Source organism: Sus scrofa, chromosome 16 (genome assembly GCF_000003025.6).
Source record: "Sus scrofa isolate TJ Tabasco breed Duroc chromosome 16, Sscrofa11.1, whole genome shotgun sequence".
NCBI lineage: Eukaryota > Metazoa > Chordata > Mammalia > Artiodactyla > Suidae > Sus > Sus scrofa.
Window position 1 is genome coordinate 41,769,113 of NC_010458.4, and position 60,948 is coordinate 41,830,060.

The window sequence follows — 60,948 nt, forward strand, 5'->3', positions numbered from 1 at the left end:
AGGTAGTGAATGTGGGCATACTTGTCTTGTTCCTGATCTTAGATGAAATACTTTCAGCTTTTCACCATTGAGTATAATGTTAACTGTGGATTAGTCATATATGGCCCACACCACAGCCACAGCAACACAGCAACACAGGGTCTATACCACGTCTGCAGCCTACACCACAGCACACAGCAACACTGGATCCTTAACCCACTGAGGGAGACCAGAGATCGAACTTGCACCCCCATGGATCCTAGTCAGGTTTGTTAACTGCTGAGACACTGTAGGAACTCCCTGAATATTCTTTACATAAAGAAAAATCTTTAAATTCCTCCTAGAGTTTAATGCTAGGTAAAATTCTGTCTCCTGAGCAAATGATTTCCTTTTTTCTTTGGTTGCCATGAATCTCAGTGCTGCAATTTTTAATCAGTTATAAGACATATTTCTTACTTTAAGATTATGTTCTTAACCATAAATGATAGATGACTTTCATTTATTTTCACATTTTTGGTTTTTACAATCGTTATCATAATGGTTTTATTGCATATGACTTTTTCTTAACCTACCTTAAAAATCCAGTTTGGAGACTAGGTCTGAAAAAATTTATAATACACTTCTTTTTGAGGAACATTATGCTAATATGCTAATATTTTTATACTTCTTGGTCTTTCCAGGCACTTTCACCTTGCATAATAATTCTTCTTAATTTTGTTTTTATGAAATCTAGAATTTGGCAGCAATATTTTAATGTAGTCAACTGAATTTATATTTTTACAAATCATTTGTAGTATTGATATCCTTTAGAGTAAATTTATGTGTGAAAATATTAATTATTAAAATAATTAGTGAAAAGTTTAGCCTCCACAGCAGTTAATTGGCCAACTGCACAATCACCTTTGAAAGTATTACAACTTTTATGGCAATATTGTGCTAAAATAAAAGGCAGCATCTTAACCTTGAAACTCTGGTGCTAACAATGGAAATCAAAGTGAACACTTCTATATGTTTATTTCACTCCTCTATTCAGCAAGGCAACAGATTAGTTAATCAAAGAAATTGACATCCTGCATGTAAGATTAGTTTTCACAACATATATAATAAAATACATCCTAAGTATGAGACTGATTTTGAATCTGATCTAAATTTTCCTGTTTCCATTGCAGGTTCTTTGCCACTCACACGTACAACTTGCATTAGGGTGCTTGACACTAATTTGTTTGGCTGGAATTCTAGTCATTGCTGTGATTATGGCCAGTTTTTTCTTCCATATAACTAGCATAGGTTCTATAAAGAGATGAAATAAATCCTGGTGCCCATGGTATGGCTTAAAGAGGTGATAAGAAAGGCTTATTCTTTTTTTTTTTTTTTTTTTTTTTTGGTCTTTTTTGCCATTTCTTGGGCCGCTCTCGCGGCATATGGAGGTTCCCAGGCTAGGGGTCTAATCGGAGCTGTAGCCACCGGCCTACACCAGAGCCACAGCAACGAGGGATCCGAGCCGCGTCTGAGACCTACACCACAGCTCACGGCAACGCCAAATCTTTAACCCACTGAGCGAGGGCAGGGACCGAACCCGCAACCTCATGGTTCCTAGTCGGATTCGTTAACCACTGCGCCACCACGGGAACTCCAGAAAGGCTTATTCTAATGTACATATTTCCTTCCTTCTCTGGATGCCATCCTACTTAAAATTCTGTCTTTAGAGGGGCAGGAGGAGAGGTCCAATGGAAGAGAGATGCAGACTACTTCCTCTAAATTCTAATGAAATGTAATAAATAATAGGAGTTCCCTCTTTGGCACGGTAGATTAAGAACCTGTCTGCAGCAGCTCATGGAGGTGTGGGTTTGATCCACAGCACAATGCAATAGATTAAAGGATCTGGCTGTTGCTTCAGTTGTACCTCAGGATGCAGCTGTGGATCAGATTCATTTCCTGGCCTAGGAACTTCCATAGGCAGCCATAAAAAAGAAAATAAAAAAGGAAAGAAATGTAATAAAAATTAAGCAAAAATCTACATCATTAAGGGCAATTACACTTTTTTCTAGGGACTAGAGTAGCTACACCCAGGAGTTGAAACAATAAATTTCTGTTTCCTAGGGATATATAGATTACTGCGTCTTCTCTGAGGCACAGGATGAATAACTATAGGTGCCAAGGGATGGTGAAGGCAATGGCAAGGGATGTTTGAGAAACTCTAAAATTAGGCACATATGCAGAATCAGCAGTCTTAAGAAACAGCTGCTGAATCTGCTCCTTAGGATTGGAGAACAAGGGAAGGTTTGTTGTAGTAGTAGACTTAGGATTGGAGAACAAGGGAAGGTTTGTTGTAGTTGAACCTCAGGAAAGGAATGAGAGAGACAATAATTTTCCTTTCCTACTTCCTGATTCTTTCTCAAATGACCTTGTTGTTAATGATTATAAGATTTAGCTATGTTCGAAGTTCCCTCCATGGTGCAGTGGGTTAAGAATCTGACTGAAGTACCTTGGGTTTCTGTGGCTGTGGAGGTTCAATCCCCAGCCTGGCACAGTCAGTTACAGAATCTGGCATTGCTGCATCTTTGGTGGCCTGGGAACTTCCATGTGCTGTGAATACAACCATTAAAAAAAAAATTAGTTATTGTAAAGTGCCAACATGGCCACAAATACAGTATCAGAAAAGAAAGTACCTGTGTTTCAAGGAAAGAGAGGAAAATTATTACAAAAGAAAGTCATTCTGACTTTCACAGAAATCTCTATCTGTTCCTGAAACCACTGGAATGGAAGTTTGGAGGCACTTCATTTTGTCTTGTCATCTCTGCTGATTTTCTCAGGCCCTCAGAATACCCCCAACATTATTTATATCTAATATTCAGGGGTTTTCCTAAGATGAGACCAAGAGTGGCTCCCTGGGCCTTCTCTGAAAATCCTCACTGTGAGCAGCTGGGAGACCACTACTGGGGATGAAGAAATTGACTCTACCATCATTTTTTTTTTAATCTCAAATTTCAATTTTATTTTAGAGTTTTAAAATATCCAGCTTTAATAGGCTTCCTCATTCACAGACAATGCAAATTAGCTAATTTGATACTTGTATCCATCCAGGGCTATCCTTTGGTGACTTATTTTCCTGTTTAAAAAGACCACTGATATATACTTACCCTGAATCACACCAGAGCTATTGATAATGATATCCCCACTCACATTCCGTAGTTAAATTCACATTTATTGAGAATATTCAAAGAGCCATCTGCTTTATATTATCAAACCAGCAGCAGTAGCACCACTGCCAGCAGTATAACAACTGCCATTTATTTAGCAATAACTATGTATCAGACCCAAGGCTAAAGACTAATTTTATTTCATCCAACTCTTACCTAAACTGTGTCAGGTAGTATTATCCTCATTTGATAGATGAGAAAACTGAAACAGAGTCTTGGTAGTCTGCACTAGGTTGCTCACATAGCAAGTGGAAAGAATTCACTCCTCATGACACTGCACTTTACAGTTAAGGGCACTGAGACCCAGAAAGACCAGCACCAAGGGACACAGTAAGTGTCAAATTGGAGATCAGAACTGTCAATACCCTCAAAAGATGTGTGTTTTTTTCTACTATATCCTATATCTCTCATTTCTGTGTTTTGTTTTTCTGCCCACTCTGAAATATAGGAAGAGGAAATTGTGAATTTAACGGTTTTGAACTGTTCTGGAAGGTTGCCATTTTATGACTAGGCACAATTCTATTCCTGAGTCCATATTTTTAGAAGAAACATCTCAAGTACAAGCTGCTGGCTTGGTAGTGGTCTCAAGTATATGTTACCTGCTGACCTCAGTGCTGCCAATTAATCACTGACATGTAGGCAGTAACACAAAGTTACTCTTCTTTTCCTTTCCTTTTTATTCTTTTCTTGTTTGTTTTTGTTTGTATTTTTTTCACTTTTTAGGGCCATACCTGTGGTATATGGAAGTTCCCAGGTTAGGGATTGAATTGGAGCTGCAGCTGCTAGCCTATGCTATAGCCACAGCAACATGGGATCCGGGCCACGTCTGTGACCTACGCCACAGCTCTCAGCAATGCTGGATCCCCTACCCACTCAGTGAGGCCAAGGATTTAACCTACATCCTCTTGGATGCTGGTTGGATTTGCTTCCACTGTGCCACAATGGGAACTTTTCTGTTTTCAATTTTAAATTGAATTATAGTTGATTTACAATGTTGTATTGGTTTCAGTTGTACAACAAAGTGATTTGATTTTATATCTATAGATAGTTATGAAACCTATGATGTAATAAACTATAATGGAAAAGAATCTGGACAAGAATATATATATATATAATAGGTTATTATAAGATAGTTAATATACTTCCCTGTGCTAGATAGTAGGTCCTTCTTTATTATATATTTTATATAGAGTAGTGTATATCTGTTAACCACAAACTCCCCCTCCTTTCCCCTTTGGTAACCATAAGATTGTTTTCTAGTATTACTCAGCCATAAAAAGAATGAAATAATGCCATTTACCGCAACATAGATGTAACTAAAGATTATCATAATGAATGATGTAAGAGAAACATCAAAATGATTCATATGATATCAGCTGTTTGTGGAGCTTATTTGCAAAACAAAGTTATTCCTTTATAGGACAGAGACAGCTAACAGAAGCTTACTCCAGAAATCATTTTTAATGATGATGGAAGAAACTGTGAAATGAGTTTCACAAGAAAGCATTGTAAGGATCTGTTTAATTCCTGAGCCCACATTTGGGTTGAGTCCTGGTGGCTTTGGAAAGGAATTCAAAAAGAAAATGAGAAAATAGGCTGCTTCACTTTCATTGCCTTCAGCTGGAAGCAGGCTAGTGCCCACACACATGAAGGCTGTGCCTTGACTGGCTGCTTGAAGTACAGTTATATCCTACGAAGTGGGCTTGCAGGTTTCATTCTTCTCTTTCAATGACTTTCATACCAAAGCTGCTTTGTTTTCAAGTTAGCATAATGGGTTTCAACCTAATACTTTGCCAAGCTCTCATTGATCCTTGGTGTGGAATAAATGTGAACACTGCCTCATTAATCCTCTCCACGGTCCTTGGAGAGAAGTGGCAAGCAATATCCCATCCATTTTGCAGTGGAGGAAAGAAAGGCAAAGTAAATTGCTCACTTTGCATCTGTGCCCAGCCTTCTGGACATTTCCATCTGGATATCCTGCTGGCTTGTCAAACTCAACTTACCCCAAATTTAACTCATTCTCTTCCTTTTCCAAAATACATCTTTCTTTCTGGGCATCGTGTCTTGGTTAATGGCACTGCTATCCACACAATTCCCCCAGTGGAAGCCTCTGAGTCATCTTTGATTTCACTCACTTTGATTTCAATCAGTTATGAAGTTCATTTCCTTTTCCCCTGAGGGTGCTCTCCAGTTCAACCATTCTATCTAACAACCATGCCCCCATCTCTTGCTCTGTCCAGTGTCCCATCATTCCTCATCCAGACTAGTGCCAAAAAGTAATCCTTACTCATATACCCAGTTTGGGTTTTTCAGTTTGTCCTTTACACTGTCTCCAAAAAAATTAAAAAAATAAAAAATTCCTCCTAAAACTAAGGTATTATTATTTTCTCTCTTGCTCACCAAGCTTTGATGGCTCCACATGACTAAAAAGCACAGCCCTGACTCTTTTTCACAATGATATTTTTAAAAATATCCCCATAACCTCACTGTGAGGGGAGCACTTATCTCCCAGTTCTTATTACCATGTACCCCCTTTTCTAGACCCAAAGCCACCTCTCTATTCCCCAAGTACTTTTGCCCGTCTCCTAACTTTAGTCCTTGATGAGCTTGCCAAAATCTTGGCTTATTAGCCAAATTTCTAGTCATTCCTTAAGGCTCAGTTTATATGTAACATCTTATTATTTATTTTTTTTTTAGAGCACCCACAGCAGATGGAGGTTCCCAGGCTAGAGGTTGAATCAGAACTGTAGCTACTGGCCTATACCATGGCCACAGCAATGCCAGATCTGAGCCACATCTGTAACCTATACCACAGCTCATGGCAGTGCCTGATCCTTAACCCACTGAGGGAGGCCAGCAATCGAACCTGTGTCCTCATGGATCCTAGTCAGATTCGTTTCCACTGCACCATGATGGGAACTCATATATAACATCTTATTTGTTATCTTTTTACTCGTTCATCTTCTTCCTTTCTTAGTCTCTCTTTTGGATCTTCATAACAATTTGTTACCGTTTCTCGTGTCTTGTTTTATAGTTTATTATCAGCATTTCTCAAAAAGCCTTTAAGTTCCTTGGGACAAAGTCCATATTTTATTTATCTCTGAATTATTATTATGTAGTATGGTGCTAGCTATTTACTTGGTATTAAATTTTCTTTGTATAGCAATTTCTATACAATAAAGAACTTATTTTAGAACAAATTTTTATTACTACTGCTCCCTAACTTACAGATGAACAAACTAATGCCTAAAGAAGTACAATAAAGACATCCTGAAAAGGAAAAATGGAGCTGGAAGAATCAGCCTCCCTGACCTCAGACTATACTACAAAGCAACAGTCATCAAAACCATATTGTACTGGCACAAAGACAGAAATATTAGATCAGTGGATCAGGATAGAAAGCCCAGAATTAAACCCATGTACCTACAGTCAAGTAACCTATGACAAAGGAGGCAAGAATATACAATAGAGAAAAGACAGCCCCTTCAATAAGTGGTGCTGGGAAAACTGGATAGCCACATGTAAAAGAATGAAATTAGAACACTCCCTTACGCCATACACAAAAATAAACCCAAAATGGATTAAAGACCTAGATATAAGACTAGATGCTATAAAACTCTTAGAGGAAAACATAGGCCAAACACTCTCCAACATAAATGACACCAACATCTTCTCAGATCCACCCCTTTCTTAGAGGAACGACAGTAAAAACAAAAATAAACAAATGGGACTTAAACTTAAAAGTTTCTGCACAGCAAGGAAACCCTAAACAAAACAAAAAGACAACCCACAGAATGGGAGAAAATCTTTGCAATTGAATTGACTGACAAGGGATTAATCTCCAAAATTTATAAATACCTCCTACCACTCAATACCAAATTAGAACACTCCCCATCAAAAAATGGGCAGAAGATCTAAACAGACAATTCTCCAAAGAAGACATACAGATGGCCAAAAAACACATGAAAAGATGTTCAACATCACTCATGATTAGAGAAATGCAAATCAAAACCACTATGAGGTACCACCTTGCACCAGCCAGAATGGCCATCATCAAAAGGTCTACAAACGATAAGATCTAGAGTGGGTATGGAGAAAAAGGAACCCTGTTGCACTGTTGGTGGGATTGTAAACTGGTGCAACCACTGTGGAAAACAGTATTGAGATTCCTCAGAAAATGAAAAATAGAACTACCATTTGATCCAGCAATCCCACTCCTGGGCATCTATCCAGAGAAAACCATGACTCGAAAAGACATATGTATTCCAATAGTCATTGCAGCACTATTTGCAATAGCCAAGACATGGAAACAACCTAAATGTCCATCGACAGAGGAGTGGCTCAAGAAGAGGTGGTACATATACACAATGGAATATTTCTCAGCCATTAAAAGGAACAAAATACTGGCATTTTTAGAAACATGGATGGACCTAGAAATTATCATGCTACGTGAAATCAGTCAATGAGACACCAACATCAAATGCTATCACTGACATGTGGAATCTTAAAAAAGGACACAATGAACTTCTTTGTAGAACAGATACTGACTCACAGATTTTGAAGAACATGGTTTCTAAAGGAGACAGTTCGGGGGTGGGGGGATGCTCTGGGGTTGTGCGATGGTAATCCTATAAAATTGCATTGTGATGAGCATTGTACAACTATAAATGTAATAAATTCACTGAGTAATAAAAAAAGAAGTAAGCAGACTTTTCCAGCATGAGAGTCAAGTTTTAAACCCACGATCCCTATCTTTATACCCTGATTTTTATTTCACTGTACTAGACTGCACATAAGCAGAAGTAGAGTTGGAAATGTAGCTTGAAACAATGCCTAATTTGGATAAAACAAGCATTTCTGGTTACTACAATATGTTTGATGTTGTTCATATTGAGGGCTCATGAATGTTCAAAGGATTATCCATCATTCCTGGTTGTTTTCTACATCTGAGGGTAAGAACACAAACATCTCAGGAGTGAGGATTCTGTCATGTTCATGTTTGGAAAAAACATGTCACCAATGTGGACTTGAATATAAATGAGTTTAAGAATTATTGATTGTATCATGGAATCTAGTCAAAAGACTGCGATCCTTGGCTATTTTTTCTTTTCATCCCTACCCCTTACAATATGTTGCCAAGTGTTGAGGGAAAAAGAAAAAGCATGCATCTTGATTGGTTCTTAGAATTACATTTTTGTTTCTGGAGGAGAGACATGGAAAAAACTTTTCTTCTCCCAGATTTTTTCTTTTATTGGCTGAAAATCTTCCTGTTAATGTCATTAATGGCAGACAAAACACATAAACATCTCTTCCAGGAGGTTCTGGAGCAGATTTCTTTGCATTTGCTTTTCAGTATAAGATCTAAAGCTAGCCTAGGCTATTTCTTTTAATTATTTGCTGGGAAGTGGCCTAGATTAGTGAACTATTTGCAGCCTTATTGTTTTCCAAATATTTGTCTTCTTAGTACAGGCTGTTAAAAGGCTGGAGGACAGGTTGGCAAGTTAGGACCCTAATTTGGTAGAGACACTCAAAGAGACCACTCAAGCGATTGGATCCTGTCATAGTCTTCCTCTCCTTTCTGATAATTCCTGACATTCTTCCAACATCCAGTACCATCCCCTACATTGTCCAGTCTTCCCCAGCCTTCACTCAGTCTTTATGCTCTATGTTGCCCACTTCCCACCTAATAAAATTCTGTTTCTTACTAATTTAGGACTTCTAGGTCTGATCTCATATATGTGAGTTGATCTATGATTTTTAATCTCTGAATTTTATTAACAACTAGTAGTGGTAATGATTGATGTTTCCTGAAGCCTCAGACACTTTAAGTACTTTATTAATGTAGTAGATCATTTGCAAATAGAGTCTTGATTCTTCAATCATTTCCCAACATCCCCCAGGTATCCATACCTACTTATCGACTAATAGGTGAAATTTATTTTTCCATCCCTTGAATCTAGGCTGATCCTGCATTTTGCTTTAAAATGTAGATTGCAATGGAGATGGCAGTGTCCCAGTTCTGAGTGAAAGCCTCAAGGGGCTTTGTGTGCTTTCACTGTCCTTCTTATAACCACCCCACCGGCACCATCACCATGTGAACAAGCTTGGTGTATGTGCTGGAAGATAGATCCCTCTAGAAGAGAGGAAGTCTCCCTTGCTAAGACTATCCTAGGCCACTTTATACTACTTTACTTCCAATTATGCAAGATATCAATCCATAACTAATTGCAGACTCTCTTTGCAAGCTTGACTCACAAAATGGAAATGCCCAGATGTTCCTTCAAATTAAACAATAAATAATACATACTATTGTTTTAAGCCATTGGATTTTGAGTGGTTTGTTTTGTAGCAATAGCTAACTCACACAATATGCATTATCTCTTTAAGCCTCCTATACAATAATGTTAACATTATTATTAATATCCCTACTTGATGGCTGAGGAAATTTAAGGTTAGCTGGGTTAAGTTACTTATTCAAGTTTTCACAGTAAGTCACAGGGTCAGAATTTGAGCCAAAACAGTTTTTAAAATAGTTGATTTATAATATTTTGTTAGTTTCAGGTGTAGAGAAAAGTGATTCAGTTATACATATACATATATCCATTCTTTTTCAGATTCTTCCTCCATGTAGATTATCACAGAATATTGAGTAGAATTCCCTGGGCTACATGGTAAGCCACGATTGTCTTAACTACAGAGTTTACATGTCTAAATATTGTGTTGTACTTCAGGGGTCTATAACTTATAACTTAATTCATAGAATCATTAAATTTTTAGGGAAAATACTGTAGCCCACTCTCCTTTATTTCTTCTGTAGGAGATAGAGTCCCAGAGTTTACTGATTTGTTCAAGATGACAAAATCAAACCATAGTCTGAGGGCTTTTTTTTTTTTAAATTGCTCTGGAATTTCCCATAATTAATTTACCTTTCTTGGTCAAAGGAATTCATTTTTCCATTGGGTGGTTACAAGCTTCTTGAGTTTTAATTCTTTCTCTGTGTCTTCCTTGGTGCCAGGCATGGTGCTGAGGACTTTGAGTCACATATTTATTAATTGATTGTTGTTTGCTTGCTTGAATCTGTTTACTTCTGAAGTTGTTGTCATCGCCTCAGCAGCAGGCAGAGTGGCCAGGGCTAGCAGTGCCGTGATGGGGGGAGATTGCCTGGACCCAGCTGGAAATTCTCATCCTCTGGAATTACTGTGTTTTTCCTCCTAGGAGACACAGCATCTATTTTTCACTGAATTATAAGGGCTGTGTTTTTCTGATGTGCCTGATGAAGACCCTCCCCCTTTTGCCCCCAAACACGTAATCAATTGGGAGAATTTTATTCGTCTATGAGGGAGGACCTAAGTTTCAGACTTTTGCTTTTATATAATCCTTACTAAGATTTTCTTTTAAGCACTAGAACAAATCTAAGCCAAAAAATGATTTGGGTAAATTCAAGTAGCATCAAATAGCCTGAATTCTTAAAACTTAGCTATTTTTTCTGCACCTTGTACAAGCCAGGGAATTCAGCTGTGTGATAGAATCACTTAAATTGATGATACGAAAGATAGACACACTCTGGGGAAAAAGGACTTAAAACATGCATTCCCATACCCCCAACCCAGTATTTCTTGCCATCAACTTTTCAGAAGAGCATAGCAAAGCAAAATTAGTGATTTTCTTTTTATCATCCAACATACCCTTTATGAAATCTCACAGGAGGCACTCCTAGTTATTCCTAGTGCAATTAGAGATTTTTGAACAGGCTTGGGTAACATCCCTGCTTTCATCATATTTACTTCTTTCTCTTGACCTGCTCCTGTCAGCTCATATAGAATACCCATGGCTTAATGACTCATTTTCATGAGATTGGAGACTGGAGTCTAGTCATATAAGGCCACAGCAGAGTTTGGTTTAATTTTAGGCCAATTAGATGTTAAATGTAAAACTTATTTCATTTTAAAATTTTGTATTTAGGAAAATTTTTGAGCTTAAAAATCATCTCACTAATCTGAAAATGTGATAATCTTTTTGTAGCCAGGATGTGTTTTTACCTTTTAATTGTCAAACTTTCAAATTTTAAATTGTTAAAAGTAGCTTAGAAGAGTAGCTTAGAAGAAAGTACTGGATTAAAAAATAAGATGAAACAGGTAATATAATTCTCTCTATTATCATTTTCTGTACTTTAGTTTCTTAAAAGCATTGTGTTTCCTTTACTAAAAAGGTCTAATTGTTTCTTGCCTTTCATCACTGTTTTGTCAACTGGAGTCAGATCAAGGCTATGATTAGGGAGCATATACTGGCTGACATCAAGAATTAAGATGGAATCTTATTAAACTTCTTATTAAAAAACAAAATGTTTTAAGTATAATTTTGCTGTCACTCTTTTGGGTAAACAAATATAAAAATGACATTCTAATAAGTCAGGGTCATATATCACCTTTTAGAGCCACACCAAGTTCTGTGGCATACTGATTGATTATAACAGCATGCGTGTGTGTATGTTTGTGTGTGTGTGTGTGTCTTTGTGTCTGTGTGTGTGTATTTGTGTCTCTGTGTGAGTGTGCAGTGCTGGAGAGTCAACAGAAAGGGCAGGAAAAGTCTTTTCTTCTTGAATGCTTTCTTTCATTGACCTAGTATTTTTAGGTGATTATATGTCACCACAATCCGTCTCCTGTGAAGGGATACCTAAAACTTTATTTCATCTCTGACTTCTCAGCTCTTGAGAAAAGGAATTATTTTTCTAAGAGATTATACTCAGGGGAAAGGAAAATGGTGAAAAACTGTTAGGTATAATCAATAATAAAGGAGTAGTAGAATTAGTCAAACCACATGTATACTGAAATTTTATAAAAAGTCCCCAGTTGTAAAAATGTATAAATTTATAATTATGTGATGGAGAAATCAGAACATAAAAGCCTGTTTATCAGAGTAATCTATTTATTGGTCACCCAGAAGCCTCTGGTATCCTCCTACCATGATTGTCAGCAGGCCTCAAGTCCTGGCTGACTGTGGACCAGAGACTTCAGTTCCTCACTATGTGGGACTCTCCACAGGGCAGCTTGCTATTTCCCAAATGGAAAGAGGAAAAGGGGGAAGGAATAAGAGAGAAGAAAATGGAGAGGGAGAGAGAGAGAATGGGAGACAGTGCACCGGATGCTAGCCAATCTCTTTATAACCAAATCTCAGAAGGAATAGCTCATTACCTTTGCAATATTCTGTTCCTTAAGTCCAGCCCACACTCAAATAACAGTCAAGAAGAGTTATTTGTGCAAGCAGACTACCTTAGAGGCTACGTATTACAAATTGTATAATTTATAAAATTGGAATTCAGCAGTAATTGAACAGTATGTCTAAAGTTTGTCTTTTTACACACCAATTATAATAAGATATTGACCTCTAAGTTTTTTTCACTTTTATAGTACTAATATTCTGCCTTTGATGTACTTAAGGCATTTTCTTAATATTTAAGTCTTTATTCATCAAGATAGGAAAGGGAATGAAAATTTATCATTACAGACATTATACTCATGTTGTTTTAAAAGCTGAATTATTTATAGGCTTTAATAACTAAGCACTGTGTGGACCATACAAAGATGGAAATCATCCTATTTAATTTTATAAAGCTAACATAATTTCCTTACCAAGTCTTAATAAAGGTAGTAATAAAAAACTATGAACTAATTTCACATACATATACAGATGAAAATTCGGAATAGTAAATCAAATCCAATAGAGTGTTTAAAGAATAGTATAGGGATTATTCCAGGAATACATTTGTGATTCAACAATAGGAAATTTATCAACATAACTCATTACGTCAGTAATTAAAAAAGAGAATTTTATGTCATATAAAGCTTACCTAGAGTATTTTACATAGTTTCTTCCAATTTAGAGAAAATATTTCATTAACTTCAAATGTTTTTGATCTAAAGTGACACTTAAGTTAAACAAGAATAAGGAGAGATAAATAAATATGATAAATCTTTTTACCACATTCCAAGAACAGTTTATAGAACGGTGAACTATTAAAGCCATTTCTACTCAAATCAAGAAGGAGATAATATCTTTGGCCATCAGTATTACTTAACCTTGTTTTAAAATGAAAATCAAGTCAATAAGTTTTCAAAATGACATATTATAAATGCTGAAAGAAATAATTAATACTACTTTAGAAACATTTGACACTCTATTAATTTAATAATATAACAAAGAAGATGGTTGAATATGAAGACAAATACACTCTAACATTGCTTTCCTCTAAAACTGCAAAGGAGTTCATACTTATCATGGAAGACAAAATATATTAGGGATAAATTTATAAGTAAGGCAAAGTTTCTATGATGATAAGCCATCATTCAAGACCAGAAAACATGATATAATCATATTAAGCACTGTATATATATTGTAAATATGTACAATATACATTTTTGAGAGGAAACTATTCTAGTGAAATATCAGTGCTTCCAAATCTACATACCACTTTAGTATAATTCTAGTAAGAATTAAAATAGTTTAATTTTTGAACTAAACATTTTTTTAAAAATTTAAATAGAATAACGGATATCTAAGAATAGCTAGGAATACTTTATAAACAGAATGACTAATGGGGACTTGTTTTACCAGATATTAAAATATAGTGGTCAAGCCACTATAATAAAATAGTATATTATTTATATAGATTTGAACAAGTAGATTATTGGAGGAGAATAGAGAGTAGAAACAGGTTAAAGAACATTTGGGAACTTAATGTAAGACTGTTAATTTTCAAGTCAGTTGAAATGTAGTAATTTATTTAATAGGTGTTGGTAACACCACCTAGATAGTTATATATTCATAGAGAAGAAAGGAAATTTGAATCACTATTGTGTATCATTTATAAAAATATATTACAGATAAAATATATAAATGTAATAAAAACCTGAAAAAATAAAAATAATAGAAGAAAATATTTTTATAACTTTGTGGTAGGAAAGATCTAATACCCCTAAAGCAGAGGCAAAAAATTTTCACAATATGAATATTTTGAAAGATTATGGTGAAAGATACTATAACAAATTAAAATGCAAATGACAGATAAAGAAAAGTAATTGCAGTTAGCTGGTATTCCTAATACTCTGAGGTTCTGCTACTTAAGAAGAAAAGGACAAATAGAATTGAAAAATGGGCAGAGAGCCCTTTACAGGAGAGAATACTTCCAAATAAACATTGTAAAGATGATCAAACTTAGTAATTAGCAAATATAAGTTAAACTGAATATAAAGTGCTTTCTTTTTGACCCATAGAGTTGCAAAATTGAACTGTAATTTCCATGATTGGAACTTCCTATGACTGTACATGGAAATCATTCCAATACATTTTTGTGGGAGCTTGAAGTCTTCTGTGGATTAGGATTATCTATAATATCAGAGCTGTCTTTTATGTCTATCTATCTATCATCTATCTATCTATCTATCTCTTTCTATTTAATGTATTTATCATCTATGTTTATGTACAAAGATAGTATATAAACTCTAGAGAATACTAGGCAGCTATTAATATGTGAGTTTCTATGTCTAACTCACTATACTTAACCTTCGCTATACTTAACCCTAGGGGAAGGTTAAGTATAGTGAGTTAGACATAGAAACAGACAGTAAAATGGTGATGTCAAGGTGTTGGGTGTATGGGAGGTAGGGTGTTGTTCAATGGTTGTAGTTTCAGTCTTGTGTTATGGGACAGTTCTGGGGACCTGCTGAGCAACAATGTGCATGTGGTTGACAATACTGTCCTGTACACTTGGAAATTGTTGGGAAAGTGAATATTATCTTGCATTTTTTTTCCCAAAATAAAAAGTTGGGGAGAAACAAGCAAACAAACAAAAAATTGGAAAAAAAAACAAATTAGATACATATTAACCTTGAGTGATAACCATGATATAATGTGAAGGCAAGCTCCAAGAAGGCAGAGGACTGTGTCTGCTTTTCATGTACATGGCTATATCTTCATTGTCAGGAACATGTAATTTGCCTAATTAATAATTGTTGAAGGAATTTATGAATTCATTGAATTATTTGTTAAATGAATAAAATAAATAAATTACATGTTTTTATAGAAAAAAAATCCTGTATATAAGTATCAACCTTTTAGAGAGTATAGAGAAAAATGGAAAGGGTGTGTGTATGTGCGTGTGTGTATTGCATATATATTAGCATGTTAATACTGATTAATAGGTTGGCATTGAAGTAAATAGGGGTTAAGTATAGAGAAGGTTATTTTTTGAATACCTATTTACATTATTTCACTTTTTTCGCACAGGAGCCTTTTCCTTTTGTAGCTTAAAAATATAATAAAAGAATAATTTTAAAAGAAAAATGTTTGAAAATAAATTTTAATAACATGAAAAATGCTTAAAATATATTATGAAACTCTTGTTAGAATAATTCTAGCTATAAAGATAAAATAGGACTGGTTAAAAGATATAACTAAAATATTGGCAATGGTTATTAGAGGGAACTTATGAATTTATTATTTTAATTCATTACAGTTTTCTAAGTATTTACACTTTTCTGTCTATCTTATTTTTTAGTGATTTGTTACAGGCACAATTCCACTTCCTTCCTTCCTGAAATAAAATCACAGTTGTTATGTGGGAGTACTTTTCCCGTTTCCATTTATATATTTTCACCACAAATATATAATTTGTATATTTTTATATTTGCATATTTTCATCTCAGATATATGTATATATCTGGGCATATAGCAATTTTCTCTGTGTTTCAAAATTAATATTATGTTATATATATCTCCTCTTGCAACTTTCTTTTATAACCATACAGTAATGCATCATTTAAGCTCTTATCTATTACAACTTTTTGCTTCTTGATAATATCTTTAGAAATGCAAAGCTTTATTGATAATAATTGCTTCCATGTGTTTAGTGTTTACTAAGGTGTCTAGCACTGTGCTAAATGGTACTGAACTCTCAGTATACTCTAATACAAATAAAATAATCTGATTAGAATTTTTCCTGATATCAAATTTGGAAAGACTTGAGATCCAGTAAGAATTTTAGACTGAAGACCCAAGAATACTCAATGCAGGAAAGGTTGAAAAAATAGAAAATTGGTCCCCTGATTACAAATACCCTCTAAATGTTCTGTTTTGCTCTGAAATGGCCTAGGCCATAGCAAGACTCTAGATACCGCAATCAGAGTGCTTTTCTTCTTCTTCTTTTTTTTTTTTTTTTTTTTAATTTAAACATCTTTTAAAAGATTATGGTAAGGTAGAAGACCTAAATAAACATTTCCCCAAAGAAAACATATAAATGGTCAGCAGGCACATGAAAAAATGCTCAACATCACTAATTATTAGAGAAATGCAAATCAAAACAACAATGAGGCACCACTTCACACTAGTTAGAGTGGCCATCTTTAACAGTTCAACAAACAACAAATGCGGAGAGGATGTGGTAAAAAGGGAACCCTCCTTCACTGTTGTTGGGAATGTAAATTGGGACAACCACTATGGAAAACAGTATGGAAATACCTCAGAAAACTAAATATAGAACTACCATATGATACAGCAGTCCCACTCCTGGGCATATATCCAGACAAAACTTTCATTCAAAAAGATACATGCACCTCTATGTTCATTGCAGCACTGTTCACAATAGCTAAGACATGGAAACAACCTAAAGGTCCACTGACAGATGAATGGATTAAGCAGAAGTGGTACATATATACAATGGAATACTACTCAGCCAGTTAGTGCCATTTGCAGCAACATGGGTGGAACTAGAGTAAAGTAAGTCAGAAAAAGGAAGACACCATATGATATCACTTATATGTGGAGTCTAAAATATGCCACAAATGATCTATCTACGAAACAGAACATGGACATAGAGGACAGACTTCCGTTTGCCAGGGAAGGGGGAAGGAGTAGGATGGATTGGGAGTCTGTGGTTAGTAGATACAAACTCTTGCATTTGGAGTGGATAAGCAATGAGATTCTGCTGTCTAGCACAGGGAACCTTATCTAGTCATTTGTGATGGAACATGATGGAGGATAATGTGAGAAAAAGAATGTATATATAGTATAGTGGGGTCACTTTGCTGAACAGCAGACATTGATAGAACATAAATCAACTATAATAAAATAAAAAAGATTATGATAATTTTATTTAAAAAATTTTATTGTTATTATTATTATTTGGGGGCTGTGCCTACAGTACTTGGAAGTTACCAGGCCAGGGATCAAACCTGTGCCATAGCAGGGAACTTAATCTGCTGCGCCACAAGAGAGCTCCAAGTACTTTGCTTTTTAATTTTCTTTTATTTAAATTCCCTCTGTATTCTTGCCTAAGGAATTGACCATATTATTTCACACATGCTTTTGTTGTCCTTAGCATGTTCTCCAGCTATTATAGTGGTTCTCCAGGTATTATATATACATGTACATTTTTCCCCAATAGACTCCAATAAGATTATTAGAGATAAAGCAAGTTAGCAACAAATACTCATTAACCGATTTGAATTGAAATGGATTCTAGTTGTGTACCCTTTCTGGGAAGAGCAGTCCTGTGACAAGAGAACTCTGAGTCCAAATAGGATACTCGTTCTTCCTATGGGCAAAAAGGAATTGAGATCATAGATTTAGTTGCCCACGTATGAGTTAATAACTTTGAGCATGTGGAATAAGTCTTAGTTATGAACTATGTATAAGTGGGTTTATGAAATGAAATGTGTAATCACATAGGGATTAAATGAATTTCTTTCTTTGTTTATTTGTTCAGTATTATGAGCACAATCACTATATTGTCTAGCTTCCACCTAAATACCTCTAATAAAAGGGAACTCATTATACATTAAGACAGCCGGTTCCATTTTTGGGCAGCTCATTTTGTTGTAAGATAAAGAGATCATTCGGCCTATTTTGAAGGGCTAGAAGAAGATGTTTGTAGACCAGTGTTTAGATCAGGGATTAATAATCAAGTTCTAAGGAGAGTGATGCAGAAGCAAATTGTGTTATCCCTGAAGCTTTATAAAGTTGACCATGATACTATTTGAGTATTATCACAGGCTTGGGAAGCCAAAGCAATCTTCCCTTCAGACCCCATTGCATAACAACCTGCATTGCTCTGGATTCTATTTTTTCTCAGATTATGTTGGAAAAGGGACAGCTCAGGGGATAATTAAAGATGATGACAAACAGACTTTCAAGGACATATATAAGAATCTAGAATTCTTTAGTTTTGGACGAGGGGAGATTAAAGCAAGGCACTGTGGTGTTTAGTTATAGATTCATAATTCCTTAACCCAAGGCTCCCCCAGATCACAGAAAAACAAGTATTTCATAACTCATGGTATAGCAAAAACTTGACTGAATTGAGGTGATATTCTTTATTGTCTTTATCTGGTTTGGTGTGAATTTTCATTTTTCTACAGAAATACTTAAGTGTTTGACCATGAGATGCTGGTTCCTGCCTTGTCGGGGCATTGATAGCATAGAATATATGTACCATGTTACCTCTCTACAGTTTGAAAAAAATGTGAATTTTGAAATACATCTGTTCCCAGGACTTGTACACTGTAGTTAGACATTTCCCATATTTAGCTTTTGTGAAGACAATCAACTTCCTATTATGCCTTATTATTTTCCTAAATTTGAGATATATTGATAATGCAAAATTAAGATCCTTGAAGCATGTGTCAGAGAATAATTTAAAAGAGGAAAGGGCTTTTCTACAATTAATTAAGAACTATGTGCATAGGTACGGTAGAAAACAGGAGCTCAGCAAGATATTTCAAGAGCAGTAGTCCTTAACCAGATTTATGTTATGGAGCTCTTGGAAAATCTAATGAGAGTCATCTATTGACTCTCTCCTAGAAAAAATACAAATGCATACAAGACTATGCATATATTTTCATAGTGCTCAAAGATCCCCTTAAGTTTACATGTTTAAAAATTTCTGCCCTATAATGTGATTGAGTGGATATAGATTCAATCAAATGAATAGGTTACTGTGACTAAGATATGGGTAAACATCTTAGAAATTTTGAATTTTGGGGGAATGGGGTATAACTATTCTCCTTGTCTCTACCATAGTTTAGAACTAAATGAGAGATAAGATATAACAGCAGGCTTGCCCTTGAACAGCATAACCTTTCCAGCTAAGTTTACCACACAGCAGTCTTTCCAGGCAGAAGGATATGAAGGAGACTCTCTAGAGGAAATAAGGTAAATTCTTTTCTTGAACTTATCAGCCTATTGAGTCACCTCCTTCTCCATGGGATGGGAGGAAGAGGGCAGAAGAGAGACTGTTTTCTTCTGGTCAGTAGTGTACAAATCATTTCTGTCTCTATGGAAACATGAGGAATGCATATCACATATTAACAGTAACAGGCTATGTGGCTGTTTTTGAATTTCAAACCAACAGTAGCCAACAAAAGGCAAAGAAGCCAAACCCCTCTGAAGAGGAGAGTAGGCTATCCCATCCATACACGAAACTAGATTATACGTTTCTCAGGCAGGATTAAGAGCATGGTGGACAGGAAAAATGTTACTCAGGAAACTGACTGGGCAAAAGGTATTATCAGACTAAAAAGTTGGGGAAGTAGATACTCTAGAGTTGAGTATGTCTTTCCCCTCCCTTCCCCTCTTCAACTGATACTACCTCAGTGTCCTTCAGCTTCCATCCAACAGTGTCTTCAAAGCTCCCCTAGATGCTTCTACCTGCTACTGGGTCCTAAAATGATTGTCACATGTTTTAGTGCTTGTTGTTGGGAACCAGTTTCTGCTTACTTATTTCTTTATAACAATTCACACTAAATCTTAGTGGCTTTGATTCAACAGTCATTTAACTGTGCTTGCATATGTGAGTCAGGAATTTGAGAAGGGCTTGACTGGATTATTCTTCTATTCCATGTGGTGTTGTCTGGGATCATGTGCTATTCACTCGGTGGCTGGTATTTTCTGAAGGTTCAAAATGGCAACTGGAAAGTGGGCTCAGCGGAGCTTCTCTTCCTTCCCATGTAGCTGAAGGGCCTCTCCATGTGGTATCTTCAGCTGGGTAGTTGTGTAGGAGAAACTGTCCCAATAAAAAGGTAGAAAGGAGAGACCCCGGCCATGCTGACTAAGCAAAGGCCAGCCAAAGGCCCCAACCACCCCTCCCCCCACACATATGCTTCTGTAAACTTGTTTCTGCATCTACTACTGTTACGGCAGATACCCAGCAGCCCTGCGCCACAGCGTATCAGCTCTGGTGACAGCCCCTTGGCTGTAGTGTACCAGCTCCGGCTGCTCTGTGGCTGTAGTGGATCAGCTCTTTTACCGGGCGAGAAACCAAGCGAGCACTCAGAGAGTTGGAGAACTCAGGTTTATTACGCCGGCAGGCTCAGAGGAGAACGCTCTCCAGAGTCTGAGCCCGGAAGAAGGGTTTCACAAGGCTTTTATGGGCTACGTCTTCCGGGTCCAAGCATGGCTGGTTGGACTGGAGTGACGTCAGGTAAGGTAGTAGATGCGGAAACAAATTTACAGAAGCAGATGCATGGGGGAGGACTGGTTGGGGCAGTTGGCTAGACTTTGCTGAGTCATCATGGCTAAGGTCTCTCCTTTCTACATTTTATTGGGACATTTTCTCCTACACTACCTTGCCTGACATCACTCTGGTCTGACTAGCCAAGCATGGACCTGGAAGAGGTAGCCCATAAAAGCCTTGTGAAACCCTTCTTCAGGGCTCAGACTCTGGAGAGTTATCTCCTCTGAGCCCGCCGGCGTAATAAACCTGAGTTCTCCAACTCTCCAAGTGCTCGCTTGGTTTCTCACCAGGTGAAAGAGCTGATACACTGCAGCCACAGAGCTGCTGGAGCTAGTACATTACAGCCACAGGGCTGTCGCCAGAGCTGATACGCTGTGGCGCAGGGCTGCTGGGCAGCTGCTGTAACAGTAGAATTTCTTATATGACATCTTATGCTTCCCCAACCTGAAACTGGCACATTTTTATTTCCACATTATAAGAACCATCCCAGGTTGAAAGGATGGAACAAAGACAACCACTCACCCTACTGTAGGAGAAATATAAAAGAATTTGTGGCCGTCTTCAATCTACTGAATATAGATTATTAAATTGTTCCTGTTATAACTCCTTAATTTGGATGCTTATTTTCAGCCTTGTTTCTGGTATAAGAATCAAAGCTAAGTACCTCTTTTACAACATCACATAAGTTCTCTTTTATACTTTTTATACTGTTGTGTTATCATTTAGGTCTAAATATCTTTCACTTGAAATTTTTTATTTGACTTAGCCATGATTTTAGTTGAAATTCATTTAAAAATTTCCAGGTACATGGAGTATTTTTTGGGCATTTTTATTGCCTTCTAAACTAATTGTGCTGTGGTAAGGATTGTATACATGACACTGACTGTCTGAAATTTTCTTGATATTTGCTTTTTATATTGTCAATTTTAAAAGTTTTCAGTGTATGCTCAGAGTTATGTGTATTTTCCTTTGTTATAGAGAACATAATCTGCTGAGACCAGCTCAGCAGGTGAGGGCTGAAGAACAGGTGCTGTGGAACCTAAGAAAAAAGTTAACATAAAACAAGACACAGAGACATTTATCTTAATTAAAGGTGGCAACTGGGGACTCAAGGTCTCAGGGACCAAGAGCACTGCCTCAAGAAACCACACTGCTTTTATTGTGCTCTTTAGGATTACTGTCAAGTGAGGAGGAGTTGTAGGTGCAGGATATAGTTCTTTTATTATTTTAAAAGTTCTTTTATTATTTTAAAAGTCACATAGCTGGTGAATGGTTAAGCTTTTATTCTGACCTTTAGGCATTTAACAATTATTAGCATTTGAAGAGGCTTGGCCATTAGCTGTCTGTACAGAGCAACTGGAGAATCATCATTGTGCTTCTGCAAATGGCATGCCTATCTGTGGCAACCCAGTGTGCCTAGGTTTGCACCTTGTTCTCCCTGCTGCTGTATATTCTTCTAATGACCTCTCATAACCCCCTGTAGCCATGAGGTTCCTCTTTCTCTTATTTTAACAGGACATATCATGCTGTGCAAACAGCATGCCAATCTGCACTGGTGGGGCATGCCTAGACCAATGCATTATGTTCTCATTCACCTAGCTTACCACATGAATAACTTATGCCTTTTGGTCTTTGTTCCTTTTTTTTTTTTTCCTTGTCTTTTTGCCTTTTCTAGGGCAGCTCCCCGGGCATATGGAGGTTCCCAGGCTAGAGGTCCAATCGAAGCTACAGCTGCCAGCCTACACCAGAGCCACAGCAACACCAGATCCAAGCTGCATCTGCAGCCTTCACCACAGCTCAAGGGCAATGCTGGATTCTTAACCCACCAGAGCAAGGCCAGGGATCGAACCTGCAACCTCATGGTTCCTAGTCAGATTCATTAACCACTGAGCCATGTCAGGAACTCCTGGTCTTTCTTCTTAAGCTTAAGTTATTTACCAGCACTGCAATTGTTTTTCAAGCAGGAATATGGGGTAAAGTAAAACAGGACAAGAGGAGTTTTCAGAATAGAAAATAGAAGCAAAGAGGCTAAGAAAAGATTGTAGAAACATGTATCCTGACAATAATATTTATTTCTTGCTCTCTCTTTCTCACATTCTCTTTGTAATCTGTCTCATCTATCTATGAAGAAAATTGTCAGTCTTATTCAGCCATAAAAAAGAACAAAATAATGCCATTTGCAGCAACATGGATGGAACTAGAGACTCTCATACTAAGTGAAGTAAGTCAGAAAGAGAAAGACAAATATCATATCACTTATATCTGGAATTTAATATACGGCACAAATGAACCTTTCCACAGAAAAGAAACTCAAGGAGAAGAGACTTGTGGTTGCCAAGGGTGAGGGGGGAGGGGAGTGGGAGAGAGTGGGATGGACTGGGAGTCTAGGGTTAATAGATGTAAACTATTGCATCTGGAGTGGATAAGCAAAGAGATCCTGGTGTATAGCGCAGGGAACTATATCTACTCACTTGTAATGGAACATGATAGAGGATAATGTGAGAAAAATAACGTGTATATATGTGTGACCAAGTCACTTTGCTGTACAGTAGAAAATTGACACAAAACTGTAAACCAACTATAATGGAAAAAGTAAAAATCATTAAAAAGTTGTCAGTCTCACCCTATATTTCTATACACTTTTACTTATATAGTCTCAGGTTTTGTAGAAGATTGTGTTTTTTCAAGTTAATGTTTTAAGAGGACAACAAAAAGCATTTCATATATATACTGCACATATATCAGGAGCAAAATTATATACTTTTTCAGTGGATATTTACAATTACAAAGTTGTGTCTGTTACCATGAACAGAGAAGTAGTCATCGCTCACTTGTGTTGAATACCACTGACATTGAATTCTATCCAGAAATATCCTTTGAAAAACAAGCCTATAGCTCTTTCTACTTTCCATGTGCACACAGTAGTCATCATTATTTTTGTGCTCAGTTTGGCTATTTTCTTGGCAATACAGAGACTTAAATTTATGTTTTCTAGAAAGGGTGTAACTTTGAACGACACTTCTATATTTTTAGTCCCTTCGCTTGCTACAAAATTAATGAATTTTATACTGGAAAACATTTTGCACTCATTCTGGGAAAAATATCAATTTGCTTGCTAGCAAATGCACTGTGTTTTGTCTTAGAATAATATTTGAACTTCAGGGGCTTTTAACTCTGTTTAATAATGTTTTGTACAGGCAGTATCATGTTGAAAAAGGGTAAAATGGGTAGCTCATCCAAATAAAATCAGACTTTCTGATTATCATCATTTCACTTTCTACTTGTACTTTCCTTTTGTGCATTTGTGGCTACTTATGGGGAATTGTCATAATCTTGTTTTACTAACTTCAGTAATATTTCACATTTTTCCCCCTTAACTACAGTAATAATGTTACCATTTCAATTAATCTCTTTTGACACCTTGAGCCAAATTTGCAAATTTGGGATGTAGTATAACAGGGTGGTGACAATCAAGCATCAAACTAAAGCACAAAATAATTAATAAGCAACTGACATAAAAATAGGTTTTAATCAAGATGACTTAGGCCTTTACAGATGTTATGGTATCTGATAAACTTTTAGAAATATAAATATTATAAATAACTTAATGGGATTTCTGAAAAACATTAATTTTATGTTTTACAACTGTTAACTGAAAGCAAAATTTTTATACCTCTCAATAATTCTATTACCAATCCTTTTTAACTTTGTCATATTTATAGGTGAAAGAAAGCATCTCACCACAAAGCTAATTTACACTTTCTAAATTATAGATGAGATTGAGCATCTTCTCAATTATTCAGATCCATTTATATTTCCCTTTCTATGATCTGCTTGAAAAAAAGCTTTTTCTCTTGGGTTTTAGTCTTCTTTTAAGAATGTTAAGGAAATCTACCCTTCATCTATCGTATGTGTCAGAAATAACTTTTTCCAGTTTTCAGTTGGCCTTTTGGCTCATTTTCTTTGTATATTTTTCAAGATATAAGTTTTAATCTAGATCTTTTCTCCTTTTAGTAGATCTTTTAAAACTGGTTTCTATTTGTATATAGAACAGGCTGTGATTTTTGTTATTTTTTAATCAAAATGGTCTATCTTCTAATATTTTCACTTTCAAAGCTTTCAGAGTGACCCAACTTTAGATCTCTCTATAATAACATATATTTGAAGATATACTTTCCAGTTCAATATCTTTTTAATTAAATATATTTGCCTATCCTGTTGCACTTTTTTGAGGCTCAAAAGTTTGTTATTTTATGTATTTAGTCATTCATTCAGTCTAGCTTTATTAGATATAATTGATATATTGTACACATTTATGGTATACATCATGATAATTTGATACACTTACATGTTCAAACTGATTGCCAGAGTAGGATTAGTTATTATCTCTATTACATCACACAATTATCATTAACATTATTAACTATTCAGGAAATGCAAATTTAGGCCATATGAGATACCTGTATGCATCTATTAGAATAGCTAAAATAAAAAAAAAATAGTTAACAAAACACTAGTGAGAATGAGAAAAAACTGTACATCTCATACATTACTGATAGGAATATGAGATGGTATAGTCATTCTGGAAAATAGGCAGTATCTTAGAAAAAATAAGCTTATCCTTACCCTGTGACTCAGCCATCATGATCCTGGGCATTTGACCAGGAAAACATATGTCCACACAAACCTGTACATGATAGTTCATAGCAGCTTCGTTTATAAATGAAAACATATGTCCACACAAACCTGTACATGATAGTTCATAGCAGCTTCATTTATAAATGAAAACATATGTCCACACAAACCTGTACATGATAGTTCATAGCAGCTTCGTTTATAATAACCCCAAAGTGGCAGCAATCTTAAGTGTCCAATGATATGTGAGTGGGTCAATAAATCATGGTAAAGCCACATCCTGAAATACTACCCAGCAGTAGAAAGGAATAGGCCGTTGATATACACAAGAATTTAACTCAAAGGAGTTATACTGAGTGGCATTAGCAAAGATGGTGGAATAGGCAGCTCCAAGAGCTCATGGAGCCACAAAAACTGTGAGTAATCAAGCAAATGCTATTAGAGTCCACTTTGTCAGAATTCTGGAAAACAGTCAAAGGTTTATAGCAACCAAACAAATGCTGAATCAGGAAAAAGCCAACTAAAAATGGTAGGAACTCTTGGAGGCATTTTAGTTGCCCTTGTCCCCCTACTCTCCCCGATTTGATGATGGTCTTGAAGACGGCAGCCTCCACTCTCAGAGTGGGACCTTAGTCTCTCGTTCTGGAGTGAGAAGAGCTGTCTTTATTCATAAAGAGTTGTGTGTGTTCTGACCTCTCTGGGGGCTATCTCAAGGACTGATGAAAGGTTTGTTTTGCCCAACCTGGAGCTCACGGAGGGCATAAAAGGGCTAGATGGTATTCAAAAATATTGTGAAGGTAAATGAAGAGTTAGCAGGCACGTGGGGCACTAGATAAAACTGAGGCAAACTATAGACCCTGAGGGCCAGGGGGGCAAAGCTGGGGAGAGAGTACCTTTGGGGAATTTGAGCATTCAAAAGTGGCTGTGTATAGTGAGGATGTCAGAAAGCCACAGACATGGCCAGGGCAGAATGCATGCTAAGACCTCATACCTTAAACTTTTACCTCTGATTAAACTTTAGACAGGATGTAAGCAGGAAGTGAGGGCTAAAGAGGGTTGTAAATAGCCTGGCTGAGTGTTGAAGGAGTGCCTTCCACAGAGCCAGTCCTCAAAACTAGGAAAGGGTTTCTTTCTCTTTCATTTCTTCTTCTTCTCCTTCTCTTCCTTCTACTTCTTTTCCCCTTCCTCCTTCTCTGTTTTGTTCTTCTTCTTCACCTCTCTTCCTCTCTCTTTCTCTTTCATTCTCCTCTCTCAGGTGGCTCCTGGCGTGCAAGGAAATATTTCAAAACACTAGTGGAACCTAAACTAAATGAACAGTTCTTTTCAGAGACTGTATATAACAAAAAGGTACATTTTAACAAAAAATAGTTTAGAGAAGTCACTAAACAAAGTCACTAAGCAAACATCTAGGGTCTACCTCAAACTACATAACAGACTCCAAGGAAGGGGTAGAGTGTGATTTCCAGGATTATCACATTATGATATTCAAAATATCCAGTTTTTATCAAGGCCATTATACTGAACAGGAAAAAAAAAAAACACTTAAAAAGTCACATGTTGTAGCAGTATGATTCCATTTATTTAACATTCTTGATGTGAAAAAATTACAGAGATGGATTTGATTATTATATATAAAGTTAATTATTGTCAAGGGTTAGGGATGGTGGGGAGGAAGGAGAAAGGTATGATTTTACCTACACCTCCTCAAGGTGGCATGAAGAACATCTTTTAGTTCTGTTTCTTGACTGTAGGGAGGTTACGTGAATCCATGTGATAATGTGACATAGGAGTACACACTTTCCCTATACCAATATCAACTTCCTTGCTTCGTTATAATATTTTCATTCTAGAAGACAACACTTGGACAAACCAAGTGAAAAGTATATGGGGCCTCTCTGTACTACTCATAATTTTCTGTGAATCTATAGTTAAAGTAAAAATTTTTTTTAAATGGAAACAAAAAATGAAATTGTGTAATTGGATGTTGATAAGTAGTCAGAAAGCTATTGATTTTCAGGTTAACATCTATATTAAGTCTTCTTAATAAATTCTAGCTAGAGCTAAGAGCCTTTTTCATTTTGGCTTTTTTGTAAGTTACAACTCATATTACAAAAGAATGACTGTTTTTACTTTTCCTTTGTGATATTAATCTTTTTCTCCTTTCTTTCTGAATTATTAAGACATTAAGCAGAATGTTGGAAAGTAAAAGTAGTAGCAGGCATTTTTTTTTATTACAGTTGACTTACAATGTTCTGTCAATTTCTGCTGTACGGAAAAGTAACCCAGTTATACATACACACACACACACATATATATATACATACATATATATATATACACATTTTTTTTTCACATTATCCTCCATCATGTTCCATCACAAGTAATCAGACATACTTCCTAGGGCTATACAGCAGAATCTCATAGCTTATCCATTCCAAATGCAATAGTTTGTATCTACTAACCCCAAACTCCCAGTCCCTTCCACTCCCTCTGCCTCCCTATTGGCAACCACAAGTCTGTTCTCCATGTACATGAGTTTCTTTTCTGTATATAGGTTCATTTGTGCCATTTATTAGATTCCAGGTATAAGTGATATCATATGGTATTTGACGTTCTTCTTCTGACTTAGTATGAGAGTCTCTAGTTCCATCTGTGTTGCTACAAATGGCATTATTTGGTTCTTTTTTATGGCTGAGTAGTATTCCATTGTATATCTTTACCACATCTTCTTAATCCATTCATCTGCTGTTGGATATTTAGGTTGTTTCCATTTCTTGGCTATAGTAAATAGTGCTGTGATGAACATAGCAGTGCATGGATATTTTTCAATGAATGCTTTGTCTGGATATATGCCTAGGAGTGGGATTGCTATATCATATGGTAGTTCTGTATTTGGTTTTCTGAGGTACTGGCATACTGTTTTCCATAGTGATTTTACATTCCTTACAGTGTAGGAGGGTTCCTTTTTCTCCACACCCTCTCCAGCATTTGTTATTTGTAGACTTACTAATGATGGCCATTCTGACCACTGTGAGGTGGTATCTCATTGTAGTTTTGATTTACAATTCTCTGATAATTACTGATGTTGAACATTTTCTCATGTGTCTGTTGGCCATCCATATGTCTTTGGAGAAATGTCTATTCAGGTCTTCTGCCCATTTTTCAACTGGGTTGTTGATTTTTATGATATTGAGTTGTATGAGTTGTTTGTATATTTTGGAGATTAAGCCCTTGTTGGTTGCATCATTTGCAACTATTTTCTCTCATTCTGTAGGTTGTCTTTTTTTTTTTTTTTTTATAGTTTCCTTTGCTGTGCAAAAGCTTGTCAGTTTGATTAGGTCCCATTGGTTTATTTTTGTTTTTATTTCTATTGCCTTGGGAGACTGACCTAAGAAATCACTTGTGTGGACGATGTCAGAGAATGTTTTGCCTATGTTCTCTTCTAGGAGTTTAATCGTGTCTTGTTTTATGTTTAAGTCTTTAAGCCATTTTTTATTTATTTTTGTGCATGGCATGAGGGTGTGTTCCAGTTTCATTGATTTACATGCAGCTGTCCAGTTTTGCCAGAACCACTTGCTGAAAGAGATTGTCTTTTTTCCATTTTATATTCTTACCTACCTTGTCAAATATTAATTGACTGTAGGTGTCTGGGTTAATTTTTTGGTTATCTATTCTGTTCCATTAGTCTGAATATCTGTTTTGGTACCAGTACCACACTGTCTTGTTTACTCTAGCTTTGTAATATTGTCTGAAGTCTGGAAGAGTTGTGGCTCCTGCTTGGTTTATTCCTCAGGATTGCTTTGGCAGTTCTGGGTCTTTTATGTTTCCATATCATTTTTTTTCTTATAAAAGGGAATTCTTTGCATTTCTATCATTAAGTATAATGTTTACCATAGATTCTAGTAGATTCCCTTTATAATATTAAAGAAATTTACTTCTAGTCTTGATTGTGTTTTATTTAGCACATTATGTATCCTTTTTTTTTTTTATAGATCTGCACCCATGGCATATGGAAGTGCCAATAGCTAGGGGTCCAATTGGAGCTGCAGCTTCCAGTCTAGACCACAGCCACAGCAATGCAGGATCTGAGCCACATCTGCAACCAATGCTGCAGCTCAAGGCAACACCAGATCCTTAACCCCCTGAGCAAGGCCAGGGATTGAACCTGCAGCCTCATGTATGCTATTCAAGGTCATAACCCATTGAGACACAATGGGAATGCCTCTCTTTTAAAAATTTAGTATATTGGAGTTCCTGGCATGGCACAGCAGAAACGAATCTGACTAGGAACCATGAGGTTGTGGGTTCATTTCCTGGTCTTGCTCATTGGGTTAAGGATCCAGTGTTGCTGGGAACTATGGTGTAGGTTGCAGATGCTCTTGGATCTGGCATTGCTATGGATCTGGTGGAGGCCAGCAGCGACAGCTCTGATTAGACCCCTAGCCTGGGAACCCTCATATGCTGTAGGTGCAGCCCTAAGAAGACAAAAGCCAAAAGAAAAATTTAGTATATTAATATTTAATTGTGTTTTACTGGATGTTCTATGACTTTCAAATTCTAAAGTTCCTAAATTAGTTTGTTAATTATAGTAGTTTAGAGTTATCTGTCCATTTTTATTAATTTGTATATTTTCAACAGGTAAAAGCATGTAGAAGAGTAGACTTAGACTGAAAAATAGACATCCCTGCTTCATAGAATGTGATCTGTTTCCAAATCTGTCAGGGAAATCATATTTCTGTGCTTGTGACTATAAATTCCTTTTGTGTGAATCATATTAACTTTTCTAGTGTCTCTTGTAAAATAAGAAATATGTTTTCCTGAGTCCTCAACCTGAATTTTTTTTTTACTAATTTAAGCAACTGATAACGTGGGATCTTGGTTTTCCATCTATAAAATGGAAGGGGGGGTAGTTTTCTCTATCTTTTATCCATCACATAGGGCTATTGGGAAAACTGTTATATTTATTAGTAAGGAAAAGATAGTTACTTATAAATAAAATACATTATTACTTTATTCATTTTAGGAGAATGGGAGTAATTCTGGTTTCCAAGCTTGATCTTTTTTTTTTTTTTAATAGCTGATGTTTCATGTCCTCTCATGGTATATAGACATAATGCAGAGTATTTACTCAATTTCAAATATATATGGCAAGGGTCTCCATTTGTCCCCATCTTTCTCATATTCTATCTTAGGCCACCTTGGCCTTCCCCCCTCCAAATGTTCTCTCAGAACCTTTTTGTCTCTAGGCAGTTTCCCAGGGATGAGTCAAAGTGACTTTGTCTATGAGAACCAGCTGGTCTGGTTGAGTCCACACTGAGTTTTACATAGGCATTATCTCCTATGATTAACTTTCTTCGTTAGTGCTGGCAATCTGCTCTAATTGAACGGTTGCATAAGTTGGCTTCTCAGCTTCAGATGGTTATTGTTTACAAACTGAGTCTTTAAACATTTATATTGATAGCTATAAAATTTGGCTTGCTTTGTTATTACCTAAGATTATTTTAAAGTGTGATGAGGCCTCTGGCCAGGGGAAGTATTTTACCCTGTTGACATTATGTCTTCAATACTGATGGTTCAGAACTGATTTTAATTTCTCTTTTAGATCCATGGCAAACTCAAGTTGTGATATATTGCTTCGTCCCATCCATCTGTCTCTTGGAAAGCACAAAAGACAAACCACAATAATGTACAGTTTCTGTAAGGTTTTACACTTCTACTGAGTGAAATGCAGGCTTCCCTGTATTCCATGGCAGTATTTCCATTTTTGGCCTGAAAACTTTTCCTCTGAGGCCAGTGACTTGAGTCACCCAAGCCTCCTGGGCCATGTTTCACTGGATTCATCTAATTAAAGGACAGAGAGGTCAAAGATTGGTGTCAGACTAGTGGCCCAGCTAATTATTTGAATAAGAGCCTTTGATATATGTTAGAGAAAGATCTGAAGTCAATTTCTGATGAATAATAGAAAACAGATCTAATTGGAAAAATAAATTCCAAAAAAAAGAGAGATAGAAACAAAGAAAAAAAAATTCAGGAGTTCCTGTCGTGGCTCAGTGGTTAACAAACCTGACTAGCATCCATGAGGATGAGGGTTTGATCCCTGGCCTTGCTCAGTGGGTTAAGGATCTAGCATTGCTGTGAGCTGTGGTGTAGGTCTCAGATGTGGCTTGGACCCTCCGTTGCTGTGGCTGTGGTGCAGGCTGGCGGCTACCGCTCTGATTTGACCTCTAGCCTGGGGACCTCCATATACCACTGGTGCAGCCCTAAAAAAAAAAATTCAAAAATTCTTGCTCATCCTCACTGTCACGTACTGAGGGTTTTTATTTACTTATTTATTTATTTGGTCAAACCTGGGGATAAGAACATTGACATGTAATTCTCCATAAATATGGAATTTTAAAGAAAAGATTGTGTCTAAGTGGGTAAAAGTCACTCATGTGGGGATAAATTTTATATGATCAAGTCTAATTATTACAGTAATATTGCTAGTAATGTCCTCTAAGTGTGTTAATCTGTACAATAGGCAGCATCTTGGTTTTGAAAAAAAATTTTTTTTACTTCCCATGAATGACTCATGTTTGATGATTTCCCTGAAGTGTGGATTCATTTACAAGGGTTACAAAAATGAGACAAGGTGGTGTGGAGCTTTGTGCTCTTAATTATTTCTACTCTTCCATTTTTTTTGCCCCAATCTGGTTAGTCTTGGAAAGTGAAGAGGAGATGAGGCAGGATGCAGAAGAACAGCAAAGGCACTTAGCGTCAGAAATAGTTAAATGTTCCTCAAACGTTTCACCAGTTGAAGATTCATTTGGATTCTTTTACCTTTATGTAGCAGTGGTTTCAGAGGGCAATGGTATTCAACCCTGCCTATATATTAGGAGGAGGTGTGTGTGTGTGTGGGTGGGTGGGTGGGTGGGTGGGTGGGGGGCTTGTGTGTGCTTGTGCGCGTGAGTGTGCACTCAAGGGTACATGCTCATGCTGAGGGGATTATTCCAGATCTATTAAATCAGAATTCCTGGCATGGTGGCCTGGGCATTTGTGTTTTAACATCTGGAGATGGAGAGCAGGGGCACCCTGAATTGCCAGGGTGTTAGCATTTGGAGGAAATTGTTGAGCATGATAGGAACCTCAACAAGCTTACATGCTATCAGACTGATAGTTTGCTGGAGGCATGAAAAATATAACTGAAATCAGGTTGCAGACTACATTTTCCTTGAAATGACAGATAAATTCGAGCACACTGTAGAAAACAATATTGTTTGACAATCTTTATAGACATCTTTAGTAGCTGCTTCTTGGAGTCGACCTTTAGGCAAGTGTTTCTCAAACTCTAGTGTCCCTTAGAATAACCTGGATGGCTTGTTGAAACCGACACTGTGGGCTCTGCCCCTAGAGTTTCTGATTTAGTAAATCTAGAGTAGAGCTCTGGAATTTCTATGTCTCACAATTTCCCAGGTGATGCTGATGCTGATGCTATTGGAAGGGAACTACACTTGGCTTTAAGGGATCAACTGGGAGAAGTATATTTTTCAATCATAGTTTTCTGTCCATTGGTTTATCAGATTCATCCCTTAATAGATTAAGCTTCTTCTTAACAGTTATGGATTAATAAAATGGTATAGCTATATAAACACGGGGATCTGGGGGCTGCGGATCTGCAAGGCTTCAGTGATCAGAGGGGACTAGGCAAAATCCCCTTTCCAATGTCCACTTATAAGTCCGCCATTCAGAGTGCAGAGTGCAAGGTGTTTTATCCCCAAAGGTGCAGTGCCTTTAGAAGGTGCTAAGATGTTCAGCTGACCCACAAATCCCAGTCAGCTGATGTGCTAGTTTTCAAATTAGCCCTCTCTCCTGTCTAGATATATGTTCAGCCCACTGCTCCAAAAGTGGTACCCAGTTTCAAAGAAGTAATCTTGAGAGAGTAAGGTGTTGTTGAGACCACCTGGATTGATCATGTCTTTGAACCCAATTAGGACCTGTATCTAAACTAATCAATTACTTGTAACTCACTTTTATTACATTTGATTCTTCACTTTTACAGTGTAAAATTAATTTTTATATAGATTATTGGAGATGTATCTCTGAGTTCAAGTAGATGTGTCCCTCTCTGTCCATAGCTTTTATGGAAATATTTCTGGTCATAGATAAGCTTGACTCCAGATGGAAAATTGCTATTAATGTTTTAACTTAGAAGCAATTACCTTCAAAATATGTTTGTAACAAAATATGTTTTATGTTCGCTGCCACCGACTCCATTTTTCTTTTGAGGCTGTATGGTCAGGCTATTCGAGATAGCTATTCTTTTGTTCCCTATACACCCCCTGTTCGACTAGTCCCTGCCTCACTCACATGACTAGCCAATCCTCCTAATTATAGGGCTTAAGCAGTAACTGCCTAGGTTGTTTCCCTCCTGCCTCCCCACCCCCACAGGTTTCCCTGGTAACTGATGAGTCAACCTGATGTCAATTCTTATAAAGGTAGCCTCTTTCTCTCCCCTTTAGGGAAGATGGTTATCATGTCCTGTTTGCTGTCATACGTGGATTGGGTGTTGGGTCAGGACCATTTGTTTTGGACATGTAAGTTTCCCCATCTGATAAACATCTGCTGTTTCTGCGGCTGTCTCTGGGATGTTTTTTGTTCTCCAGGTGGGGCAGTTATAATGCTTAGTAGGCCTGCAGGGTGTAGCCCAACAGAGGCTAAGGGAGACAAGTTAATTGTTTAATTTAAATTAGAAAACCTGATAATGATATTGAATATTTGAGAATAAGTACTTGCAAATATTTTGGGGAGGAGGAAGGTGTTATTTCAATATCTTTAAAACTTTTCTATTTCTTTTGCTACAGTGTCAGCTTTTTAAAAATTTTGAGTGATTTATCTGTTTAATCTTAGTCATCATCTTGATCAGAGTATAGATGACTGCTGTTGGAGGAAGTCATGTGAACTGGACCCAGCAGTTGGAGGCTCCTCATCCTCTCCCCTGTCTAGGATGTATGTTCAGCTCACTGTTCCCACAGTGGGACCCAGGTTCCAAGAAGTAACCTTGAGAGAGTAAGGTGTTATTGAGACCACCTGGGTTGTCTTTAAACCCAATTAGAACTTATATATAAACTCAGATTCTAGTGAGTAGATGTGGAGATTTGCTTCTCTTATACGAGACAAGCCTTATATGTAAGTTCTGTTGCTTATTAAAACTGCCACCTACCAATTTGGAGTAGTCTGCCTTTTACTCTGCTCTCCTTGCATTCCAGTTTCATGTTTCATCTGAAAAGTCCCAAGGGTGTTACTCAACATCTATATTTTTATTATATTTTAATCTGTTTTATCTCTAGCTGGTTTCCCTTGCTGATTTTTTATTTTATTTGTGTTTTATCTCTTTGCTTAACCAATCTTCACAGAGGCCTATTTTACTTTCATTGTACTTTCTTCTCTGATCTATGAATTATGATTTTTAAAAATGAAATATTTCGAGGGATTATTCTTTCGTTGTTTCTCATTTTGTTGCATCATAGTCAGAGAACGTGGTCTTAAGATATTGTGCCCCGATACTTGCTTTGAGAAGCTGTGGTGGGCAGTTTTTAGATGTATTTCATATATGTTTATGAAGAGTGTATACTCTCTAATTGTTACATAAAGGAACTTAATGAACATTAAATCATGCTTCGTTAATTATGGTGTTTAAGTCTTGGATCTTTATTTTTTCTACATAATCTATTACTCAGAGGTGTCAGTCTTTCATTTATGCTTGTTAATTGTATTATTTTTTTAAAGGCTATGATTTTTCCTTTGTTACTACAGTTTATTAAGGTATTTGTGAACTAGAGATCGTCAAATAATATTTTTTTCCACAATGTGCTTGAATTTACCTGTCATTTTAAGGAATTCGTAATCTGCAACTTCATTTGAATTGACATTTTCATGCCTCCAGCAAATTGTCAGACTGACAGGATTCAGCTTGTTGAGGTACCTGTCATGCTCAGCAATTGTCCTCCAAATGCTGAACTTGACAATGCCAGATGGCCCGGCTTTTCCTCTCCAGATGTTAATGAGGATCGGTATAAAAATAAGATTTTATACTGGCTATAGTCCTATCTCACCCTGGAATTTACTTCTACCTCAATAGGGTTTTTTTTTGTTTTTTTTCCCTTCGTCCCCAGGAACTTTGAAACTGGACCAAGATGGGTTTGTCACTCAAACATGAGGTCATGGGACTGCGTTGTGAGAAACAAAGGTAGGTCCCTGTGCCATGACAGCATTAATGCTCTCTGTGAAGCATGTCCTTCCAGAGTGAAAAAATTGTCCCAGAACCCCCAAGTGTGTCTCTTCATGGCCATTTAATGCTGACATGGTCTACCTAATCACCTTATGAGTGCTGCAAATTGCAAAGAAAAATATTTTTTGACTATTTAATCTCCTGAGGTGGAGTCACTGAGTACTCTTCAATCTCTGTAGTTCAATATTTTGGTCCTTGAAATTGTAGTTAAATTCCTATGTTTCTGTTCATGCATTAATCTGGAGTAATATTTATTACTTGAATGAATTATCATATTGAGGGCCTTTACAATTTGTTTTATTTATTTTACTGCTACTTAAGAGGACAGAAGAAATGGGAAATATTCGGAGACTGAACATGCCAGGTTTAATTTTGGTAAAAAGTGAAAAATATGCTTACTTAATATGTAATATAGTTAGGATTCGGGAGTTCCCGTTGTGGCTCAGTGGTTAACGAATCCCACTAGGAACCATGACGTTGCAGGTTTGATTCCTGGCCTTGCTCAGTGGGTTAGGGATCTGGCGTTGCCATGGGCCGTGGTGTAGGTTGTAGACACGGCTCGGATCCCACGTTGCTGTGTAGACTGGTAGCTACAGCTCTGATTAGACCCCTAGCCTGGGAACCTCCGTATGCCACAGGAGTGGCCCTAGAAAAGGCAAAAAAAAAAAGGTGGGGGGGCAAGAAAAAGATTTCTCCCAGGAATGTCTTTTTCAAGGACCAGGGAGTCGGTCCTTTAAAATGTAATCATCAGAGTTCCCATCGTGGCTCAGTGGAAACTAATCTGACTAGCATCCATGAGGAAGCAGGTTAGATCTCTGGCCTTGCTCAGTGGGTTAAGGATCCCACGTTGCCATGAGCTGTGGTTAGGTCGCAGATGTAGCTAGGATCCTGAGTTGCTGAGGCTGTGGCATAGGCCATTGGTTACAGCTCCAATTCAACCCCTAGCCTGGGAACCTCCATATGCCTCAGGTGCAGCCCTACAAAGACAAAAAGAAAAAAAATGTAATCATCCAGGAGGATAACACCCCTATTTCCTAGTCTCTGTCAGAAGATCAGAGCCTAACTTCAGTAGATCTGTTGCTCCAAGCTGTAAACCTACCTCCCGTTATAAAGATATGAGAAGTTTATTTTTCCTTTGGCTAAAGCTAATGAGCAAACACAGGCCACTATAACTACCACGTGAATTTAGGAGGAACCATGCATAACAACTTGTGCTGTCAAGTCATCTTATTTAAGGACTAGTTATTGCTCATCTTGAGCACATGGGTGTAATGGGCTGTATCTGCTTGGCTACATAAAAGGGCAAGATTTCTTTCTATTTCTGCAGTCTCCTAGCATACTGATGTAATGCACATCACATTCTGGCTTGATGTTAATTCAGCAATAAAATCTTCCTATGCTACTTTTGTGAGAAGTTTTCTGTGTTGGCAGAAGGTTTTGTCTTTGATTTATATTTCACAATATTTAAATGTGCTATAGAGTATAACCTGAGTTAGGCATTTTTTAATGTAATTGTTTAGGAATAGGAAACTCAAGTTCAGAGAAACTGACTTGCTGAAGTTCATACAACTTGTAGATGAAGAATAGAATTTGAACTTTTCTTCTAGCTGCACAGTTTTTCATTCCATTGTGGCACATAGCTCATAAATGGGCATATCACTTATTTACATATCGCTTATTTACACATCACTTATTTACATGTTGCCATATTGCATTCAATAACGTTGATTTGTTATTGACATGAGAATTACTAAGGTTTACTTGCTAAATGTGCTCCATTAACACAGGGGCCAAGCCTGATTGAAGACTATTCTCTTCATTTGTGCCTGGAGCAATAACTCTGTGGCAACACTCCACAATATTATTGCATCTGGTAATGAGAATATTCATCTGCAAAAAAATGAAATCCACCTGTGTATTTAAAGTACCTAGAGTCCAAAGCAACTATGGGCAGTTGGAATACAACCTGTTAAACTAATATCTTCTCTCATTAAAAACTGTAATAAATTGTTCTTAACTGCTTTTTAGCAGTGTAAAAAAACCAATATTGACTACCTGTTTTTTGTAGTTTGGAGGGGTTTTTGGCTTCAAGTTCTTCATTCAAATATTGGGATCACATTGAAAGTATCAAAATAGTATCTCCTGACTAAAATTTTTTAAGAACTAAACACTAAATAAGTACTTGTAAGAATTAAACACTCAAGTTAGTGAAGATGCAATGTTAGGTTATACATAATTTTAAATTATGCTAGTACCTAAACTTTTAAATTTAGCTTTCTCCCTGACTTCTCTGCTTATGTAACAATTAAAACTTTCTTTCAAAGGTCTATGTTCTTTGGTTCATACAAAATCAGAATGTTGATGTTAGCTCATTTTTTTAATATAGTTTATAATATTAGTTTCAGGTAGATAGTGTAGTGATTGAATATTTTTAGAGTTACACTCCATTTAAAAGTTCTTACAAAGCAATGCCTATAATTTCCTGTGTTACGACAAGGATACATTGTTAGCTGCTTCTTGCAGTTTTCAAAAAAGAGTCATACAAGAGAGGTAAAGTACCATCAGAGCAAACTTTTCTGCAGCTCAAGGTGGAAAAGTCTTCATCATGTGAGGCACCTGCCTCAGGTGAGGTCTTTGCAAAGTGTCCCAGCAAGGGAAGCCTGCCACTACTGGCCTAGGGAGTTCAAGTTTCTCAGGTTCTTTCATGCAAACGTATCTTACCCAGGTCCCACTTTTTCTGGATTAGGGCCTTGGTTGTGATGCAGGAGTTCTACTCAGGCTGTGCATTTACTCTCCTTTTAAGTGTCCTATCAGCACCACTGAAGCCTGAGCTTGACTTCTGCCTGCACTTGTGCTTGCAAAGCGTCTTAAATGCTGCCATGTGGCTTTCTGACATAATATACCTTGAATTGAGTTAAATAACCCAAACCTGTCTTTTTCTTTTAAGAAAGACTCTAAAAGTGGTTAAGCAAAGGCAGCCAATTCTAGAAACAGTATAATTACCATTGACCCCAAAACTTTCAAGTGCTATCCCTATCTCTTAATCCATTTCTTCACTTTCGTATAACCTGTCCCAATCTACCATGGATTAGATGTGTTAATAATTGTGATGTTACTATAGCCAGCTGTGACCACCACCCCACCTACCAACAATGCTGAGGTCTTGATTGCCAGCTGACCATTCAGGCAGAACAACCAAGGATCCTAACCTGAGGTATTTGCCAACCTAAGGATCTCCTATGTAGCACCATTCTCTAGACCTTAGCCTAGTTCCCCCCTGAAGCAGCACCTGACAGAAAGCCTGGGTTGTAGGTAAGTTACTTTAGAGTGTGCTTCCAGAGACCCAGAGATGGGGGCCTTGGCAGAAGAAATCAAGAAAGAAAGAAAAGTATACCCTAAGCAGCATCATTGGGCTGGTTATGCTGTAGAAAACTGGGACTCGGTTCTTTGGGGAGCTTTCGAAAATTGGTTTAGATCTTACTCCAGAATTTTCCATTCAAAACATGTGAGATTACTGTTTATCTAAGAGCTCCTCTACTAGTTTTCTATTGCTGTTCTAACCAATTAACAAACTAGTAGCTTAACATTCCTTTATCATCTCACTAATATGTCATAAATTAAAGTATTAGCAGGAGTGTAGTCTTCTCTGGAGATGTTAGGACAATCTATTTCCTTGCTCATTGGGGTTGCTGGCAGAGTTCAATTCTTGATTTTATTATTTTCAGAAGATGAAAGTTTCCATCAATACCATTGTGCCATACATGCATATTTTCCTTGGCGTTTATTGTAGTGCAACTACACTGGTCATAAGTCTTCTTTTATCCAAAAATCTTTAATTTGCCATTATTCTTCAAAGAAAATATTCTCTATATCTAGGATAAAGATATCCTAGAATCCTAGTGTGGCAAAAAAAGCACCAGAGAGAGTTTTTCTCACTCTTCATAGTTCCTGATGAGAAATTTGTCATTAATTGAATCATTGGTCCCCTATATTTAATACATTTTCTTATTTTGAGAGTTGCTCCTTTGGCTTTCATCATTTTGACCATGATGAGCCTCATCACAAGTTCTTTGTGTTTATTCTTCTTTGTGTTTGTAATCTTCTTTTAAAAAATTCTGTATTTATTCAAATGTAAGTTTTCAGCCATTTTTTAAAAAACTTTTTTCTGTCCCATTTTTTTCTCTTATCCTTCTGGTATATCATTATAGATACATTAGACCACTTGATATCATCTATTAAGTTCTTGAGACAATTTGTTTTCAATCTCTTATTGCCCTAGACACATTTCTGTATATTCACGGATGTTTGCATTCACCAAAACTTTTAGTTTATTTAACTGATGATAATTAGAAGAGCCATTGAAAAATTCTTATATGTTAGCTCCAGCATTGGTTCATCTCTAAGTTTGACTTGACATTTTTTTCCTTCTCTTCTGACAATGCATTTTATTTTATTGGTTTTTCTTAGGTTGGATAATTCTGGATTGTATTCAAATTATTTTGAATGTTGTGAAGAGTCTACATTCTATTACTTTTCTGTGATGAGGGTCTTTTCCTTTTCAGAAGATAATTGGCTTTCTTGGATTTCAACTACAAGCTCTGCTGCATGGGTACCAGATTTGGTCTCAATTGAGAGCTCTTGTTTCTAATTTAGGGTTTTGAGTCTATTCAGCTTTGAACATATTCAGGGTCAGTTGGAGATAACAAGAGAAAATTTGTGGGATCTCTTTTTTGTTTTCACTCCTTGGGAATTTCCACAGTTTCTTGCATTGTCTTGCTTCACTTTTCTATTTCACCAGACCAGAGAGAGTGAGAATTTCTCCATGTGACCCCCTCCCACCACTGTGTGTTCCATGTGTACCATGCTTAGTCCCAGGTTAAGGCCACAGAAGATGGAAGCATACTTGTGAAGCATGCATGTTCCCCATTCCAATGAGTGTGCCCTTTCCATCAGACTCTGTTATCTTCATTCTCTAGTACCTTCAGATAGTTACTTTTTGTGCTCTATCCAAGTCATATAATTTCTGCAGATCAATCCATCTAGTAGCCTTAGTGTACTACTTGAAAGTAGAAGTTCCCATGTAACCTGGACCTGGGCTGTTAAAGACACAGTGGTCCTCATTTGTCCCTTTCTTATTTCTCAGAAAGTGACAGTATCCTCAGGTATGGGTTCTATACACACATTGTGATCCCTCTGTGCCAAGAGGACAGGAATACTCTATGCTAAAGGCTTCACTCTTGAGATTGAGACTCAAACTCTTCAAGTTCAAAAATACTTTGATATTTTCTTCAGCTGCTTAGTAGTAAAAACATGGTCCTCATTCATTCACGTATTCATTTCCTCATTTAACAAATGTTGAGTGTCTATTATGTGCCTGGCACAATGCTATATTTTGAGTTATGATGTGGAACCATATATATACATGGTCTCTGCCATTACACAGTTTGTTTTACCAGTAAAGACTGTCATTAATAAAATGTAACATAAAATATGATAGGAAGAATACAGGTTGTTATGAAAGGCCAGCCAAAGAACTTAAAATTTAGCCAAGGGGTCCAGTGATGTCTCTATAGCGAAGGGATGTTCAAGGTTATACCTGAAAGATAACTTAGAATTGTCTAAGTGAAGGAGAAGAAAAAAAGAAAAAAATAGCACATGAGAAAGAACATTATGTGTAAAGACTGTCCCTTAGGAAAGTAACAAAAAAGACTCAGGGACACAGTATTTCCCTATTGTCCTTCCCATAAAGTAGCTTTAAAGTAGGTTTTTTTTTTTTTTTTTTTTTTCCCCATAGCTGAAAGTCCCTCCTGATCTAAAGAAGGCTTCTTCTACCTGATTGTCTTCTCTCCTTACCCTGAGGACACAATAATCCCAGATTCCTACATGCTCTGCAAAGTCAGGAAAGCAGAACTGCTATGGGTATTATGAAAGAAGGGATTTTTAAAAATAGGAACAAGACTTTTCACAATCATAGGAGATGCTGGGGAAATAATGATTCATAGGGAGAGTTAGAAGATCAGTGAGAAATCATTAATTGGCCCTTCTGAAGCAATGCTACAGGTGGAGAAATTGAAGCTTGTCAGGCAACCTGGGATGCTAGTCATATTCAGCTATTGTACTGGGGTGATCAGGAGGGTTGGGGGGGAAGTCTGTCTAACCATGACCCTGGGGGTGCAGTTGGGAAGAAGAGATGGACCTGGAGCAAGGACAAGTTGGGACCCATCTGTATCTCTGTATCTGTCCTTTATCACTCTAAAACACCTGCCATCAGATTGCAATAGCTACTGTTTCATTCTCCCTCCCAAATTTCAGAATACATTTCCCTTTATGTCAACTCAAACCAAACAGTGAAAGAGATTCTGAAAGGTGTGATTCTAGCTTAGCCATATCCCATTAAATTATTCCTTACGGTTTCTTTACATCACACCCTGAACTATCTAAATAAGTCATTGATAAAATCTTCCTGAGATGATGCTAATTTGAGCGAGCCATATCATTCCCATTAAGACCCTGGCTGATACACTATTTAAACATGCTTGGATTTATCTTCGGGAAAGCTGAAACCCATTGGATTTCAAGCAGGGTGATAATGGAACAGATTTGTATTTTGCGAGATTATTTTAGATGCAGTGTATAAAGAATTGAACAGAGGCCTGGGGTTGTGTTGGCTATGAATGGAACTGAAAAAAAACAACAGAGGCAGAGAGATGAAGACCAATTAGGAATCTTGTGAAATTATCCATATGAGTGGTAGTGGTAATGAAGGAAACTGGGCAGATTTAAAAAGAATGATATCAGAAGAATTGAGTGGATTTGCTGACTAATGAGAGGTGATTGTGTGCAGACTGACATAATAGGTACCATTGAGGGAGATACAGTTGTCACATCTAATATAAACATTCATAAATACAGGCTGATATGAAGATAGAATTCTAGAAAAATTGAGCATAATTTACATAGCACAATGTGCAAAAATGTACCTTCTTATCTATGCCTAAGCCTCTGTTCCTGCTGATAGGAGAAGAGAGAGGGAAACTTGCTAATTGGAGGTTCACTGTCTTTTGGCCCTCATCGGTCTGCTCCAATTTAACTTCACATTCTTTGGGTAAACTGTTCTCTACGTTTGTTCTGGTCTCTCATCTTTGTGCCTCCCAACTTGTGGAGGAAGCTGGTGGAAAAACTTCACTATAGTGGTAAAGAAGGGGGACATGTTAATCTTCTCTTCAGGCTCTGGCTGACTTTGACTATAGCTACTGCAGCAAAATCTGGGCTTATATAAGATCTAGCATAATCTTTTGTCACAGGCAAGGCATGGTGGCTTTCTCCATTGTGTTCTTGAAAGCATGGTTTAACCCTTGAAGTCTGGCTGCAGCACCATCTAATCAAGCCTTTGAGTTTCTTCTTTGTCTCTCTGTTCCAATGCCACTGTTGTCCTTGATTATGGTGAAAGAGCTTCTATAACCACTCATGAACATTTGAGATACTCTGAGTTCTTTTAACTTGATACAGGAGATCAGAGAAATTGGCTTCCATCTTCTAGAACCATCTATCTACACCCATTTCTGTCCAGGGAGCTCTTATTTCTGTGCCATATTGTAAAGATGTTTATCACCAGCTTGAAAATCTGACAGTGCCCCAGAATTCTTTCCCAGCATGGGCTCTCCCAGGAGATCCAAGGATCATAATTCCCTGAGTCTTATCCCTTCCATATCTCTTTCCAATGAAAAACACAAAAGGTTTTCTATTTCCTCATCCTGTCAGGTAGGAACTTTTCCTTTGTCATATTATTTATCCTTTCAAAAGTAGTTCATAATTATAATGAGCCAAATAACTTTTGGATTTAGATATTTAAAGAGGAGACTTCCTAAGTCAACATGGCTTCACTATCAAGATTATTGGAGGGAGTTCCTGTTGTGGCTTAGTGGTTAGCAAACCTGACTAGAATCCATGAGAATGTAGGTTTGATCCCTGGCCTAGCTCAGTGGGTTAAAGATCTGGTGTTGCCATGAGCTGTGGTGTATGTCCCAGATGTACCTTGGATCTGGTGTTGCTGTGGCTGTGGTGTAGGCCAGTGGCTAGAACTCTGATTTGACCGCTAGCTTGGGAACCTCCATGTGCCATGGGCGTGGCCCTAAAAAAAAGACAAAAAAAAAAAAAAAAAAAAAAAAGACTACTGGAAATCACTGTGGGCTGAGGAAACAAAATTGGCAAACAAATCTGAGGAATACTATTTTTAGTTTAAATATCTCTTTGCACTGAAGTGTCCTTTGGGTAATAGTCGAGGTTTCGAAAAGGCCAGGTGAATAAAAAAAATTGCAAATTTGATCTATAAAAAATAAACATCACCTGCCCATTCAGAATGGTGGTTGAAATTACCATCTACCATTGTAAGTCAAAAGCATGTGGAAATCTATAGTAAATTGATAGTTGAAATGATAAATTTTGCCCCATATCTATAAAACCTTTAGCGTTTTGATACTATAACACCCAGTATTACATATTTTATTTAAATTTAAACATCTTCTTTACCGGATACCAAGTAGAAAATAGATGGCGGTTATCTTTGTTCTCTAGTTTAATGTGAAATGGAGACAGAGGGACTTTTTAATATTTTATTGCTGACACTAAGCTCTTCCCCTGGACTAGAAAGAAGTCATGAAAATGCAGTTATGGAAGAAAAGGCAATAAGCCTCCCAAGATATTGAATTAAAATATTACTGAAGAAGATATGGCTGCATTAAAAAAATTCTCATTTATTTAAAAAGTTTGATTTGAAGGCTAGTAAGTTTAGGAGGGAAGTGTGTGTTTCTCCTCCATGAGCTGTCACTCATACAGCATACAAAGCAGTTGCCTGAGAAAAGGAGACTGGCAGTGAACAACACCAGATTCTGAAAAATCTTAGCATTTACATAGGGTCTCCCTACTTTGAAGTTTTTTCTTCTTGTTGACCTTTAATGATTTCAATGATTTAAACCAGGTTTACTGGTTCCTTTGTCATTGTAGAAGCCAATCCAGTGGAGTTAAAATATGCACATATTCTAGGATCATATCTGAATGAATATAGCTAAGAGGTGGAAGAGCATGGAAGAAGGTCATTACATTTTAAAGGAATTGAGATACCCTGGAGTATTAAAAGGCATTGTTATAGATACTCTGCCAAGTTGATCTTCATGATTCTGAAATAAACTAGCCAAGACTTGCAGTTTTTGAAAGATTACTGAAAAATAGAGATGCCCCTAAAACAATAGGTCTTTGTGACTTAGAATGGGACCTCTAATTTCTCATAAATGAATATATAAAGGAATAAAGACAGACATTGGAATATTCGTGTGAGTTATTTGTTGCCATGGTGCTACCCACGTATAAAAGAGGTGTCTCTCTGACATGCTTGCCTAAGGAAGACACTGCTTACTATGATTATACTTTTCATTGGCTTCGCTCAAACATAATTTTCCTCTCCATGACACTTTGTTTGTCCCCAAAATGATTTTTTTAAGTGGGGATTTTTCCCAGAGAAATAACACCCCCTTTATTTATGGCAGAAAACTGGGTTTGCAAAAGATACTGCTCGTCATGAAGTATAAATACTGTGAAACTCTTTAAGAAAAAGTATTACCTCTACACCACCATTTTCCCAGAATTTTTTCCACTTAATCTATTTTTAAATTTAATTTTATTTTTTACTTTTTAGTACATTTTATTTTTTTCTCGTGTAGCATACAGAAGTTCTCAGGCTAGGGGTCAAATTGGAGGTACAGCTGCTGACCTACGCCACAGCTACAGCAATAGCAAAGTGGGATCTGAGCAGGGTCTGCAACCTACACCACAACTCACTGGCAACACTGGATCCTTAACCCACTGAGTGAGACCAGGGATCAAACCTGCATCATCATGGATGCTAGTTGGGCTCATTACTGCTGAGTTACAAAGGGAACTTTGCTATTTTGTATTCTGTTTACTTAAAGTGTAGTTGATTTATAGTGTTTCTTCAATTTCTGTTGTACAGCAAAGTGACACAGTCATGCACAGTTCCCTTTGCTGTAAAGTAGGACCCCATTGCCCATCCATTCCAAATGTAACAGTTTGCATCCACCAACCCCTGCCGGAGTCCAGCTCCAGCAGCCAGGGTATTCCCTCCAGGGATGGACAGTGTCAGCAAAGCACACGGAGACAGCCTCTTTGTCCCTTCTTTCAGGGTGCTGGACTGATCAAATTTTATTAGCATAGGTAACAGTTTATATAGACAGCTTAGTTGTAGCTTACGTCACAGTGCTTAGATCATATTCTCAAAGGTTAAACTTTAGACTACATGGTACAGTAGATATACATTGTGTTCTAAGAATTTTAATTAAAACTAACAGATGCAATGCACCATGTAAAATTATAATGGGTACAAAACATTATGTGGAAAAATCATTATATGAAAATAAGGCAATTCAGTATAAAATGTCTTGTGGTTACTCTTAGCAAGCGCCACCCGTTATTGTTTTAAGCTAATCTTTAACAACTAGAAAGGTTGCAAGCACAAGAATTTAACATTTACAAAAACTAATTTTTTAGATTAAAAAACTTGGGGTACTAACTTCAAAGCGTTATGGTCAGGGGACAGTATGAGAAAATATTTTTTATATCAAAGCAACTTAACTTCATAAAACTTAAAAGCCCCCTACAAAACTTATTAAAAGTAAGATTATATTTTTCCATCAAGAATGATATATGTCTAACCTATTCTAACCTATTGTACACTCCACAATTACCTAACTCTAAAAACTATTCTTACTTGTAACAAACCAATGAACACTTTGTTTTTGCTTACATTAGATCTGAATAGGGGGAATTTCACCAAGGTGAAACTCTTATTATTTTATTACTATTCCAATTTTTGTTGTTCCAATTTTCAATAACAAAAAATAACAAATAACAGAAAAGGCTGAATAATAAGTAAATAACAGGAAAGACTGAATTTTCCAAGAAGCAGTTTTTATTCTTGCACTATTGTGCAAAGCCTTCATTTTGTTATTGTTGCCGTTGTTGTTGGATTAGCAGATGAGCCTCATTATTTTTAGAACTTGCCCTCGGAACTGTGCCACCGGGTAAGCCCTTTTCCCTGTTTCTAAACCTGCCCTGTGCCGGCGGGTAGGCTTTTTTCCTCGGTTAGGAACCCTGCCTTCGGAAATGTGCTGTCAGGCTAGTTCCCTTCCTTGGCCTCCTGTATCTCCTTGGCTCCCCACAAACCCCAAACTCCCCATCCATCCAATTCCCCCCCCCACCGTCCTCCCCATCCTGGAAACCAGGAAACCACAAGTCTGCTCTCCATGGCCATGATCTGTCTCTTTTGTAGATAAGATCATCTGGCCATATTTTAGATTTCACATATAGGTGATCTGATATACATTTGTCTTTATCTTTCTGACTTAATGTGAGAATCTCTAGTTGCATCAGTGTTATATCATGGCATTATTTTGTCCTTATTTATGGCTGAAGAGTATTCCATTGTATATATGTAACATATCTTAATCCATTCATCTGTTGATGGACATTTAAGCTGTTTCCATGTCTTGGCTACTGTGAATAATGCTGTGATGAACACAGGGGTGCATATATCTTTTTGAATGAAAGTTTTGTCTGGATATATGCCCAGGAGTGGGGTTGCTGTATCATATGGTAGTTTATATTTAGTATTCTGAGGTACCTCCATACTGTTTTCTATAGTGGTTGTACCAATTTACATTGTCACCAACAGTGTAGGAAGGACCTCTTTTCTTCATACCCCCTCCAGTATTTGTTACTTGTGGGCTTATTAATGATGGCCATTCTGACTGGTATGAGGTGGTATCTCATTGTAGTTTTGATTTTCATTTCTCTAATAATCAGTGATGTTGAGCATTTTTTTCATGTGTTTCTTGGTCATCTTTATATCTTTGGAGAAATGTCTATTAAGGTCTTTTGCCCATTTTTCAATTGGGTTCTTGGTGTTTTTGATGTTGAGTTATATAAGTTGTATATTTTAGAGATTAAGCCCTTTTCAGTTGAAAATCATTTGAAACTATGTTCTCCCATTTCTTAGGTAGTCTTTATATATATATATATATATATATATATAAAGCCTTTGCTGTGCAAAAGCTTGTCAGTTTGATTAGGTCCCATTGGTTTATTTTTGTTTTTATTTCTATTGCCTTGGGAGACTGACCAGGGAAAACTTTGTATGATTGATGTCAGAGAATGTTTTGCCTATGTTCTCTTCTAGGAGTTTAATGGTGTCTTGTCTTATGTTTAAGTCTTTAAGCCATTTTGAGTTTATTTTGGTGCATGGTGTGAGGGTGTGTTCTAGTTTCATTGATTTACATGTAGCTCTCCAGGTTTCCCAGCAATGCTTGCTGAAGAGACTGTCTTTCCCCCATTTTATATTCTTGCTTCCTTTTTCGAAGATTGGTTAACCATAGGTGTCTGGGTTTATTTCTGGGTTCTCTATTCTGTTCCATTGATCTGTATGTCTGTTTTGGTACCAGTACCACACTGTCTTGATTACTGTGGCTTTGTAATATTGCCTGAAGTCTGGGAGGGTTATGCCTCCTACTTGGTTTTTGTTACTCAGGATTGCTTTGGCAATTCAGGCTCTTTTATGGTTCCGTATATATTTTTGTATTGTTTTATCTAGTTCTATGACAAATGTCAAGGTAATTTGATAGGGATTGCATTGAATCTGTAGATTGCTTTGGGTAAGATGGCCGTTTTTACGATATTAACTTTTTCAACCCAGGAGCATGGAATATTTTTCCATTTCTTTGAATCCTTTTTAATTTCCCTGATTTAAGGTTTTAGAGTTCTCAGCATATAAGTCTTTCACCTCCTTGGTCAGGTTTATTCCAGGTATTTAATTTTTTGGGTGAAATTTTAAAATTACTTTTCTAATATTTTATTGTTAGTATACAGAAATGTGACTGATTTCTGAATGCTAATCTTATATCCTGCTGCTTTGCTGAATTTGTTGATCAGTTCAAGTAGTTTCTGTGTGGACCCTTAGGGTTTTCTATGTATAGTATCATGTCATCTGCATACAGTGACAATTTTACCTCTTCTCCTCCAATTTGGATACTTTCATTTCTTTTGTTTGTCTAACTACTGTGGCTAGGACTTCCAGTACTATGTTGAATAACAGTGGTGAGAGTGAGCATCCTGGTCTTGTTCCAGATTTTAGTGGGCAGGCTTTCAGCTTTTCTCCATTGAATATTATATTTGCTGTGGGTTTGTCATAAATGGCTTTTATTATGTTAAAGTATATTCCCTCTATACCCACTTTGGTAAGCGTTTTTATCATGAATGGATGTTGGACTTTGTCAAATCCTTTTTCTGCATCTATTGAGATGATCATGTGGTTGTTAACTTTTCTTTTGTTAATGTGGTGTATGACATTGATTGATTTGCATATGTTGAACCATCCTTGTGAACCTGGGATGAGTCTCACTTGGTTGTGGTGTATGATCTTTTTTATATGTTCTTGGATTCCATTGGCTAAAATTTTGTTGAGAATTTTTACATCTGTATTCATCAAAGATACTGGCCTATAATTTTCTTTTTTGGTAGTATCTTTGTCTGATTTTGGAATTAGGGTGATGGTGGCATCATAGAATGTCTTTGGGAGTGTTCCTTCTTCTTCAACCTCTTGGAAAAGTTGAAGGAAGATGAATATAAGTTACTCTTTGTATGTTTGGTAGAATTCACCTGTGAAGCCGTCTGGTCCTGGATTTTGTTTGTAGGGAGTATTTTTATGACCTCTTCAATTTCATTTCTGGTGATCAGTGTGTTCACTTGATCTCTTTCTTCTTGATTCAGTTTTGGCTGGCTATAAGTCTCTAGAAAGTTGTCCATTTCTTCTAGGTTGTCAAATATATCATTTTGGCATATAATTTTGCATAGTATTCTCTTATTTTCTTTTTTTGTATTTCTTCAGTATCCATTGTGAATTCTTCTTTTTCATTTCTTATCTTGTTTATTTGGGTTTTTTCTCTCATCTTCTTGGTGAGTCTGGCAAGAGGTTTGTCAATTTGTTTACCTTTTCAAAGAATCAGCTCTTGGTGTTATTTATCTTTTCTATTGGTTTTTAAATTTCTATTTTATTGATTTCCTCTCTGACCTTTATGACTTTCTTCTTTCTGCTGACTTTAGATTTTGTTTGTTCTTATTTTTCTAATTCATTTCAGTGGTAGGTTAAGTTGTCAATTTGAGATTTTTCTTCTTTTTGAGGAAGGCCTTTATTGCTGTGAATTTCCCTCTAAGCACTGCTTTTGTGGTATCCCACAGATTTTGAATGGTTGTGTCTTCATTATTATTTGTCTTGAGGTATTTATTAATATTATTTTTGATTTCCTCACTGAACCATTTTTTTTTTAGTAGAATGTTGTTTAGTCTCCCTGTAGTCAGTTTTTTTCTCATTTCTTTTCCTGTGGTTGATTTCTAGTTTCATGCCATTGTGGTCAGAAAAGATACTTGAAATAATTTCTATACTCTTAGATTTGTTGAGGTTAGTTTTGTGCCCTAGTATGTGGTCAATCCTTGAGAGTATCCCATGTGCACTTGAGAAGAATGTATATTCTGATATTTTTGGATGTAAAAATGTCAATTAAGTCTAACTTTTCTGTTGTGTTATTTAGTTGTCTTATTGATTTTCTGTCTGGAGGATTTGTCCATTGTTGTCCTTTTATTTCTGTTAGTATTTGTTGGAGGTATCTGAGTGGTCCTATTTTAAGGGCATATATATTGATGATTGTAATATCCTCTTCTTGAATGGATACTTTTACCAATATATAGTGTCCTTCTTTGTCTTTGTTTGTGGCCTTCAGTTTAAAGTCTATTTTGGAGTTCCCATCGTGGTGCAGTGGTTAACGAATCTGACAAGGAACCATGAGGTTGCAGGTTCGATCCCTGGCCTTGCTCAGTGGGTTAAGGATCCGGCATTGCCGTGAGCTGTGGTGTAGGTTGCAGATGAGGCTCGGATCCTGGATTGCTGTGGCTCTGGCATAGGCCGGCAGCTACAGCTCCAATTGGACCCTTAGCCTGGGACCCTCCATATGCCATGGGAGCGGCCCTAGAAAAGGCAAAAAGACAAAAAAAAAAAAAAAAGTCTATTTGTCCGATATGAGTATTGCAAACTCCTGCTTTCCTGTCTTGTCCATTGGCATGAAATATCTTTTCCCATCCCCTCACTTTCAATCTAAATGTGTCTTTTTCCCTAAGGTGAGTCTTTTGTAGATAACATATTGAAGGCTTTTGCTTTTTTATCCAGTATTCCTCTCTGTGTCTTTTGACTGGAGCATTCAGTCCATTGACATTTAAGGTAATTATCGATAAATATGTATTTATTGCAATTTTAAACCTTGTTTTCCAGTTGATTCTGTTTTTCCTTTCTTCCTTTCTTCTTTTGTTTGGATGATTTCCATTTATTTTAGTTTGTATACTTTTCTTTTTAGTTTTTGTGAATGTAATATTTGGTTCTGATTTGTGGTTGCCCTGTTTTTTTAAGCATGTTAACCCCTTCCTATATCATCTGCTTGTTTTAGCCTGATAGTCATAAGGTTGAAACACATTCTTAAAAAAAACAATCTATATTTTCTTACTTTCATTCCCCACATTCTGATTTGAAGTCCTTTTTTACCATCTTTATGTTTGTCTTTTTGCTGTTCCTTGTGTTTATCATCACTTTTAATGTAAGTTTTTTTTTGTTTTTTGTTTTTTCCCCTTTTAGATCTGTCTACTGGCTTATCTAAGTGATTGCTCTCCAATTGTGATTTCCTCCATGCTATTTCTTCTTAGTTATTTTTTATTTAGAGAAGCCCTTTAAGTATTTCTTTTAGAATGGGTTTAGTATTGCTGTACTCTTTTAGCTTGTGTTTGTTGCAGAAATTCATTATTTCTCCTTCTATTTTAAATGATATCCTTGCTGGGTGGAGTATTCTAGACTGAAAACTTTTCCCTTTTAGAGCTTTGAATATATCTTGCCACTTTCTTCTGGCCTGCCATGTTTCTGTAGAGAAATCAGTTGATAGCATTATGGGGGTTCCCTTATAATTAATGCTTTGTGTTTCTCTTGCTGCCTTTAGAATCCTCTGTCTTTAACTTTTGCCATTTTTATTACAATATGTCTTGGCATGTGCTTGTTTGGGTTCACCTTGTTTAGGGCTCTCTGTGCTTCCTATATCTTGGTATCCATTTTCTTTGGATTTGGAAAGTTTTCAGTCATAATTTCTTTAGATATATTTTGAACCCTCTGTTCTTTCTCTTCTCCTTCTGGAATTCCTATTATGCATAGATTGGCCTGCTTATATTATCCCATAGATCGCTTATGTTGCTCTCGTGTTTTTTCATTTGGTTTTCTCTCTGATGTCCTGACTGGGTGATTTCCACTATTCTATCTTCTAAGTCACTAATTCGTTCCTCTGCATCATTCATTCTGCTCTTTAGTGCCTTTAGCTCAGTTTGTGTCTCTGCAAATGAATTTTTCAATTTTTCTGGTTCCTCCTTATATTTTCTTGTTCCTTTCTAAAGTAATTTGCATTACTGTTTATATCTGCTCTTAATTCCTTGATATTTGCACTTAATTCCTTCAGTATTTTCACTACCTCCCTTTGAATTAAGTATCTGTCATACTGCAAAGGTGTGTTTCATTGTTTTCTGCTTCTTGTGAATACTCCCATTCTTTTAACTAGGAATGGTACCTGAGATTCTTCATCTTGCTTATATTTTTATTTTTCTGCGAGTTTAGGGGAACCAAACTGTAGTCTTGGAGGGCTACTTCTGGGAAAGAACACCCCTTTGTATTTTGTGGGGGGTTACTATTTATTTTTTGCATGGGAGTTTGGATATTTGATGTCTCTTTCTTGGGTGTGAGCAGGCTATTATCCCCAGGGTGCTGAGTGTGTTTCCAGGGAGAAGGAGGCAATAGGTAGGGCTATTAGTCAGTTCCTGGTTGCTGGGCTCTTTACAGTAGCAAGGACCTGCAGGAAGGTGGCACAGGCCATTCCTAGTTGAGGGGCTCTAGGAAGTGGTAATGAGCCTTAGGCAGATTTAAGAGGTGCCCAGAGCATTTGGCAGTGGCAGGGTATGTGAGTTCCCAAGGGAGTGAGAGCAACATCAGGTGGTTTTTGGTCATAATGCCCTCCTCTGTGGTGCCATCTCAGGTGATGGGGGCCACAAGAGGTGCCTGTTCACAGACCCCTAGTGGTGGCAGGCCACGCCCACCTCTGGAGTCAGAGATAACTGTTGTGGTTTGCCTCTGCCACCTGTAGACCACACAAGAAGCACCCCATTCTGCTTAGCCCACAGAGGAGGTGCTGCACAGGCTGTTCCTAGTTGCAGGGTCCTGGGAAGGGACAGTGATCATGTGTGTGGGCACTGCTTGGAGTGTTTGGCAGGGGTGGCAGCAGGGTGGGTGTGCTCCCAGGGGAGTGAGAGCAACAACGATTGGTGCTCAGTTGCAGTGCCCATTTTTTGCTGACCTCTGAGGTGACTGGGGCAGCAGGTGGAGCCTGTTCACAGAACCTTAGTGGTGGCAGGCCATGTCTCCCTCTGGTTTCTGAGATGACTGATTTTATATGGTTTGTCCCTGCAGCCTGTAGATCATGCAAGAAGTACCACGTCATATTTAGCCCCCTTCTGCCCTTAGCCTGCATAAGAAGTGCCTGGTCTCCTGCAGCCTGAGCATGTGGCCTCTTGCCACCCATAGCCTGCATCAGAGGTGCCCTGCCCTTTGAGAGCCCACGTGTGCACAGGAGATTCCTACAGTGGTCTGCCCCTCTTCCTCTTGCCCTCCCCAACAATGGCACCTTGCTTCTCCTGTGGGTCCAAACCTCCTCCCAGGTTCCCTTGGCTGTGGCACTGTGCTCCTCATCCCATGGCATTCCACTCCTCAATCCATGGCACACCAATCTATAGCCCCTCAGGCTGTCTCCACACAGCCAACCCTAGTCTTCTTCCCAGAACTGACCTCTAGAGCCTCAGTCTCAGTGCCCAGCCCCCACCTGAGCATCTCAGGCTGTCTGGGGTGGTGGTGCAGATGATCTGTGCAGCTCTCATTCTGCTTTGCCCTCCTCAGTTGAGCTGCTGTGCTTTTCTTGGTGACTTTGAGGTCCCTCTGTCTCTGCTGATCTCCCTGTTGTTTAGGTAGCTTCCCAGGATGTGGGTTTCTTTTCTCTTTCACAGCTCCCTCCTATTAATGCTAATTCCATCCTGATTCCTTCTCTTTTTTTCTTTTATTCTACCCAGTTATGCTGAGGGTTTCTTGCCCTTTTTCGAGGTTTATGCTCTTCTTCCAGTGTTTAGTAGATGTTCTGTGTGAATCGTTGTACATGTAGATTTTTTTTTTTTTTTTGATGTGTCTGTGGGACAAAGTGAGTGTGAAGTCTTACTCCTCTGCCATCTTGATCCTTCTCCTGTTGACTTGTTAATGATGCTGATTTTGACTGGTATGAGTTGGTACCTCATAGTAGTTTTTACTTGTGTTTCTTTAATGATCAGAATTTTTTTTAAAGTGCACAATTACAAATTATTATAGATGTTCCATTAAAAGTTACAATAACATAAAAATGTAGACTTTCAAAATTTGGGAAAACCCAAGAAATCTTAAAGCCAGTCCTTTGTATAGAGGGATAGGTCAATAAGGGGAAGATAAGTTTTAGAAATGTATGAGAAGATTGACCAGCTCTGGTGAGCCACTTGGTACAGATGTATAATGAGACACTGAAATCCCATTTTAAAGATTATCCAGAGATTAAAAAATTAAATTTTATTTAGGTTAGAGTGCATATTTCTAAATAGGGGATGGCTTATACTGAGCTAGAATAAGGGACTAATGCCAGTGGTGAAATAATTTGTTGAAATCATTGTCAAAATTGTTTTGCTTAGGTAGTCCTTTTAAGTTCCATGTTATTTAACAAAAATAGCAACAAAATAGTAGCTCTGCATTGGATACAGGAGGAATGAGGGTGGATCAGCCAGAGAGTTACATATCTCTTAGTTCCTCCATTGCCACATATCAGCCATGGCAGCCTGTGTGTGATGACCCACTTTGATAGACAGTGGTGGCAGCAGTTCGAAAGATGACTAACACCATGATGCTCTGTAAGAATGCAATGCTTAAAGTCCACCCAATTTCATAGATGGGAAGGTATTCAGCTGTTCCTGTCTCTCACTTGAAAGGCTTTTTCATATTTGTAGATATGTACGACATCTACCTTAATTATGTTTAGATGCCAAGTAACAACTCAGTATTTTAAAATAGTTGACAGGGAAAATATTTTTAAATTATGAAATGTCCTGTCTATCATTTTCTTAAAGCAGTTGAGGAACGCTGTTACCTTAAACATGCATGAACTTTGCAAAATTATACTAATACCCTGGAGTTCGACCACATGTTTGACACCATGTTACATCTATTCTTAGAAAGTAAAATTATCTCTTTAAAACCAAATAGATAAAGTGTCCCAGTGTGAAGAAAGGAAAATAGTAGATATTCAGAGGCTGGAAGAGCACCAGAGAGGCAGATGCATGGGGTTGAGAGCACATTTTCTGGACAGTTTTGATTAATCAGCAATGGAAAAACCTACAAATTAGAAGTCCTGTGGAGACTGAAAACACCAGCTGACATACTATTAAAGCTAATTTGTTTATGTTAAGAAATAAAGAATAATTATAGACAAAGCTAACAGAGACTGCCATTACTGGCTTAATTATATGCTCCCTGTGACATTTTACAAAGTATTTGCCACTTTGTCCTATGCTGATAGAAGTGGCTCTTGTGATCAGTTGACCATTTCTCTATGTTCTCTATTGTGGCAGCTGTTGCTTTAACACATAATCTTAAAGGAAGACTTGCTTTGTTCTGAGGGGGAGACCATGTGTTCCCTTTGTTATTAATGCTTTTCTCCCTAGACAATAATACAGACATCATGTTCCTCCTTGTAATCTTCTCAGGTTGAGAAATGTACTTCTATGGAAGTTAGGTGGTTGACCAACTGTGTTCAGTTGGTCCCCTTGATCATCATTCTAATGCTAAATATACTCATGGTTAAACTGCTTCAAGTTTTAATGAGCAGAGACGCTTCAAGTTGTGTCAACTAATGAAGGGCTCTCATGGCCTCTGTTTACTCATGGCTTCTCTTCTGCACTATCCTCTCTAGGTATATAAGTATTAGGGATATGCCAGCTGCCACCAACTTCTGATTGTCTCTAAAGTTTGAATGTTTCAAATCCCCAACATGAGATGTTAATGGGTTGGTTAGACACTGTGGACCCTGTTGGGTAAATCTGTCATGGCAAATCACTCTGGTGCTACTGGCCATAAAGAGATTGGTTACCTATGGGAGAGGCATAGGTCTGTATTCTACTTTTCAGGATGGTTGGATCACATAGGCTACCTTTTAAGGAGCTCTGAAAATGCACATAGAGAATAATAGACTTCTTAGTATGCACAGAATGTAAAATCCTGCATCATAAAGAAGAGCTTCCATGATTGTGTTCCGTGTTTTAGATACTGAACTAAGTATATTATATATTTGAAATGTACCAATCTCATAACAGGACAAAATATTATTATAAACAAGTAAGTTTAGCCTCAGAAGGGTTAAATAGTGTGCCAAATAGTATAATACCAGCAAGTGATAGAGCCAGGAATTAAACTACATTATAGGGAGTTATAATCCTAATTTTCTTGCCTATCACATCATTCTGTGTCTGAGGTTATGGCAAAAAATAGAGCTAAGAGGAGTTGGCGGTGCTTTTGCTACCAGTTTGCTAGATGTATCACTCAGTCTTTTTAATACATAAGTACTCTTATCTGGAAGAGTTTACTGGGGTCAGACAATGATAGTGTTCTTTAAAAGAGAAAAACGATACTATTCTTTAAAACAATCCATATGAGGATTGAATGAGAGATTTATATAAAGGCTTTAATATAGTTCTTGGCACAGAATAGGCCCTCAGTGCATTATTACTGTTGGGCTGTCAATCTACTGCTTCCAGGTAAAATTCCATGATGCATAGATACATGCCTTTCCAAAGGCAAAACACAGATGCAGCCATTGAAACTCTCATTTCCAGTGGATTATGTTTGTTTTATCATTGATAATTTCTCTTTCTCCCCTCTCTTTAGGTTTATGTAGCTAAGTTGTGCACCTTTCCCAAGAATGACATTATCACTCGGGTAAAGGAGAAGGAACTCTATAAAGTGCTGAAAGGACTTTTATCCTTAAGTGTTTGCTCAAACACAAATGATAAAACAAGCTGATTATGTGATGGGAAGATAAAATTAAATCATTAACTTTGTATTCATCCAACCAGTATTGGTTAACTTGCCATGTACTAGATGCTGGGGACACATTCATATACTAATGCGTACTCTGTTGTTTTAATATGAAATCTATTATGATGAAGAGAATCTTCAGCTTAGCTTAAAAGTAAGCTGACATGTTGGTTTATTATTTCTAACTCATCATTTTTATACAGGGTCCCTACACAGGGACTCATCATCAGTGATTCACAAATTGAAAATTCTATAACATACAGTATATTGTGGTGATTTGTAGTATCTCTTCTTACCAGCTGCAAGAAAAAATATAAGCAATAAATATACTCATATGAGAAACAAAAAAAGTACATAAAAATTAAGAGCCATACATACCAAGTACTAACTTGGTTATTTTCACATTTTGAGGACTATAGGTAATTAATATAAATGAACATTTTTTTTTTCTTATTTTTTATGTTTCTAGTTCCATGGGGTTAGTCTTTTTTAAAAAGGGATATAATTAAAGCCTGAGGAACTGGACAACATATTCATCCAAGAATTATAGATCTTCAGAATATGTTAAAAATCAACACAATTCAACTTTGAGATATTACTGCTTTGCTACTTAAAAAATGAGCATATTTTTTTTTGAAACATGCTCAGGAAAACTCTTTTTTTTGTGAAAGCAGTTCTGCTGCTTATCTTTAAAAAGTACATTTTGGTTTTGATATTAAGGTTTGACCTAGTTGTTTTCTATTTAAAATGGAAAACTGAATCAAACCTTGGTTTGCATCAAATAATCCAATATGTTTTCATGTAGCTAGAACTGAGATTTACATCAGTGAGAATGTATTCACAAAGGGCGATTTTGATTAAGGCCCAAGAAGAAAAGAACTTCATGATCTCGTGTGTGTGTGTGTGTGTGTGTGTGTGTGTATGTGTGTGTGTGCGTATACTTACTGAAATTTGCATTAAAAATTTTGCATTAAAATTCATTAACTCCTATGTTTTTATTTCTTAAATTTTGTTTCTTAAAATGCAAGGGATTCCATAATCATGGGAGCTCTCTTTTTATGTAGGAAAGTAGAAACAAATAGTATGGATATAGCAACAGGTTAGGTTTGAAGCAGTCACTTTATTTCTGGACAAGGAGACAATGCCCAAGGAGAAATGAAGTATCATCACTGCTACCACATACAACACCATGTTTCCTGGCTCCCTTAGGAGATAATTAAAAAGGGCAAAGGAAGTCTCTAAATAATGGAGGCTCTTTTCCGCATATCAACTGGAAACCTTATTTTACTTGTGTCCAGCAGTTGTGCTTATGAACGAAAAGAGGCAGTTTTTTGATCAAAGCAATCACCTTTGAATTGATATTGAAATGACATAACTGTTATACAGAAGACACTGAATTGACAAGAAACTCTCATCTCCTGCCTGCCACCAGTGTCCCTGGAACTGGGTGAATGAAGGTGGCTGGTGGTAAGGGCAGGGAGAGAGGAGTGGGAGAGCCTCATCATTCATTATGCAGACTTTCATATATTCCTTTTTCTTGTTAGGGACCTTTTCTCCACACTCACCTATGCTGTTGTCACTAAATCTGGAGCTTCCATAGTTGTCCAGACTACATCTAATCATTTCCTTCAGGGTTGGGAAAGGATAGTTGCTTCTTTCTTTGGAGAGGGCTGAGGGGACCTGAAGTTTAACTAGATTTTCAAATAATATTTGATAACTGCTCTTTGTGTCATCTGATTTCTATATGCCTGTTGGATCCAGTTGTAAGCTTCTCTGGGGTTCTATAGGATGAACTGGCTTGCTTCTTCTTAAATACAGCTGTAGACAGTACAAGTTTACCCAAGTCAATTATTCTTTTTGTCTTGTCCGCCTTGCAAAATTTTGGTGACCTCTCTTGTCTGTTATCTACTCTCTAGTTTGTTTTCCTTTGAGATTTATACTTTTAGTTCCTTGACTGTAATTTGAGTGAAGTTTCTGAAATGAGCATAAATAATAGTTCATATACAATTTACTATATTTAACAAAGTATCTCATGGTTTATATTGCACTTTAATGGAAATATCTACTTGGCTTCTAGAGAATTAGATCTGATTACAGTATCAGAATTCTATAGTTGTGCTTCTTGTCTTGAGACATATTTTCACTTGTCTTGAGTTACATTTTGACTGAATAGCTTTCAAGTGTGCCCAAGTCACTTTCAGCTCAGTTCCTCCCAACTGGCTATTGATGAGACTAACATTACCACCCTCTATTGTCAAGGATGCCATTCTTCTGTCTAAATAGGCCAGTTCCAACCATTCCTCAAGTCAAATGGCAGAACTATTTGTGTGTTACTCACTCTCTTTGTTCAGTTCAAGTCATGAAATGGCATAGAAACACATTTCCTACCCAGTGAGGATTGGCAGTTGCCCCAGTTTTACAAGACATCAATGGAACTGGAAAGGGGAAAGTAGTTCTATAGTGCAGCCCACTTTGTGGAGGTGTAGTAATGCAGAGAGAGTAATGGAAAGATATAAAGTTAGGTTTCCTTCAATTTCTGGAAGTGTGGCTCCACAGTCAACTTTTCTAAGTTGTTTTCTGCCTTGTTATATACTCATACATCCCTTTCTTATTCTAAACAAGCATTACCTAAAATCATTTAGAATGTTATGTATATGTGTGTATGTGTATATGTATATACATACATACATAACATACATATATACAATGGCATGTGGACTAGCCCAAAGCACACATGGAGGTCTTTAATATACCCTTTTTTGCTTTGCTATTGGTGGTACTGGGCTCTTTGGATGTATAGAGCTGCTGTCTATATTTTACACTTTTCATTTCTTCCAAAGGCAGACATTAACCTTTACATAATGTATTTATAATGTCCTGACATCACGGGTGACAATTCAAGATAATTATTGAACTATTGGGAGGCAGAGATCAATGGTTTTAGTGTTTATAACATGGACAAACACACAAAGTGAAAAATATTCTGGAAGGTTATTATGAGAAAGGACTATGTAGGGGGTAAGAAAGAATATTCTCACCACAAAGAGGCAAAGCCCAGGTGCTCCTTGAATTCAAGGACTGTGTATAATTTATTCTTGTATCTGTGAAAACTTTGAACATAATAGATGCTCAGTAAATAATTAATGAAAAATATAATAAAAATATTAGCGAGGTGGATCCTTCCTGTCAGAGCTTCTTCCTGAGCCTAGCCTTACAGGAGCTCAGGTAAAGCTCATGAAAGGATGACAGTTTTGGCATAGAGCACAGGATGGTGACTTAGGTCTTTCTGGTGTTACTCTCTGATGAATTCTAGGCCCCTGGTAGTCATCCATAAGGAAACTTTCTGTTGTGCTGTCAGCAATTTTTAGAGACTCAAGAAAATAAACAGATAAATTGTCTTTGCCTAGCTCTATATCAGATTAAACCTGGAGGTGCAATTCTCGCAGGAAGTAAGTGAAATGCTCTGACCTCTGCTCTTAAAAATCAAGAATGAGGATCATCTCTTCACTGGAGTCCCATGACACTCAGGGAGGTGAGAACATAGGTAGCAGCAGTATCTTTTATTGAGAACAAACCCAGTTCTTTATCCTATCCACAGTCAGCATGATTTTGTTCAGAGTATGCTAGCAGGTCGTGTGTAAACACAATTTCATCCACATCAGCTCTGAGTGGGGACTTATTTGTGGAACCAGAAGTCATTTTGCTTTCAGCCCAAACAGTCTCCCTTTTTTTTTTTTAAACAAAACAAAACAAAACTATTATTGTTGCTACTCTCTTACTATTTAGATGAAAATGTTCATGATTAATTTTATGCTAACAGAACCATAATTTCATTAATGGTATATTATCCAGAATCTCTTTACCATTTCCTCCTCCATTTGCTCACACATAAAATAAGGGTGATAGATAATCCATTCATAGTCAAATAGGACTCTCAAAAAGAAAAATGTAAATTATACTGACATTATATTTTTTAACAAGTTTGTAGCATAGTGTGTGATTTAATGGTTACATTTTCTAACTGTATAAAAAAATCCAGAAGTTACTTCTCTCCCATCACTTTTTTATCTAA

The 60,948-nt window shown here is 37.0% G+C and overlaps 1 long non-coding RNA gene across 1 annotated transcript; it reads left to right on the forward strand.

Annotated features, from left to right (window-relative positions):
* On the forward strand, positions 33,711-57,559 carry LOC110257301. Its single transcript, XR_002339733.1, has 3 exons — positions 33,711-33,890; positions 35,469-35,542; positions 56,727-57,559. It is a non-coding gene; the product is annotated as an uncharacterized LOC110257301 (long non-coding RNA).